General features: G+C 40.0%; 1 protein-coding gene and 4 pseudogenes across 1 annotated transcript; 3 read left to right on the top strand and 2 right to left on the bottom strand.

Moving 5' to 3' along the window:
- Positions 1 to 1772: 1772 nt before the first annotated feature.
- Positions 1773 to 14000, bottom strand: LOC137273901 (leucine rich adaptor protein 1-like). Its single transcript, XM_067806800.1, has 2 exons — positions 13520 to 14000; positions 1773 to 3334 (listed from the first exon to the last, which is right to left on the bottom strand). Exons 1-2 carry the CDS (start codon positions 13763 to 13765, stop codon positions 2885 to 2887), a joined length of 696 nt encoding a protein of 231 aa, XP_067662901.1. The 5' UTR covers positions 13766 to 14000; the 3' UTR covers positions 1773 to 2884.
- Positions 14001 to 43627: 29627 nt separating this feature from the next.
- Positions 43628 to 45079, top strand: LOC137272654 (arylsulfatase J pseudogene; annotated as a pseudogene).
- Positions 45080 to 51944: 6865 nt separating this feature from the next.
- LOC137272656 (arylsulfatase B pseudogene) lies at positions 51945 to 53396 on the bottom strand (annotated as a pseudogene).
- A 2194-nt stretch (positions 53397 to 55590) lies between these two features.
- Positions 55591 to 57042, top strand: LOC137271875 (arylsulfatase J pseudogene; annotated as a pseudogene).
- A 3753-nt stretch (positions 57043 to 60795) lies between these two features.
- On the top strand, positions 60796 to 62247 carry LOC137272657 (arylsulfatase B pseudogene; annotated as a pseudogene).
- The last annotated feature ends 9842 nt before the right edge of the window (positions 62248 to 72089 follow it).

Genomic DNA, 72089 nt, shown 5'->3' on the forward strand with positions numbered 1-72089 from the left:
CTATTAACATATTCAGGCGGGAGTCGTATGACGCTCAAGTCTTCATCAAAAAGGAAACGTAGGCAGCCTTCCTCGGAAGGGCCAGGTTAGTATGGAGGTCTCACAGCCTTGTAGTAAGGAGTAGCTAAAGGGTCGGGTGGTTAGTCTCGATGCTCAAACTGCTTTGTTTGGTGTATCTAGTCCATAAGCCTACTCCATAAATTTACAAACCGACGCATATCTAGAACATTGCTCGTCAATATAGCGACATCATATCTCTGTATCTCTTTTCAATAGATAACCCGTGTGTGGCTACCCAAGGGATACAATGATGAAAGCCCATTTCCAGATAACAAATTTAGACATAAATGCTCCCTCTCATAAGCGAAGCATCATTGACGGGTGGTATTATTGTTTTAATCGACTCCAAACTGATGCTGTGGTTATCAATGGATCCAAGGTATATAACAAAGAAAGACGTAATGCACAAGATAACCTGTATGTCAGTGAGTGAATTATTGACGATACGGGTTTACGTGCACAGTTCGATATCCCAAATGTTCTTCACAAGACCAATAATGACTGAGATAGTCGACAGTCGTGTACCGCAAGCCAGATTACATGGCGTGTTGTGACTTCCAAGACCATGATATTTCTTGGCCTTGTTTCAGGACTATGGAATGTCGGGCAAGGTCATGTGGTGACATGTGGTTCCGAGTAGACCACGACCTATGCAGCGTTAGTCGCTGAGAGTGGTTGGACAGCTGACCTCCTGACAGCATTCTACTGCTACAGTCCTGCCCCACACTGTAGCCTGTATGAGCCGTGAAGATCCCTGTTAGATTTGGTCTTCAGCAAACCATGCCGTAAAAGGCGACTAACTATCGAATGACCAGGCTTGTTGACTTGGCTCACACATGCCATTGTATTCCAATTGCGTAGGTTTATGCTCATGCGGTTGATCACCGGATTGTCTGGTTCACACTCGGTTATTCACCGCCATATAGCTGGAATATTGATGAGTTCGGCGTAAAACTAAACTCACTCACTGTAGCGTATACACTTAGTGAAGTTCGACTCATACACCTGGGAGCCCAGCAGCGAATGGGTACCCGGTATTATGAACTGGTCACGTGAACGTTAACCTCATAGAGCACTCTGGATTGTATACTTCCGTGGGAAGTTGAAACGAATGAACAAGTTATGGACTCATCAAGTAATACTGCGTGAGTTATTTCTTACACAGCAATATCACGTTGGGGACCTCAGAAATGGTCTTTATCAAGTGTAGTCATGTGGAGAATCGAACCCGGCCCTTTAATGTGATTAGCTTACTCTGCAACCACTAGGGCGGTCGGTCATGCCGATGATTCAGGTTCGAATCCTTAGATAAGTAGATTGTGTGGAGCCAAATTCTGTTCTTCTGTTGTATTATTCCAGAAATAGTGTTAAAAGCAGTTTAAAACGACACCCACTTACTGAAGTATTTCTGTAACGACAGAGTAAGGTGTTATGCACTCGTTGTGGATTAGGGTCATTTATACTGAACAAGACGCCGTAGTTTACCATCACGAAATAATGCGACAGTACGTTTATGTCGTCCAATCCTATTTCCTCTGTAACTATTCATGGTAAGCTAGCATCCTGCTCGTATCAACTAGGAAGCCAGTCCCTGCGGATTCGAATTGCAAAACCGGTCCTTGTTGAGCTTACTCCGCATACCAGCAAGAAAACCAGTTACTGGCACCGGTTATCCTCGTTCTACCAAGTTTCATAATCAACAAATACTGATGTTCTTTTCACAATACTTTATTCACTGGCATAATAAACATTTCACGACAGTGTATAGTATTCAACAACAATGTTTTCGCACAATGGTAGGGTTCCACATAAAACTGTCAAATACGGAATGACTAGCTTCATGCTGCTGGTTGTCGGAAATCGACAAGTCGGATCTGGTCATATTTAACTTATACAATACTGCAGGGTCGGGATATAACTGATATATACACATGTTCGTATCAATCAGCAATAACAGAAATATACATCGTGACAGATAGCCACATATACAGCGGATGAACACGTGACCATGTTATACAATGGTATGAAACATGATCACAATATAGCAGTTGTCATGCTATATACAACAGCTGTGCGTGTTTGTTTCAGATGAAATTTACAACTTCCCATGATGATGAATAGTAAATAAAGAGTTCCGACAGGCATGGACCTGTTCCCGTTTGTATTTCAAATCTGTATTGTCAGCTAAAACCTGAAATGTTTAAAGTTTTGAAAAATGTATTCTTTGAAGATCTCATGGAAAGAGACCATCTAAAACTATTGCCGATTGATAAGCCTATGTCAAGTTATTGCTAAAGAAACTACAAATCGTTTGCCTCGAATACACTACTTTCATGTGTAACCTAAAGCTGTCAAAACTTTTAAATACCTAATCTAGCATTGCACAGTAATTTATTAAAATTGCAAAATAAAAGTTGTCTTGTCAAAACTTTAGGGTAACTGCAACTGTTACCTGCGTTCGTTGAGGTTTCTAACTAGTAATCTACATTTTGTTCATGTATCTACAACATATGCATCTAAAATAGATGACAAGTCAAATAAATTAAGCATATATGCTTGTAAATAACAGTCCACGCCTTCAAAAAAGAGTCAAAAGTTTGAGTTCGAATATCAGAACTCTTCAGTCTTTGAGGGGTGTTTGTCATGAGCACTCTGGTTCCCTGATTCACCACCAGGTGGAGGGTCAAACACTCGGAACGTCTCGGGTGATTCGAGTCGTCGAGTAATGAAGGTATTGGAATCAACCGAGATGTTCCGAGTGGGATCAAACATGGAGGAAACAACTTTCTGGCAGTCTAAAATGTCTGTATGATCACATTGTCATTTATACTCTTATTTCAACATCACAGGAGGGCTCGTGAATACCAGAGTCAAATGAGTTCTGCTCACTGTGACAGATGAAAGAACTGCCATTCATTAAACACTGAGAGTCCAACTTTTTGCTCTTTTCGAATAGATTGCTGTTGTTGCACACATTGTTGAGATTGATCTGTTGCCTTGACGACGTGCATCGTGGGGGGTAATCATTGTCCGTATTGGAGTTTCTTTCGAGAGAGAGGTTAGAGGGTGAGGGATATTTCGTGGGCACATCACTGTCCGATTCGTACATTTCCGTCTCCGAGACCGACCAATCACTTCCTTCCATATCACATGAGCTAGTTTGAAGATCGCTTTTGCTATAGTAATACTTTCTCTGCCATTTCAGATCTTCGATCGTTTCGTTCAGTGTAAGGAGCTGCTTCATCAGCGACAGGTCCTGGTCCATAAGCGACGCCTGTGAAACAAAGAGGTATATTAGAACTAAGTGACATTAGAGGTGAAACACATGTCAGACAATAATGCTTATTCAATCCTTGTTAGTCATAATAAGTATCGTAAATATGTGTTCCATAATAGGTGCAACAATAATATTTCCACTCAACGAAACTTAATATTGGATTCGCATATGATTGACGATCTCTTAGTCAGTATGTTTAAGCCTGAATGAATTTCATGTCCGTGCAGGTTGTTGACATCAATCAATTTCTTCGAAAAACACGTCACTCGTCGCTATCAACAAATTAGAACTGAATTCCCCTGTAGTCCAGCTCAGTATTGACAGAAATGAGTCACCATCAGCACAATGTCTCTCGCACAATCCACCCGTCCATACGTCTATATAAATTGCCTTTTCGACACATCAACTTAGCTTTTGAGATAAGATTTAACAAGCCGTACCTTCCATTTCACTTTATAAAAGCGCAACAGCACGACCTAAGAACGGGCAACTCGTCGATGGAGGTGTCTATAAATCTCTGTCCTTTAATGTAAGAACCCTTCAGTTAATCCCGTGTAGTATCGCATAGAAGTTAGATCCTTTTAACTAAACAGGATAAGCTATATAAGGGAAGTTTATCTTATTGGCAAGGACTAGAGAGCCAGGTTCGTGCTTTTCTCGGCCACTGGGCACTTGGAATAGGATTGAAAGATTATGATTTTCCAGTGACACATTTATAGTCTATCCAAGTAATAGTGCTTTTCTTGAAACCACGGTTTACCAACATGTCATGGCTCTTCTTGAGAACCATCCTTAGCTCATGTATACAATTCATGCTAAACAGGAGCAAATGTGACGGGCTTTACTCGCTTTTAACAATAGTACAGCAGTGCGTACCATGAGTTCGGTCCACATGTTGTAGTATCCATGTGAGGAACAGAACCCATGACAAGCTTGTCCTCAATACTGTGCTACCTAACCACCCCTGACCACTGTCTGTGACATAGTGGTCTGCTTGAGGACGGCCATGTTGACATGTCCTCAGATCAAGTGTTCATTGTGTCTTAAGGTCTAAGAATATCCTTCATGTTTGGATAAATAAGTACCGCTCCTTCGCCCAGTTAACATGGTTTCCAAGCATTTCATCCAGCACTTCAGTTATACTCCGACATTACATAGCAGAAACAGGACAATGAAGCAATTCTCCGAAATTGCAGTGCCCCGAAGTAAGGATTAAGAATTCCACGTATGAATAACGCATTATCTATCAACCCGGGTGCTTTCTACGTACAACTACCAATATTTAGTATCACCTGCGGCAAATTTCGCTCAGGTGTACACAGATGCTTTCTTTCATGTAAGAAATAAAATTCTGAACATCAGTCAAGCAAGAACGCCTACTGTGTCCTCCCGAGTCGTTATCTATACCAATGGATACAACGTACGTGACCATTTCACGGTTCCTTCAAATCACAATACATTTAAAGGAATTTCAGAAGCGTCTCATTTGACATAGCACTGGATATGAAAGCAGAGTTGTCACCCCCATGGTTTGTGCACATACACAGATCGCCTTGCAGTGATGGCCTTGGTGCTCACAGCACCGGGTGTTTAATGTACAGTGAAGAGATCGGAATCATCATTTACCCGTTTAACCCCATGCGTAGGGCGCATATTACATCAATTTAAATACTATCAAGTAATCGGTGCAGAAAGATCCAGCACACAAGACGTCATTGTCTGGTGGACTGTCTACCATATATAATTACACATTCCCTAGATAGTTGAATTTGATATGCATCAGAGAATCTCGCAATGTAAGTTCTGAGGGTATCTGAGAATGTGCTGACGGTGTAGTTTTTTCTGAAGTGTAGAGAGTCGGCGATATCAAAGACGTATAACCGACGTAGTGCGGCACATTCGGCAGTGAGGGGAGTGTTGGCACGTGACCTCGTGGGCTGTATTTTTGGAGGGAATGTTTAATGTGAAGGGCCCACGTGGAGTTCACGGCAATGACGAGCGTCTTTGCGTCGGTTTCGATGGCATCTTGATCTCTCGGAACATAGCTCTTACTCTATCTTATCTTTCCTTGATTAAACCCCTAGTGAGGAAAGCTGGTTTATATTAAGAAACATTCCATGTAACCGATGACACCATTTATCAAATCATTTTAAGAAGTCTTTACAGAAGAGATTATTTTGCATTAGATATATCCTAGTTTTCGTGGTATTGCTGGCCGGTATCTGGCTTTCTGCAGCAGTTGATAGCGTAGTGATAAACAGAAAATTATAACATACCAATCACTCCACGATGTCTTACGGGGCACCGATAAATTTGAATTCACAAATATCTCAGATAAAGGAGCCAAAATTATATTTTAACATTCCGAGGCGTACCAACAGGTAGCCGATTGAAGCACCCTTTTGACGCTGTAACACCCCAACGTCACGAACGCTATAAATATCTTCAAGGGGAACTTGTTTTATCATATACTTTAATTGATGATTCATATACTCGTTACCATATTGTCTATATTACCAACGTTGTTACTGGGACATGACTCAATCTTAAGATCACGTCGCCCGCGCCCGGAACATCATATTGATTACACGAAACTCGTGATCCTGTGACCAGCTTGTGACGGATACCGCTTTAACAGAACTATACAAGCGTTATTTCTATTTAAAGTCTTAAACATGCACGTTGAGTGCCCACTATAGACACCCATGTCGAACACATATCAAATATCTGCATAACTTGACCTGCCCATTCACTGATTCTCTCTACAGCGCGTGTCAAGTGCGTTCAAGATGGCGAGCAGCGGTGCAAATGACGTTAGTACCACTCCACCGCGGTCGCTGTTTACACGACGACGGCACCGACAAACATACGACAAGAATGAGAGGTAAATGGGAGGGTCAAGCGCATATATCATATTACATAACATCCATTAGCCGCACCAGGACGCGTGAAGAACGGATTGGGGAAGGAAAATAACGTTGGGTTGAACTTAGGAGGTGTGTCTCTGAGAATAAGTGAAAACCTGTCGAGTGTTGATCGTGAGATTTATTGTGTCAGTGACTCATAGCTTGTTAGAGGGTTTTACCTGTAGTGATATTGCAGTTTGTTGCGGTTTGAGTGGCAGGCTATCCAATGTTTCCTTGAAACCCCTTGAAACTGTCAAGCAGTGGTGCAGATGACGGATAAAGTAACAAACCGCTATTTGCTTAGCCAAGTAATGTTGAACGTATCCATGGCTGATATTTGTGTAACCAATCCATCTGATAAGAAAGTAGTTTCAAAATACCGAAAATTACTTAAGAACAGCGTGGTGGTGCGTTGAATAGAACAAACATTGACGATATATAGAAACGCGATTTGTGTTACAGTCTTCAGATGGACTCCATTGGCCGGTTGGCGCAATAAAAAGAATTGGTAAGGAATTCATAACTTTCAACAATTAAGTTGAAAATCAATTTTTATAACAAATGTGTCGTCTTAGGCGACTGAATAAATGATATTATTCGTTTGTAATAATTATTCATAGTAGTTAGTCTGGGGACTTCGTGTCTGAGTGATCCACAGAACCAGTCTTGTTTAATTTGATCAAAATAGTCCTTAGTCATCGGACTTTATGGCAGACTGGATGTCTGGATTTTCAAGATGAAATAAAGTAAACTGTAAACCACTGCATTAAATCTGCCTCGTGTCGCTAAATTTATGACAGGGAAATAAACATGGCTATTTACTACAAAGTAAGCAACAAAAAATGGATTAAGAGGGACAGCACCTAGACCAAGACTGTCGCCATGTTCACTCTAGCACTGTACCCCGTGTTGCCCTCGCGAGATTACCTCGAGACTTACAAATGACCAGAGCCACAGTTAAAGAGAAACGTTGGAGCAATAAATGTCATAAACTGGACAGGTCACAGTGTCTACGACCATCTCTGTAGGTGGTCAAGCAATGACCATGCAGTTAAATATATCACATGCTTAAAACAAAGTGCTGAGTCAGCTAAAACATTGATGTACATGTATGGCATTAATATGCATGTTGAATTCGACTTACAACATTCATGTTTTGGGTTTATATGAAGCATGGGTTAAATATTTCACTACAATTCGTATTTTAACGATAGTGTGGTTGGAATATGGGATTGGAGAGTTTACTCATGAATATGATCCTCTTAACTGTAGACATTTCACTGCACTATCACTGGCTGAACCTACTCATATTGCTGATGTGGTATAAAGCAACATTCACTCATCCATTCATTAGCTTTATCGAAGTCCTGCGCATGCTAAAAACACGTGCGTGGGGTAAGTTATGATAACTCCCATGTGGAGAGAACCACGAGCACATGTTCCGCATCAACATGTAGTCAAGTTTCTCTTAGTTATCTCCCAAATCTCACAGAACACACAGATCCCAGGCACTGCCTCAGTCGTACAGCCCGGGCCACGGCCTTGACAGACCACAGGCAATGGCGACCACTCTCTGGCCAGATGCGTCCTGCAGGTGATGTAGGGGCAAGGTACCTGGTACCGCTGTTTACATGGGATTCCTGTCTGCAGTGAAGTGCAGACTCTTCTTCTTGACTGGCATTTCATTAGATGTGTATATCATCCGACACGTGCAGAGTGAATACACAGCAGGAGCGAGCATTTTGTTCCGAACATTCTTTCTGGGTCACGCTGTAAGAATGCCATGTTGTTACACTCATATGGTTTAGAAATGAAAAACATGAAGATACTTCGGGTCTATTTCTCATACCATCATCACCGTGGTCTTAGACTTGAGTTGAATCTGAAGCATTTGTCCTGTGCTATCATTTTAATATCTGATCAATTTTCACCTGCGAATTAGCATGTGGGCGTGATTTATAATACGCCATTGTTTACTATGGAATGAATCTCTGTAGGTTTCTCAGCCCCAGTGTAGGGCGGGTACAGACAAGAGGACAGGTTAATGGGCAACCCTGTCAGTAACCCAGGGCAATATATCACACTCGTGTCAGTGAATATTATCCAGAGTGCGGCAACAGAAGCCAAACGCTACACCGAAACACCAACATACCTGTCCTTAGCAGTTTTAAACCTTTAACAACGAGCACAATCAAGTTGTCATGTGTTTTTTTTCATGTGCACATTTCACTGCTCTTTTTAATTCATTTTTACCTTTTAAAAGACACTATAATGACCCCTTACAGCAATTCCGTTTTGTTTTGGGTGTTCAAATCCACGTTATTTCAACCCAGTCGATTGTGAAAGATTTGTATTTGTTTAGTTTTGAAAGAAGTGACTAATATCTTGAGAATTTTAGCGGACAGATTTCGATTAATAACAGACGCTCTGTTTCTACGTGATCCCTATATCGCCATAACACCCTAACGCTACATGTCCCTATCTGTCCGCAGCACTAACGTTTCCAAACATAACCTCTCCGGTGCCCTCCATATTTTATTTCTAGAGTGCGACTGTAATGCCATGCAAACAGGGTGTCTCTTTAAGGAGTTACGGGATTCGATGGACTTCAAACAACATCGATTCAAAAACTTGAACATTTATGGCACGGGGGTCGTGCGGACGCCCCGGGCTTAATGGCCGATCGGAGAAAGGGGTTGACATTCTTGGGGAATTGGTGGCGGTACATAGTTTGTCACTGTCCACTGCTGGCTCAGTTTAATCGCCACCGGAACTATGTGACACTGGGGTATACCTGACCACTGACAAGGGTCACTCTGCCGTGAAATTGACATCGGAAGCTTTTCACGTAGTTGGTATTTATTTTCTCATAAAAATATTCGTCAGGTAAGTATCACATTATGATAGGAATCGTCACGTGATATGCTTCATAATTTTCACGTGTGTACGTCAATGTGAAATGTGATACACTTCTCATTGGCTGACGAATGGTTGCCCACAGTAGCTAAAACGCAGTTATACCTATACGCTATTGTTGATAGCATCAGTATGACGAGGAATACACGTTTTCTATTATGTTATAAATAGACTTGAGTAACAGCGTGTAAGCTTTTGACAAAATGGTACTAGTCAACATTGTACGCACGTGTTCAGGTTTTTCTTGAACTTTCAAGCGTTGCCAACGTAACATCAAAACAAATATATTAACTTACTGATTTAGAAACATTGCTATCACATGAACCCAACTAGTTTCACAAGCCGGATGCATTTTACAAGGCTAAGCGAAAACGTATAATATAAGTCTTTATTTTCGAAGCAGCAGGACACTTCGTGTGTATTCTTACAAAATTATGATCCTTGGAAGGAAGTAGTGGTAGGTTTAACCACGACCATCTCATTTCGTCCCGCCCACACCGTGCACTGGTCAAACACTACAAGCTCACAAAAAATAAGCCAGGGACTAGCGAACGTGTCTAGGCGATGGGAACGGTGTTTGTCTGTATCTCTCACCCTCAGAGCAGACAAGGGGTTAGGAGACGCTTTGGTTGAAATGTCATAAATGTTGAATGGGACTTGATAGTTGGAATCAATAACATGAAAGAAGAAGATATTTGAACTGAAAAAGCTTAACTTCCACCTTTTGTTTCCAGGTTAAAAAACAATCTTCCTCATTCTTTCGCATGAAAGCCCGACCCAATTCCGATTTTTGAAAGTTTTCTTGTAAAACACCCACAGCTGCCAGGCAGGTCCCATGTTCCCTTATTGTAAATACACATACGCTAGGGTCAATGACTCTGGTGTTAATATGTGTCTATATCAATCAATCATGTTATATACAACAATAGTGACATGCAAGTCTACCAGGAATTAACTCCTCAATGTAACAATGTTACTTAACAATACTCAACAGGGATCTAAGAATAGCAACATTGTGTCAACGGCTGATTTGTTACCAATAAATCAAAATTAGGATTCTATATTATTTCATAAGCTGTCAAGACTCGGCAGTCGGTAGGTTGTTATTGCATAACTAACACGACGATAACATGTCAATACATCGTGAAATGTACAACCCGATTCCATGAGAAGGGTCTCTATCCCAAACCATGGACAACATTGCATAAGAAACAGTTGAGAGTGAGCAATAGGTGTTCGTTACAAACGATCTGTAACTAATACTATCCACGTGTATGTCTGTATAGGTAGCTGAGGTAGTGTGTCACTGTATGTGTATGCGTTAAGTAGAGCGAAAGCATAGCTATGCTGACTCATGCGATCACGTTACCTTCAACAGCGCTTCGATGTTCTCAGTGCAGAACTAAAATATTTGAAAAATCCCTCGTTACGTCGTGTTATTAAAGACCCAATACGATATTACCTCAAAAACAAAACACTGTTACGTCATTTGAACTCATTATTTCTGAGCTATGAAAATTGAAAAAACGTTTTTTTAAACCGGTGTATTAACCATGTAAAATCAGTACATAATATCAGTCAATATCTGTCATAACATGAAAATAGCACGTTCTCTCTATTCCAGTCTTATTAACACTGTTGTGACGCTGCAATGTACACTGCAACCGGAATTAGAAAGTCGACCAAGGTCTTCGCACAATAGTGCAATGTTCGAAACACAAAGGACAATCAAGAAATCCTTAGTACTATATTTAAGAAAATGACCTAAATGATGAAAATAACAGGCCTGGGGAGTAATTCCTAAGATTGCCATCGACAGCAAAGCTTGCACCGCTAGCACATTGTTTGCAGGAGAAGAGACTTGACATGCTCTCTACCTGGGAACATATTTGCCCCGAGTCGCTTCCGTGCAGGCATGTAGCCAGCCCCATCTCTCATCGACCGGTCTCTTTCAAAACACTAGCGGTTCGTCTTAGCCCCCGGCGCGTTATCTAACAATGCCAAGGCGTGTATATAAAATAATAATGGTTTGAGGACTTATTTCTAAATAGCAGCTTTGTACCTTGTGATGTAATGTGATGTAAACTGTAGGGTCTTTTTTTGTTACAGTAGCTCTGTCGTGACAAAGGAAATTACGTGTTTGTTGATGGAAACTTTAAAGTGAGGTACTAGTGCGAGACTGATGCTGATACAAAGCTAGGCATTAGGGCACTGTTGTCCGAGGTGAGCTCCCTCCTGACCCTCCCCATCCCCAACCTCACCAGAATGAAAACATTTTACTAAGAACATCGCAAAGGTGGATCTCAAAAACATGTCTTCACTCGCTTAAGACTTCTCTTTCGATTGCCTTGAATCAATGAGGGGAATATTCGTTAATAACTTCCCAGGTGTGGGATAATGTGGTTATGTGAGATAACGGCTTCGTCTGGGACGACCAGAGCTGCTATAGTCGTGAGTCATCTACTCTATACATTGACTTCATCGACACACATATTGTTATCTCTGACCACGTGATCAAAACAAAGGCTGAAGATGTCATTTCTACACGTAACACTCAGGTAAATGTGGAAATATGCACGTACATACCCCGTCGCTATCTCAGAATAAACACGCCTGTTATTAATTGCAATACGTGTTATCTCGTGTTAAAAACTGGTCGTATATTTTAATGGAACAAAATCCAATCACCTGCAAACAGCGCTTATACGTAGATTTCGTTTTAAAGGCATTAATATGTCAACAAGGTAACATCATGCATGGAAATGCATTGGTAATGTATGAGAGAGGAGATAAGAGAAGTTTAATAAAACAATCCAAATTAAGTCTTTCATCATACTAAAACAGATTCACATGCGGCTACGCAAATTTGTTTATTGAAAAAATAACGCGATCGGCCGCCAAACTGCAATTAGCCATGATTTGGCGACTCCAATTAACACCATCTTAAAGTATAGAGTAGACAGGACTCACAGTAACCAGCTGTCTCAGACCAGGCGTGAATCTACAACCTCCAATTAACTGCACATACATCCTCCATCAAACAACTCACTTCTAACCTAGTCATTGTGCCACTGCATTACTCAAATGTAATGTAACCCCAAAGTAATTAGCTTTGGTTGCAATAAACTGCAACAGATGGCCAATATAGGTTGCAGTGACTTCTCGTGTTGAGCACCTATTCAGAGAAGTTGGGGAGGATTATGTTTGGCGGTAGAGCTCGCGCCTCTCAAATTGTTCTTTGCAGTATCTGACGTGTATTTAAATGTCATAAGGGACCCCAGACCAACATATTCTTTTTATACCATAAAACACATAATTCGAATACCAATCGAATGCAGAATTATGTACAAATGTGACATTATCCATTGATTATTTCCCGAACGACCGTCTGTAAACACATTCCTAGAACAGTCATGCCTGAAACTGCCACTATTGGACCGAACGCCGCCAGAGTTTGAATAACTTACAGAAAGGGGCGCAATTTGAATTTCTGCAATCTGAGTCTGATATTTGTTGTACTGTTTGTGTATCCCGAGGATGTTTATATAACCCATATCGTCCAATAATATGTGGAATATCATACTCATACACTGCAAATACATTTCACTCGTAGCGCGAAAGTGGGGTGCCATGGAGCATGTCAATAACCTGGCCTAGGGGGCCAATCCTGTGTGAAATTACCCCATGTGCTTAGCGGAGGAACAGGATAATCAGTGTGGGTCATTACATTGTGACAGGGGAAGTGGGAGCTCCCTGAGTAGTCAGTTCCTACAGTAGGTCTTTTTTCGTACTGTAAGTATTTCCTCTGCCACTTCTACAAGCCGCCGTCATATTAACTGGGGGCACGACATATTGCCTAGTTACGCCACACCGGTTCAGTCTGGCACGTGCGCAGCTGTTGGAATTAGCTCCAATTGTTGGAGATTGTGTGACGGTGTCCTTTTCTGTTGTCATGGTTATCCATTAACACAATAGATGTTAATAGAGCGACACTGATCAATGTTAATCGTATATCATATATTCGACATCTACACAGATCGGAAGTCAGTGACATCAGTTGTAATAGCGTACAAAGAGACATGTCAGTGCCGGACAATGTCAAGCACCCCTTCACGACGATAAAATAACTCTCTTCACTAGAAATGAAAAACCCAACTCTCTTTCCTACAAAGTTTTAAGCACATTGGTTCATAATCTTCAACAATAAAATCTATTGTCTTGAAACACATATTTCCATTTCTTACAAAATAGCTAAAATGGACTAATGAATCTATTCAGTGCATCACGTTTACAATTAGCGTATTGAACTGTAAAATAATAGTGAACTGTTAGTGAGAGGAAAGTGAAATAAGTTCCTTACCATTTCGGCTCTAAGTGTCTCCATGGCCTTGTCGATGGAGTTCTTCTGCCTCCCGTTGCCATTGGCATCGGTCGTCGTGGAGGGGGTCTTGTCCCACTTCTCCTTCATAGCTTCTGCTGTCTCTACCCGAGACTTGTAGAATTGTCTGCAAGCGTTCGACAGTTCTATTGATGCTGTGTACTTGTCAAAACCATCCTCACTCGGGACTTGTAGCATTGCCTTCGTATCCAGTGCAGTGACAGGCATCTTCACCAATTGTACAGTTCTTTAGTAAAATAGTCACAGTTCGTAAAGCGCCTTAGAAATATAATCAATCACACACGTGCAACAGTTATATGGTCTCTCCTCTGATAATTTCTCACATGGGCACGGCTATATCCAAGTCGTATATACGAATGATCATTTGTGCCTCACAAGAAAAGACGTTTCACGAGTCTATCAAGTTACATCCGTGCTCGTCAACAACGTGTGTGCTACTATAGCCAGCATGTGTTGCGCTGTGAACTCATAGTGAGCTCTTTCCACGGTACTTGGCGCTGATTGGTTGGCGGCGCGCGGTTTGTCGAGGGGCGGAGCTTAGTAAGTTTTGACAGGTGAACAACAAGGGTGGTTGTTGCGTTCCCAGCTGCAGGTGAAGAGCTTCCAAGAGACTTAATTAACTTGCAACAGTTGCTCGGACGTGATCACAACGTATATGCTTTCATTACAGTGATTTCCGCGACAAACTCTAATTTCTGTGCCATATTTTGTTGTTCGGGTTGTGACATGCCTCATATCTGGCATCCAAACTGTCTTGGCTGTATGATCGTGGGTGCGGAGGTTTATGAGAGTCATTACATATTCTTTGTGGGGATTTGTGTTGATTCTTACCATGAATACATGTTTATCGCTTGAAAAAATTCCTGACATTTAAGGAATGGGTTTTTAGGGGGAGTGGACATTTATTCATGTAACTGGTACTACAGGACAAAATCGGTCCAGCCTCTGACAAAACATTTTACACAAGCATGTTATCATTACCACATTTCCACCTGGAATAGGTAATTCCGCGATTTAACACAACTTGAATCCGCAACTTACAGCAAGCAGTAACAGCGGTATATTGGATTTCCTAATTCACTATCATTTTAACAGTGGTATATTGGATTTCCTAATTCACTATCATTTTAACAGTGGTATATTGGATTTCCTAATTCAAATACATAATTTTTAACATAAATTTTACATAATTTGCATCATTGAAAATAGATACCACATGATGTTTAACAGTAATATTAAATGTTTTCCTCTTCGTGAAAGAAGAACAGTTGATAAATTTTGCTATGGCCAGCAGTGCACTGACAGCGAGCGATTCACCTCTACGCGAGAGGACAGTCTCGATGACTCGCGTCAAGCAAATCAACTAGAGTTACTTCCCCTGTCCTACACTTGACGTCGAAACACACACAACAGCAGGTTGCGTTCAATCGTGGCACGAATGTTTACGGTGTGCTGACAACGTGATGTGTATAGTTTCTTCATATTATCAATAACATCCATACAGGCTTTAATTTTACACACTCTAATAACATTAGCGGTAGCCTTCACTAATATAACACTATAAACTGTAATCTTTACACCGTATACAAGTGTGATAATTTGTTGTAAAGAAGCATTGACCGATCAAGGAGACACAAATTTGATCCGTCTGCCTATACTAGAAAGTGACGAGTCAACAATGTCTCAAATATGGTTGCGAAGTTCTCTTCGTAATTGATTCTTTTGTTATGCCCATATAACGCGATTGACATTTTCAGTGTCCGTATCCCCCTCAGTTCATTATATCCATTACTTTAAATGATAGGTATCACAAATTAGACGACTCAGTGGCACTGAACACACATCAGTACGACATATGTTTTTCCAACCAATTTTATGATTTTGACACGGGTGAGTGAAATCCGTTTTATTGAATAAACAAATATCCGAGATAATCAATTTCCTCGGATCTGTCCAGCTACGAAGCGTATGTTAATTAGCTCTCATTATTCAGCGCAATTAGCACATAACGTGTTAATGACAGTGAGTTGTGATTCTTCGCCGGCGGTATCTTATCACTGTCTTGTAAATAACAAGGGTGTTGATTGCGATTGTCGTGACGAACGAGGTCCACGTGCTGTTTTGAAATCAACTATAGCTGGTCGTCAACAGATGTAACGCTGATGGCATGAAACAGTGTTAATTACATGGAACAAACCTTTCCCTCAAAATCAGTCAGATAAACAGGTATCAATAGTTTTTAATTGTCATAGGAGGGAAGCTCATTGATGACTGTCAGTTTTTAACATCAGGTTATCCTTTGTACCACATCACATCTAACAATACTTTTTAAAATATAATTTGTATATTTATTGTAAACATTTAAACGGTTTTGCATGACAGTGTATTGAGCAGAGCAGGACATGGCATCTTGACCAAACCTTCTTTGAAGTAGTCTTTATTACAGGTAATGACAGTGGTATACTTTGTTGACTTATAAAATTGAATGAGCTCCTGTTTGAGCTGGAATGTTAGTGGGAGGCAGTTCGTTCTAATGTTGAAAATGATTCGTTTGGACAGGATAATTCCAAGGTTTATGGTATTGTTATATTTGATAAATAACCAAGAGGAAAGTTTTCTTTGGATAGTGTTACGGACTCCAATAGTCTGTCGTACAGGCCCTGAAGTATATATATCCAAGAAAGCCCACGCAAGTCTAGAAAATGTGGCAAGTCTAGCTTTCCTTAGCTTCTGAAAATGAAGAAAGTCTCAGGGCTCCATTTCATTATATTATTTTTTTTCACCATGAACGTTTTTTCAGTAAAATATTTTCATTACAGAGACTAGCTGTTGGTCTAGGACTCCAACGGATATCCAACTTTCCAGGTGTCTCCAGATGGTACTCACTTTGTGGCATTCCCAGAATATATACTGGAACAAAACAAGTTAGGGATATTGGTATTTTTAAAACCGATATTTTATCAGTATGTCAATGAATAAATACATTATTATTCATAATTTCACAATTAATAAATATCCCTAACTATTTTTTACCAGTATATGTATGACCTGAGATGACAAGCAAATGATGCAAGGAACACCTTTCCTTTGGTTGAATTAGTTGAGTCTTCCTAAGACTGTACACTTAGTATCTGATTTATAGCACTGTTAGAAGTTTTAATGATAGCTTTTGATGCTGTTCAAGACGGGTCGTTTTGCTTGTAATTACCGCCATGGCCCTACATTGCGATAGGTTGCAATTTAAACTTGAGACCTGATTTGTAACTACTTCACATAATCTTATAAATGGCTTATGAAAGGGTTCTGATTAGACCTTAAGTATTTTTTTCCAATGAAATATACTTCAGCGTATTCACCTATACCGACAGATTACTTTCATAACACAGGAACTGTTGCTAACGTGAACATCATATTATACTGATATGGGCTAACAGGTGATAACGACCAGTAATCGCACGTAACGGCGTGACGCACGAGCAGATATAACTCAAACGACACAGCTTATTTCCATATATGTATTATCACAACTTATGAAATAATAATAATCAGATTCCGGTATTGAGATCTTCAATTTCCAAACAATCCAGATAAACTCCCGAGTTCATAATAGGATCTTCTACTCTGTTTCACTATAAGCCTGAAGCGTCGTTACTGTGTGTTGTTATACAGTGTTACAAACAGTTGACCAATCACACTATAGAGGTGACCCGAGGGGGTGGCTTCATCCGGGGGCTAACGTGTCATGTTTTAGGCAGACATTAACCCTGATTTCAGTACCTTGTATCCATCACCGGTCTTAAGTACAATTTATACTTATTTGTTTCAATTATGTTACTTAATTGAAATTAAATTCTACACTTGTGTCGGTGATGGATTACGCTATCAGACTATCCGTGACACAGTTTCCGTGTTAACACAGAGGTATTGAGATGTTTGGAACAGAGACGCCAATTGTGCATTGTTATAGTGATTGTTTCATGATTGTCATGCGTACATCTGCAGTACACTTCCCTGAGTATGTATGTATGTATGTATGTATGTATGTATGTGTGTGTGTGTGTGTGTGTGTGTGTGTGTGTGTGTGTATGTACGTACGTGTCTGTGTGTGTGTGTGTGGAGAGAGAGAGAGAGAGAGAGAGAGAGAGAGGGGGGGGGGAAGAAAGGGAGAGAGAGACTCACTCGCCCCCAATACAGAAATGCCCTAGTTTTGGGCCCATCATAAATTGTCGGGCAAAAGAATACACTTGAAACCCGGATTTGACAACACACACACCCAACACTCACGCGCACGCACATGCAAACCATGATTTTCAACCGGCATTTAAACGTGATAGACGAAAACAATAGGCAAACACTGCACACTTACTGAAACCCGAGACAGTTTCATACCACGTTGATGATAATTTGGAGTTTTAACACACACTTTCCGAATACGTATTCCACACAGGGACCCCGTGGAAATAAATCATCAACGAATAACCTTTTTTTTCATTTCCACCCCCTTCAAACATTGGTGTATACTGTTATCTAGCCATAAATGGCGGAGGATGATGAACGAGGATGGTCATAACGCCCCTACAGCGGGTACTGTGTAAATACGCCGGACGGACTGTCCACAACAAACCAGTTAAACAAACCCGATAATTCAATCCAAACATTTAGGCTTACATAGAACATATTTATTTTGTATGTAAATCCGTATGCTTGTTATATCTCCGACACGTCTTTGTTTTCACACTGTCAGATTCTCGGGGCTCAACCCATGTCAGCTCACTGTCTTTATAACACGTATATTGATAGACATGCATAGAAACTTTGACTACATGTTGGTAATTAAAGCGGCTTAACGCTACCGTGTCCTCCACGTTGATTGAATTAAAGGTCAGATCTGACTGTTATTAAGCGGATTAAGATTGACACGGCGCCTGGGTAAACAAATCCGTCTACATCCGATGATTGTCGAAGGCAGGTCAGTTTCACCGTTCATTGTCGCCAAATTTTAACAAATTAGTCTATCTAGTCGGAGTTGTGTCGACAGTGAAATCTAATCATGTGTTGCAGTGATCTGCAGTCACTCCCTGTCATGCTATGATTGACAGTCTCAACTCGATAACTACATCGATGACTGAGCGTGACACTTGACTTAAAACTGAAAATACTTAACGATAAACAGTTGAAACAATATGTGATGTCTTTAATGTATATATTTTAAGGAATGAAAAGTAAGTACCTGGTAAAGAGTTAAGTTACAGAAGGAGCGAATATGGTTTTCCATATGTTGTTATTCATTACGTCTTTCTTTATTTTCTTTTACGAAAACTAGGTTACGTCCCTTTGTTATGCAAGGTGAGTTAACTATAGAGATAGGCACTCATTACAATAAAGCACCTGACTATCCATAGAACTGGGGTTTCCTTAATATATAGATATAATTCTGTTTTTGACATTACCGTTGAGTCTACATCTCAGTCCGTAAGTGTGATTTTAGCAATATGCCAGCAAGACCACTGTGGGGGAACCAGAAATGGGCTCCACACATTGCACCCATGTAGGGAATCGAACCCGGCAGACGAGCGAATGTTTTCAGACTTATGCAAATTCGGACGATTTAACCGTATCGTTAGGATTTCAAGTTTACAGTTTATAGGGAATATACAACATGTATTTGCAATCGGCAATGTCGCCTTCAACAAGTAAAACGAGCACAATACAGCTGTCTTATCACGCGATTATCATGATTTATTAGTCAGTGAGTTTGCTTTTACTCCGCTTTCAGCAATATTCCAGTAATATCACGGCCAAGAACAACAGAAATGGGTCTCAAACAATGCATCCATGAGGGGGAATCGAACCCGGGTCCTCAGCGTGACGAGCGGATGCCTAACCATCAAGCGACCCCCCGCCTCGATGATTTAAGACGAAAGACCTTTCCGCCGCATCAGTATCACCAAAAGCCCATTTTTGGTTTCCCCTGCCGTGATATTTCTGGAATAGTGCTAAAAGCATTGTAAAACCATACTGACTCATTCACTCACTCAATATCACCAACAATATTGAAACCGTCAGAACACAACGGTTGTTTTCTTATACGCAGGTGCTCACTGCACGCAGACGATTATGTTCCAGTTCGGGTTGTGGGTCAGTTGGTCACTGCCCTTCACGCCGATAGTGACACCGACGCCACCAACACCATTGTTGCCGATGACGACATCCTCGTTAGTCTACTGTTAGAAGAGCCATCCCTATGATTAGCCGACTTTGAGGTGTTGACCAGCATGTTTGGCGGTATTCTGGGTGATAGCTGTTTTATGATCCACAGTTCCGTCTATTGACAGGTAACAAGGCTTCCCAGAGGGGGATAGGCTGCATGGGAGATTTGACACCCATTTAAAATGCCCTGGTTTCATTTTCAGAATAACACGAACATTTCTGAGATGACAGAAGGTTTTAAGAATTTACTCTACCTGAACAGATCATATTTTCGGAAAAGAAAAACCTACTTTTACTCCCAGCTGGAGTCTGGCAAGCACGCGAAAGATGATTCTCTTTCAAAGGATCAGCGATGTGCGGAGAATGGGAGCGGGGACAATAGGGAGCGTTATTGTGGGGATGAGATGACATATCCTGGCTGGGATGGGAGATGATACGGAATAACGATTACAGCTACTGCTGCTGCTGAATGTCATGAGCTGATGCATGACGAAATACAGAATAATGATAACGAGAGCAGGATTGACTTTTAATTGCAGAGGTTTAGAGCAGTTGAACAATCTGCATTTCCGACCAAGGTTAAGAGGTTATTTTCTCGAGGTTATAATTGAGTAGCAGTTGAAAACTGACTGAATGGCAGAAGGTTATTGGGTGTACATTCCTGGTCATATGTTCCCTTCAGTGTTGAAAATACGTTTAATGAATGTAACATTAAACAATGAAAGAGAAAACAGGTCATATGGCCCATCGAGTTATTGTTAATTCGGCAATAAAGGAGTGAAGGCATGATATGATATTCAAAATATATTATGCCGACGATGATGAAAGTGGGGATTTACGGTACATTTGCTACCTATATGATCCCCTAGTCGGATTTACAGCTTTTCCTTATTCACTTGCAGTTGTCACAAGTTTTAGTCGCATTTCACAGATAAAACAAATGATCTGCGCATAAAATTCAGGTAGATATAAATACGCATTGGAAGTGGTGGTATTACACGCCTAGGGATCAAATGATACTCTATGGTAATGGAGTTGATCTGAAAGAGGTGTCATTATACAGAAGTGAGTGAGTTTACTTTTACGCCGCACTCCGCAATATTCCAGGTATATTGAGGCTGTCTGTAAACAATCGAGTCTGGACCAGACAATCCAATGAGCAACAGCATAAGCATCGATCAACGTAAATGGGAACCGGTGACTAGGTCAACCCAGTCAGCGAGTGTGACACCCCCGATCCCGCTAGTCGCCTCTAACGACAAGCAAATTTTCACTGAAGATAAATTCTTTCAGGGTTCCTTACGGGTTCATCATTTGCAGAAAGTACGAATCATGCCTTGCACTGTTTTGACCTTCTAGAACAGAAGTTTATTTCTGAACTCGAAACAAAATGAATGGCACATTTCCGTGTGTATCTGAGATGCTGAGAAATGTTGTAGGCCACAGTTATCACGTGATGATGTATTTGCTCGGAATGTTTCCCCTTTTCATAAAGTTACAAATGTGCTTCGTCAACGGAGTCATTCACCACGGAGGATACGCGGGCACACAGAATTAATTACAACCTTTCAACAAAATAAATATGCAATAATGCCTCCCGTAGACCGAACGATGCAGCGACCAAATAATGCATTCAAACGACATCCCACGTATCAAACATAGAATCCCATGTTCACATCAACACAGGCCAAGGGGTACTGAGACCGTGTCCACAATCTTGACATCATCGTGGGTCAAATGACCTCTTCCACGGAAGCCACATGTGAAATGAACTTCAATACTAGCCAACATAGATTCGGCGATTTAATGACAAGATCGAGCAATGTGAAGTTTAGTGCAGTGTGCACGAAGTGTCAATCATACCGTTGACTTTGGAGGGGTTTGCTAGGGAGTGGGGTGAGGACATGAGGAGGCCTGCGTTCTTTGGAGAAGTTGTTAACTCAGCGGCACGCGTGGTCCACCACAACGTTGACTGACGTCCCAGCGCACATTGAGTGCATTGCAGAGACCATACGTCGCGGATATGAACATTAGCATGTGTACACAATCTTTATTAAATATTGTTGTCACTGAAAAAGGAAATCTGCTTGCATTTTTTGTGTTTGTTCTCAAATATTCTTCATTGGCACATTTTATAAGAACACGTGCACCGGTGTTTTTTGGTAGGGATGCATTCATAAAACGTTATTTAAGAAATACTTTTAATTCTTTTTATTGAGGTTGAAAAAAAAGAAATTACATTCAAACCTTATATTTTCCCTTGGGGCTCATTTCGCAATTTCTTTATAATTTTCTTGCGCATGTAATGAACTGCAATTAGCTAAACTTGGTCGCCACAAGATGCCCTCTTGTGCGTGGAGTCATTTGTTCTATTCAATACTCACACCCGTCATAGACAGATGTTTTAGCCATTTTTTCAACACATTGTAATCTCTTGTTGGCGTTACGTCTCCTATAAATCATCGTTAATCCATCCTTAGAGTGGGCAACGCAGCCGGGATCTTCCAACGCCAGGTTTTCACATTAATTTTTCACACCGGGCATTCTCTTCAAGGGTAATTCTTTATGTATCTAGTATATGCAACACCTGCTAATCCAATGAGTTGCTGTTTTACCCCCCAGGCACTCAGCTTGAGGGTAGCGCAACCCCTCTCATGCCTTCCACGCTTTATTTTCGTAATTGCAATTTTAACGCAGCGGTCAGCATCAATTACCACTTGTCGTTATCGCCCTTGGAGTCACATGGCGTTAGAATCGTTGACGACTCTCGAGGGAAGTCATCGTTACGTGATCACTGAGCACTGATTTCAATCTTGATTCATTTTGTGAACTTCATTTTCCTCTGTGTTCCAGTATAGGGTTCCTGTTACGTAACGCCACGATCGGGAGTCGACGTTACAGATTCTACTTACGTCCGCACAACACGCCATCTTAAGATAAATAATATTGAATTACTTCTGATTTCCCGATCAGATGTAAAGTACTAGTATCAGAACTTACATGGATGTAACAAAGGTTCATGGACGTGCGTTATATCATGCTCGTGTGTCAGGGAGTCATTGTGTAACATTTACTATCTTTTAGGCGAGGAGATGGCAGGTGGTTATACGGATGACCGGACACGTGATGACCATGATGGGTGGTTAGAAGATGATTGCTTTATCGGAACCTGCCACCTTGTTGTTGAAACCAGTGACTTCTTACGTCGTGTTTACAGAGACACACACTTACCTAACATCCTTCGTAGATCTCCGTAACATGCCCCTATCGCTGCATGTCCATTACTTGTCCCGAATGATGGAGGCATTGAATAGAAGTCGATGATTGTTGGCAAAAGTAAATGTTGTGTTTTATTTAAGTGGTTATTTTGTCATCTAATTTGCTGTTAGGTTTGGAATCTTTACGAGAGTAAATTACACAAATAGTTCATGGACAATTTATGCACTTCTACATTTTGACACTTGGTTTGAAGTGCAAACTTTGTTAGCGCTGACTGTTACAAAGTAAATATAATCTTTTAAATGCATTTAGAAGTGGACTGCTTCAGAAAAGACAGATTTGTTGACGTCAACATCTTTACTGTGAATAACACGTTTCGGAGTGTCTGCTTGTTCCTTCATCAGGTGAATGGTAAGGAGTAGTACTGAAGAAAGACCCGATGCAACGTCGTGTTATTCACAATAAAGAAGTTGACATCCATCAATCTTGCTTTTCTTAAACCTAAATACATATATTTATCAAATACGAGATACATTTGTGTGTACCTACTTTGCTTTGTTAGATGGCTTTATAGTGGATAGATTTTACAATTTAAAGGCATCTAAGGGTTTGAGGATCATGTAAGCATGATACGTTTTATAGATAATATTCTTTTCACGTTGCTCCTTCATCAAGAAAATGATGAAGGTGCCAGACTTAACTCTGAATTAAAGGTAGCCTCTTCAAATGGAGACTGGGTCGATGGTATAGCCTAGTGCTTAAAGCGTCCGCTCGTCACGTCGAAGACCCGGGATCGATTCCCCACATGGGTACAATGTATGAAGCCCATTTCTGGCGACACCTCCGTGATATTGCTAAAGGCGGTGTAAAAGCATACTCACTCACTCAAATGAAGACTGTACGGTAATCTCGAAAACAGAATTATGGATAACAACTTTTTTACCTGGTTTTACAAAAAATAGAATTTGTTATCCATAATGTTTGTTCATATTGTTCAAATTCCACTCAAACAAGTTCATTCCACTCAAACAAGTTCAAACTTGTCTCGGTGATAGCTGGACGCACTAAGGTTTGCCTCCGTATTCACTGAATCCTTTGTATACTGAAAGGCACATTTGTCTTGATGTTTGGATGTTCAGACTCACCCTTTTCTCTTTATCGTTACCGTTTGTGCGTTTAAACGTAATGTAAGTTGGCTACATTTTAAGAAACGGACATTTGACTTATGTGAAGAAGTGGACAGTAATCCTTAGCACAGCATTTTGCTTGTGCTGATCTGCGTACCTGTTCAAACAGGAATCCACAGAACCGCATGTTGCTGCGCTGATCTGCGTACCTGTGCAAACAGTTGTCCACAGCAACGTGTGTTGCTGTGCTGATCTGCGTACCTGTGCAAATAGTAGTCCACAGCACTGCGTGTTGCTGTGCTGATCTGCGTACCAAAACCATGAAGTTGTCTAGGAAGTAGTCACGCACCAAGGTTGTACTGAGTGCTAAGCCCATACATGTATGGTAGGTAACTCTATCCTTTAGAGAGGCGAGTCTAGTTAAGCGGACACACGGTCGATGGTAGAACATTTAAACATAATGGAGAAAGTTGGACACGCAATGGGAGAAAGTTGAACACACGGTCGATGGAACAGCACTGAAACAGAATCTAGTCTGTTATGTGCTTGTTTCTTGTTTGTTTCTTGGGGTTTTTTTTGTTTGTTTGTTTGGGGTTTTTTTGTTTTTTTATTTGTTTGTTTTCTTTTTGTTTGTTTGTTTTGGGTTTTTGTGGCGGGAGTTTGGGGGGGGGGGGGCGTTTAAAAAAACATCATTTAAACTGTTGATTATTTCCTTACATACTTGTGCAATTCTATCCCTAAAGCAGCTATTATAATTTTGAACATCTCGGTTAGTTAACTAACGACTTATTTCACAAAGCGTTGTATCATTTCTGACGGAAACAGAAGGGTTGTAAATGTTGTTAGTAAATCCTCAGTATTTTGGGAAATTTTACAATATCCATGATAACAACGTTTTAAAGTGCCAGCCATTGTCGACATTATTGAACTACTGACAGGAGATACAGGTGAACTACAACGCCTAGGGGCAATTGTTTTGTCGATGTAACGTCCGTGACCATATTTATCGGTACATAGGATTAAATATATATGTTTGATACGATTCCATGACATGCTTGCTTTCAGGAAACATTAGTAATATCAGGCATAAAAACACTGCCTTTAGCAACTCATACTTTCTTAATGAGAACACTTTGGTGAATCATTACTAATGACTCATCGACATAAAATACTTTCGATCAAGTCGAAGCCTTGTGACAAGCGGCTTATATATAATAAAATGACACCTGGGCTTTGTAGCTAGCGATCATCGCTACGCATACATGTATATTTCAAACAATCCGAAATGTACATGTGGATATCCATGGAAAATTCTCTGCTTTACATATTTTCTTGCTCTAGTTATGACTTAATAAATCTTTGCAGAAGAATATTTCTATGCTAATGGTTTTGATTTAGATTCAGTTCTTCAAAGTAGTCAAACTTCCAGCAACAAAAATAATCAGCTAATTTTGACTCTGTTCATACTACTTTCAAGTAGATTCAAACTATTCTACGCTTTCATGCATGTATGAGGTTCGTGAGAGACATGTAGAAGATGGTAGTCAAGTATAAGACAAAATGTTATGTTACAACTTCTTCTTTAATGTATACACAACGTCTCTGGGCTAATCCTTGTCCCTTCGTCAGGCGAACGTATGTAATTACCATAAACCTTTTAATGCAATTTTGCTTTTTATGCACTTCGTGCCTTTGTGGAAATAAATGCTTCTGTACTTCTGTGTGAAATTAATTGATTGTATTGTGTTACGTTTCATGGAGCGGCACTTACATAAGCCACTGGCTTGTGCCAATCCATATTCTTGTGTTTATATACTTACCAGCAACAGTAACGCAAGTTTCGAAAAATGAAATCTCATACAGGTAAGCGTTCGCGTCTTCGATTTAAAAACTTGATAAAAAAAGTTGCGTTTCTTTTGCCGTTCAGATACTGATAGGACAAAAATGCACGAGTTGCTTGACAGGCTTTAATATCAGGTGATTTACGAAGTGCCAAAGTGAAACCAGTCCACAACCCCAAGGGCAACAAAGTTAATATCTATCAAGTTGACACAAAACAGTCTTATTTTTTATAGTGTTGTAGATATCTATCAACCTGACACGAACTATCGTTGCTGTTTGAGAGGCGTCGTGGTATTTATTGCGGTTTAACGGTACGTCGTACTGGCTGATCATGGAGATGTGTCCTGGTGGATATTTTTTAAGATGGGTCAGCAAGGTCGATTGATCACTGATGTTACTGTCATGGTTTCTCACGGACACGCACACTAATGACTCACTGACCGTATATTCCTCTACTACTATAACGAGGGTCATCTGTACTACTAGAGGCGATCTGTCCATTCCTGCATGTCAGGTGTTCATTATATCGACTGACAGCATAAAAAAGATTTTCTTCTCATTTATCATTTCAAGCTATTTTATATTGGACGCCCATAATCGATTTCTGTCGTTAATGTTACTCTTTGAAGTGGATTATTGTAAGCACTGTAGACAGTATGTCCATATTGTTATTTGGAGTCGCAGTGCCTGTTCTAAAGGTTTTCTCCCCGTAGGAGTTTGTTGTGACTAAATGAAAACATTATGATTTTCAGTAATTGGGGGACTTGTATTGCCATGAAAAATATGATTAATACCAGTCAGTGGTCTAATTTTAACAATACTTCCTAAAGAGTGTAACGTTTTATGTCTTTGAATAGTATACAGTGTGCAATCAAAAGGGAAATACTTGCGCTGGTGTAGGGGGTATGAGTCTCTTGAGTCGTAGACGGTGCTATACGGTAGTCAGGCTTCTATTTTCCTGCGCAAAATGACAACATTAGGCCTGATTGTAATAATTCCCGGTTGTCCGTGTTGGCCGGTTTCATCAAACTGGCAAACGTTTAAGGGCTAATCACTTACGGAGATTCTGATTGTGAGTCCAAATCTCAGATCATAATCCATGGTTTATCGACATTGAAGCCGAACTCCTGACAGTGGTAAAGACGTTAGCTCTCGTTTTAACTTAAGCTTACACAGCATCACATCACTACATCAGCGTTGAAAAAGGCGTCATATCCAAATTAAGACCACTTTACATACATGTGTGACAGCGGAAACTGTATGTTTGTACGTTACATCACCTATTTTAGCAGTATCGCGTCAGGGAACGCTAGAAACGGCGTCACCCGTTGTACCCATGTGAAGATCGACATTCGGCGTGACGAGCGAACCACTGACTACCCCACCGACGGTTATTCATAGAGTATAACGACATCAAAAGGGGATCGGGTGGTCAGTCTTCGTATCCTGATTCTGCAGATCCATGTCCATAATACCAATCTCTGGATTGACTTTCTTGTATAGCATACCAATACTACTCATACCATATGTTTACCTGCTTGTGCTTTCGCGTCCATTTGTTAGGTCACATATATAAGGTACCGTCCTCCAAACTGTAGTTCCAGATTTTTGCAGGGTGATAAATGTAAAATGTCACTGACACTACCCACTGTTCGGTATGTCGACAATACTGGCCCCGTCAGAAAGAGTGCACAGTATGAGAATATATATATATATATCGCAATATAATATTAATGAAGAAGTTGTTATCCATATAGTATCTTACTTTTTTTATTATTATTCATCAACTTTTGAAATGCCAATCAAAACAGAACATACCGGATACTCTCTAGAATCAGATTTTATGGTGCATACTTTATTGGCATGGATTTAAGCTAAGCCAGAGTTTTCTCTTTATCGTGTTCGAGTGGCATTTTAGAAGTTGGGGTATACAACACTGAACGACACCTCCGTGATATTGCTAAAGGCGGTGTAAAAGCATACTCACTCACTCAAATGAAGACTGTACGGTAATCTCGAAAACAGAATTATGGATAACAACTTTTTTACCTGGTTTTACAAAAAATAGAATTTGTTATCCATAATGTTTGTTCATATTGTTCAAATTCCACTCAAACAAGTTCATTCCACTCAAACAAGTTCAAACTTGTCTCGGTGATAGCTGGACGCACTAAGGTTTGCCTCCGTATTCACTGAATCCTTTGTATACTGAAAGGCACATTTGTCTTGATGTTTGGATGTTCAGACTCACCCTTTTCTCTTTATCGTTACCGTTTGTGCGTTTAAACGTAATGTAAGTTGGCTACATTTTAAGAAACGGACATTTGACTTATGTGAAGAAGTGGACAGTAATCCTTAGCACAGCATTTTGCTTGTGCTGATCTGCGTACCTGTTCAAACAGGAATCCACAGAACCGCATGTTGCTGCGCTGATCTGCGTACCTGTGCAAACAGTTGTCCACAGCAACGTGTGTTGCTGTGCTGATCTGCGTACCTGTGCAAATAGTAGTCCACAGCACTGCGTGTTGCTGTGCTGATCTGCGTACCAAAACCATGAAGTTGTCTAGGAAGTAGTCACGCACCAAGGTTGTACTGAGTGCTAAGCCCATACATGTATGGTAGGTAACTCTATCCTTTAGAGAGGCGAGTCTAGTTAAGCGGACACACGGTCGATGGTAGAACATTTAAACATAATGGAGAAAGTTGGACACGCAATGGGAGAAAGTTGAACACACGGTCGATGGAACAGCACTGAAACAGAATCTAGTCTGTTATGTGCTTGTTTCTTGTTTGTTTCTTGGGGTTTTTTTTGTTTGTTTGTTTGGGGTTTTTTTGTTTTTTTATTTGTTTGTTTTCTTTTTGTTTGTTTGTTTTGGGTTTTTGTGGCGGGAGTTTGGGGGGGGGGGGGGCGTTTAAAAAAACATCATTTAAACTGTTGATTATTTCCTTACATACTTGTGCAATTCTATCCCTAAAGCAGCTATTATAATTTTGAACATCTCGGTTAGTTAACTAACGACTTATTTCACAAAGCGTTGTATCATTTCTGACGGAAACAGAAGGGTTGTAAATGTTGTTAGTAAATCCTCAGTATTTTGGGAAATTTTACAATATCCATGATAACAACGTTTTAAAGTGCCAGCCATTGTCGACATTATTGAACTACTGACAGGAGATACAGGTGAACTACAACGCCTAGGGGCAATTGTTTTGTCGATGTAACGTCCGTGACCATATTTATCGGTACATAGGATTAAATATATATGTTTGATACGATTCCATGACATGCTTGCTTTCAGGAAACATTAGTAATATCAGGCATAAAAACACTGCCTTTAGCAACTCATACTTTCTTAATGAGAACACTTTGGTGAATCATTACTAATGACTCATCGACATAAAATACTTTCGATCAAGTCGAAGCCTTGTGACAAGCGGCTTATATATAATAAAATGACACCTGGGCTTTGTAGCTAGCGATCATCGCTACGCATACATGTATATTTCAAACAATCCGAAATGTACATGTGGATATCCATGGAAAATTCTCTGCTTTACATATTTTCTTGCTCTAGTTATGACTTAATAAATCTTTGCAAAAGAATATTTCTATGCTAATGGTTTTGATTTAGATTCAGTTCTTCAAAGTAGTCAAACTTCCAGCAACAAAAATAATCAGCTAATTTTGACTCTGTTCATACTACTTTCAAGTAGATTCAAACTATTCTACGCTTTCATGCATGTATGAGGTTCGTGAGAGACATGTAGAAGATGGTAGTCAAGTATAAGACAAAATGTTATGTTACAACTTCTTCTTTAATGTATACACAACGTCTCTGGGCTAATCCTTGTCCCTTCGTCAGGCGAACGTATGTAATTACCATAAACCTTTTAATGCAATTTTGCTTTTTATGCACTTCGTGCCTTTGTGGAAATAAATGCTTCTGTACTTCTGTGTGAAATTAATTGATTGTATTGTGTTACGTTTCATGGAGCGGCACTTACATAAGCCACTGGCTTGTGCCAATCCATATTCTTGTGTTTATATACTTACCAGCAACAGTAACGCAAGTTTCGAAAAATGAAATCTCATACAGGTAAGCGTTCGCGTCTTCGATTTAAAAACTTGATAAAAAAAGTTGCGTTTCTTTTGCCGTTCAGATACTGATAGGACAAAAATGCACGAGTTGCTTGACAGGCTTTAATATCAGGTGATTTACGAAGTGCCAAAGTGAAACCAGTCCACAACCCCAAGGGCAACAAAGTTAATATCTATCAAGTTGACACAAAACAGTCTTATTTTTTATAGTGTTGTAGATATCTATCAACCTGACACGAACTATCGTTGCTGTTTGAGAGGCGTCGTGGTATTTATTGCGGTTTAACGGTACGTCGTACTGGCTGATCATGGAGATGTGTCCTGGTGGATATTTTTTAAGATGGGTCAGCAAGGTCGATTGATCACTGATGTTACTGTCATGGTTTCTCACGGACACGCACACTAATGACTCACTGACCGTATATTCCTCTACTACTATAACGAGGGTCATCTGTACTACTAGAGGCGATCTGTCCATTCCTGCATGTCAGGTGTTCATTATATCGACTGACAGCATAAAAAAGATTTTCTTCTCATTTATCATTTCAAGCTATTTTATATTGGACGCCCATAATCGATTTCTGTCGTTAATGTTACTCTTTGAAGTGGATTATTGTAAGCACTGTAGACAGTATGTCCATATTGTTATTTGGAGTCGCAGTGCCTGTTCTAAAGGTTTTCTCCCCGTAGGAGTTTGTTGTGACTAAATGAAAACATTATGATTTTCAGTAATTGGGGGACTTGTATTGCCATGAAAAATATGATTAATACCAGTCAGTGGTCTAATTTTAACAATACTTCCTAAAGAGTGTAACGTTTTATGTCTTTGAATAGTATACAGTGTGCAATCAAAAGGGAAATACTTGCGCTGGTGTAGGGGGTATGAGTCTCTTGAGTCGTAGACGGTGCTATACGGTAGTCAGGCTTCTATTTTCCTGCGCAAAATGACAACATTAGGCCTGATTGTAATAATTCCCGGTTGTCCGTGTTGGCCGGTTTCATCAAACTGGCAAACGTTTAAGGGCTAATCACTTACGGAGATTCTGATTGTGAGTCCAAATCTCAGATCATAATCCATGGTTTATCGACATTGAAGCCGAACTCCTGACAGTGGTAAAGACGTTAGCTCTCGTTTTAACTTAAGCTTACACAGCATCACATCACTACATCAGCGTTGAAAAAGGCGTCATATCCAAATTAAGACCACTTTACATACATGTGTGACAGCGGAAACTGTATGTTTGTACGTTACATCACCTATTTTAGCAGTATCGCGTCAGGGAACGCTAGAAACGGCGTCACCCGTTGTACCCATGTGAAGATCGACATTCGGCGTGACGAGCGAACCACTGACTACCCCACCGACGGTTATTCATAGAGTATAACGACATCAAAAGGGGATCGGGTGGTCAGTCTTCGTATCCTGATTCTGCAGATCCATGTCCATAATACCAATCTCTGGATTGACTTTCTTGTATAGCATACCAATACTACTCATACCATATGTTTACCTGCTTGTGCTTTCGCGTCCATTTGTTAGGTCACATATATAAGGTACCGTCCTCCAAACTGTAGTTCCAGATTTTTGCAGGGTGATAAATGTAAAATGTCACTGACACTACCCACTGTTCGGTATGTCGACAATACTGGCCCCGTCAGAAAGAGTGCACAGTATGAGAATATATATATATATATCGCAATATAATATTAATGAAGAAGTTGTTATCCATATAGTATCTTACTTTTTTTATTATTATTCATCAACTTTTGAAATGCCAATCAAAACAGAACATACCGGATACTCTCTAGAATCAGATTTTATGGTGCATACTTTATTGGCATGGATTTAAGCTAAGCCAGAGTTTTCTCTTTATCGTGTTCGAGTGGCATTTTAGAAGTTGGGGTATACAACACTGAACACACATTATTGTGTCTTGCATTTGCGGGACCACGGACCAAGAATCAGAAAAGAAACGCTACACTCGCGGTTGTTAATATGGTTTCTTTTTCAACCGAAAAGAACTTTGTAATATTGTTATATTTAAGATTAAACTTTCTCAGTAAGGTGCAGCTTACAGTACATATGTCAGGTACACAAAGTCTGTGATCTAGAATGCCACTTGTCCGACGCTCAGTAAGGTGCAGCTTCCAGTACACAGGTCAGGTACATAAAGTCTGTGATCTAGAATGGCACTTGTCCGACGCTCAGTAAGGTGCAGCTTCCAGTACACAGGTCAGGTACATAAAGTCTGTGATCTAGAATGCCACTTGTCCGACGCTCAGTAAGGTGCAGCTTCCAGTACACAGGTCAGGTACATAAAGTCTGTGATCTAGAATGGCACTTGTCCGACGCTCAGTAAGGTGCAGCTTCCAGTACATATGTCAGGTACACAAAGTCTGTGATCTAGAATGGCACTTGTCCGACGCTCAGTAAGGTGCAGCTTCCAGTACATATGTCAGGTACATAAAGTCTGTGATCTAGAATGGCACTTGTCCGACGCTCAGTAAGGTGCAGCTTCCAGTACATATGTCAGGTACACAAAGTCTGTCATCTAGAATGGCACTTGTCCGACGCTCAGTAAGGTGCAGCTTCCAGTACACAGGTCAGGTACACAAAGTCTGTGATCTAGAATGCCACTTGTCCGATGCTCAGTAAGGTGCAGCTTCCAGTACATATGTCAGGTACACAAAGTCTGTCATCTAGAATGCCACTTGTCCGACGCTCAGTAAGGTGCAGCTTCCAGTACATATGTCAGGTACACAAAGTCTGTGATCTAGAATGGCACTTGTCCGATGCTCAGTAAGGTGCAGCTTCCAGTACATATGTCAGGTACACAAAGTCTGTGATCTAGAATGCCACTTGTCCGACGCTCAGTAAGGTGCAGCTTCCAGTACATATGTCAGGTACACAAAGTCTGTGATCTAGAATGCCACTTGTCCGACGGAAAAAAACCTTGCCTACAAATACTGTCTAGATGCTACTCCATAACAAAGATGGTGAAATCTTCAACACCTCAACTGTGTAACATAATGCGTCCATTTTCAAAAGTCTAACTAAATCTATATTTTCGTAAGTATACCCGTGAGTGTGTAAGCTCTTTGTTGTCGATTTATAGATGCTTTGGCTGAAGAACAAAACAAAAGCCACCATAAGACCTACATCGACGCTCTTACACCTGCATTTCCTTCTATTGTCAGCGGTTTTTTACCTGGAACAAACACAGCAACGCTATGTATGATTATACCCACCCGGGCTTAAGATTAACGGACGCTGAGAGTGCTGTTGTTTAAGGTATTTTTCAACACACTCGATGTAATCCCTATGTAACGTAGAGTAGGTGATGGGCTTTATCCATTCCCCTTATTAAACATGTACCTGTGTCTGCCGGAGGGGAGGGGCGGGGGTACAGACGTCTGGATGAGACGCAGAAGGTGAGACAAGGTGTAAGTGATTAGTATTAGCTATGTTTAGTTGATCCCTAAACGAAGCATTCGGATTTAATACCAGCCTTCTGGGATTTGCGATGCTTTTACAATGTACTTTTTTTCCTTGCGAAGTTGTTGGATTAAGGGGATTATGGCGTTTATTTTATTTTCCGCATCATCAAAAGGTGTGATTACATGATGTTAGGTCATGAAACGTTAATGACGGCTGTGTTGACTTAATTTAACTTTAACTTTCGTCTTGTTGTCTTTAGAGTCGTGTAAATTATCGTTTTTGTGGCGATTAGGGTAATAGCCTATAGAGATGTAGGTGACAATATTTATGTGTTAAAGTACTTTCTATTTTGCTGACCGATTTACTGTTTCTCCAACTCGGGGCAGCAATGGGAAAGAACAAACTAGGTCCCACGTGAGATTATGGAGCGGTTCATGGAACGGTTCATGGAAAGGTTCATGGAAGGGTTCATGTGTCCACTAGACTACGTTAATATAGGAATGACGGAGAGGCGAGACAGAGATGATATGGCAAATGCAATGTTCTCTTTAGATTCAGACATTGTCAGTGCCATCTTCAAAACACTGGAATGGGGACAAAATAGGTACTAACGTTCGTAAAGCTCTGTTGAAGTTTCAAATGCTTTGAAAGGCTAAACAATACCAAAAAAGAGTAGTTTTAAAACCCGCTATAAAGTGCAGGTGTAAGTGCATTACGGCTTCACCGCAATAGTCACTACGTTCGATTTTTTTGTTCGTCTTGGTGAAACCCTAACGTAATATTTACGTGGAATAAGCTTGGATATATTGAGAATTTTCATTCCCTGAAACAGACAAGATACGATGGTAACTGTCTTTATAGATCATGATGATGATGATGAAGTGTGTAAAGTCGGCTTCTGGCTGTAGCCAATGTCATAACAGACATATGTATTCTACTCATATATCGAACGTCGAAACTCTACATAATTATTTGTCAGATAGGGTGAAAGAGGGTTTGTTGACGTGCGACCGTTCCTGTGCCAGTCCAGGCTAATGCTGGAGACACAATGGATGCTGATTCGGATATACTGCATGTCACGCCGAGTCCTTGTCTTATCCTCATGATACCAAGCTCCAGCTAGGTTAATAAAAAGTACCTCTGTTTCTTTCACTACGCGACCTTGGATCGAGCCACCGACTTTCCCCTCCACGGACGGGACTCTGGTACTGGGACACTGGACCGGTGTCCCCCAGTAATTAAGGGTTCGCCGCCTTGTAGTCGGGATGTTGCTAAGTGCAACAACAAACTAATTAAGGTGTGCTTTTCATTTGTCTTAAGCGGAACCACTTCTTGATTTAATATAGAATCAAAACAGCGTTGAGATAAATCGAAAGCAAGAAAAACTATTACGTTCAAATTCTGTCAGCTGCACTATCTTATGACACCTGGTGTTAACCTGCCTGCCGTGAGTTAGTGAGTGAATGAGTTAAATTATATAGTGACAGCGGCAGTATTTCATCCATAACGTGACTGAAAATAGTTGTAAATTCATGGTAAATGCACAGTTTTAAAAAATATATCGACGAAGTAAAATCGACAGTAAAACCAACTATTATATCACAACATCAAGAAATAATACTAGCATATATCTCTAAAATAGGAAAATAGGATGCCCGTTTAGAGTGTAGGATTCGCTCCTCCACTATTCTGATGGTGATTTCGCCTATGTTATTATATAACAAGGAGTGTTGAATATATAAGCGGCAGTGAAACCCTTTTACAGACAACCTTGAAGCTAAGCCAAATATGTCTACCTTAGACTCACGTCTCTTTTCATGCGAAATATATACGAATATAAATACCTAGGATCCATTGCTTCAATGATCAATTGCATTGGAAGTGTTCATATTTCACTGTTAAAAATAAAACGTTTCATGCAGTTAATGGTTAATTCCAAACTGATTTATAAAGCACATGCTTCTGAATAAACTATATACGATATAAAAACCCCTCAAAATAACAGTTGTATATCAATCTGATAGACACACGTAGTGACTATCCGACTATTCACCCCATCAGCACTAAATAATCGTACATGGATCCTATAAACAAACATGTGAAGACCTTTGATGTCCCCACTGTGAGAGAGAGACTCGTCTGTCCAGAACCTCGAGTACTGACAGTCCTGGACTTAGGGCTCGAGGACTGACGGTCGATATCGCCAACTGAGGAAATGTGAAGTATTTAGGAAAACCGGCCAGGAAATCTGGTTTGGTGGGTATTGCCATTAAATACCCTTTGATGGTAGAACTCGGTCAGGTTGACAGTAGTGTATCAGGTGAATATTACAGCTGTCTTATTTATGTGTTTTGGATCTTTAAATATTGACCTCAGTTGTTAATAGTTTTGTAATTGTGTCCATTGTGACTTATGTGAGAGAGGGAGAGAGAGAATATGGTTTAAACATTTAATTCATGTAGAGTATATAAACTAGATTGGAGCACGAACTCAAAGAAACAGCTCCAGTATACATGCATATATGGAACATTAAACCGTGGCAAGAAGAACAAACAACAAAAATTATATCGACAGAAAATAGATATTATGACGTAGAATTCTGATATAGTCAGATTATATGTTTTACATAATACATACACACTGAATATAACCTTAATATCATTAATAGCAATGGTCAGTCGATTCTCACATCAAACCCGATTAACCTGCATTAGTACTGACTTGATTAACCGGTATAAGTATTATGTATAATGAACGCATGAAGTATATAAGATATAATTAATGTTGATACAAAGTACAAAGGTACATATTTCATACTATGACTCAGCACCAATAATTCATCGAGACTGAGAGTCCGGTTAATAGTCTTGAACTTAATATCAAACACGAACATACAGTGTGTACCTGCAAAGCGGTTAATCGGTCGGATAAATACCAGCTAACTAGATTCTTCTTACAAATGGTTGGTATTTCACTAAGATAACAAATCTGGCAGGCAATCTGTCAATCATAATCTACAGTGTAAATACACTACTGCTGGTGATACATTGCCTTGAGATAGCCAGACTAACATATTGTACGGGACGGCACACACTGACAGAGGCGATCGGGCTTAAAAATTGTAGTATAGCGTGTGGCTCAATAGTCTAGTCCAGTTCTGTCTTCCGACTGACATGCGTTAACAGCAGTCTAACAGAGAATGTGTGTCTCTGTGTTGTTGTTTTTCCACTAGATAAGGAATGAACACCAAACAATAACAGCATCCTAAGAAAGGTTAGGAAACCATGTCAGTAGGCTTTGGCCGCCAAATATATCATAGCCTCCCCTTGAAATACCAAATAGCGTCCCTGCATGCCTTACATCGTATATATGTTGCATCTTACTATCTTTACTATCTTTATGAGCACTAGTTACGATTTAAAGATTTACACGCAGGCTCTCTAACATGAAACTTTACTTAAGGACACCTATATTTTAATCTACCATTTTATGTTTCAAAAGAAAAGTCAGTTTGGCCATACAATGTATGTGAGTTTCGTCACAGCACCATTCCTCTAGCAGTGTTTGCCATGCTTTAATCATCATCAGACCATCAGGGCCTTCGGGCTTTAAAATCTGTAGGCCCTGAATGAAATCTGCAGGGTCATTTTGTCAAATCAATAAAAAAAAACAAATCAGACTACGCTGTACACAGTTTCACACTGTTTCAACAAAATAAATTAGCAAATCCTATGGCTCAGAGAGACGTTTTTATTTATTAGAAACTGGTTAAAGATATTCCTATACGCAAAGCCGTGAAATGCCAGGAAGTGTAACTACGTTATGGCAACATGATGGGTAATAGATGATTCCTGAAAGTTCAATAAGAAGAAAAAAGGGAAAGATTCCAGTTGTTAAAAGACAGATAATTTACTGAACGCCACAATGACCTACAGATATTTGAAACTGCCTGCTCGATACAATAACAACCGACTCTGGGCCTGCTGGCCAGCGATTATTTCGAACGCTGTCCTCAAGTCTGTCAGTTCTCCAAAGGTCACACACCAATCCTTAGTGTACTGCTGGCTCACCTAACACGGTATTTTGCGGGGCGGTAGGAAAGGTTTGCGTTTAAAACGTTCACTCTTCACGCCGAAGACCAGGGTTCGATTTCCCGTATGAGTACAAAGTGTGAGGTTCATTTCTGGTTTCACTCGCTGTGATATTACTTGGAAACTGAAAAAGCTCACTGACTTAGTGTTTTGTGCATGTACTTCTGTGACAAAATGGTTCACTATTAGACAGTTCCTTCTATCTATACCAATCGGGCATTGGACATGGGAAAATTCAATTATCATCGACTTACAGGTTCTTTCGTTTATTAGTAAAACGCCATTTATCATAAAGGCATTTGAACTTCTATGTCTGAACGTGTCGTAGTTACAGGTCTCTGTACAGGAACCTCGAGATTCGGAAAGTAATCTCTGTGCAATCATGTTTTAATGCGGTAGTCAATATTCCCTCTTTTAAATTGGCTTGGCATTTACATGCTTTTATTGAATTTCTATGAATTGATATATATCATTTTCCTATAATGTGCACAATCCTTCATACAGCGCCAGAATAACATTAACATCGTTTCCTAAACATGTATTTGCACAGACTTAAGTAATTCTTGACCGTGCACCTGAAGGATTTAGATATATGACATGTGATACATCGAATAGTTACTGATGCTGGACTGATTCCTGAAAAAAAGAAAGAAACAATAAACCAAAGTATCACCATGAAAGTTATTCACCACACACCTGGAGCCAATCCCCTTCCGATACTGGAAGGAAGAATGAAAGGAATTCAACGTGCCACGTGTTGCAGGGCGTGTACATTGCTGTTATCTTCGGCCGTTTTCAGTCGGACATTCCCACATGGCAGTCATACGGGCACCGTTAATTGGCACCGCTGTTCATTTCAAGACCCAAGCGATCCCTGAACTATATATCTTGGATATAGATAAGCACCATCCTTTCTTCATTTTCATATATCTCCAACAACCACGTATATCCTTATACATATATCGTCAAAAATATATCCCTAGTTAGAACAAATACCATCCAGTGTACGGGTCCGAACGTATCCCGAGCAGGACCATATTGCGTTGTTATATATATTTCATTATGATAAATATTTGAGATACTAGTGTCACGCACTGGATCACTGGATGTGAATGTCTATTTATATACTTATATATTAGATTTCCGTGCCTAGATTTCATAAAGTTTATTATTTTGCTTATAAAATAATGTGTTTCGACAAACATGGTGCGGTCTAAATGGGTTTTCCACACTGAAATATATAGTTTTGTTTGACGTACGTGTGTGATGATTGTTAAGTTCCAGAAATAAGACCGATAGACAGGTGATTGTCCCAGACTGGATGTTATCATTACGGTTGGTATTTTGACGTTGTTTTTGACAGATGTGGCATGACATGATCTACGATTCACGTCTACAGTTTAAATATATGTTACTGTGACTGTTTAATAGTGATGTATCAATTAGATTCGCCCATGATACTTTAGAAGATTATAGTTTCAATACGCTCTTGTTTTTTAAAAGACTCCCGGCAATATTGAACTTAATGTGTCTGAGAATATTGAACCTTATTACAAAAGCTTCTTTGGTCAATGGCAAGGATGGTTGCAAAAACTGAAGACAGAGACACCTTGTTACATTTGTCGAAATAATCATAATCGAATTGTGTTCGGATTATGTCATCAAGATTCGAACCCAACCTTAAGTATCAACTGACATCAATTTACTTGTTTTTTACTACTACTACTACTACTACTACTACTACTACTACTACTACTACTACTACTACTACTACTACTGCTGCTGCTGCTGCTGCTGCTGCTGCTGCTGCTGCTGCTACTACTACTACTACTACTATTACTACAGCGCTAAATCTAGCCACTTAGTGGCTGCTCAAAGCGCAACTGCTAGTAGTAGTTTGCAGTAGTACCAGTTATCATTTACATCATCAGTTTTAAGTATTGTGAAAACGTCAAAATGTTCCGGTGATAGAAGCATTCAGTGATCGTCGTACGTTTGGAAATCAAACACCGTCTAGTTTTGTAATGAACAACTTCACACCTCTTTGTATTGAGATAAGCTTACAGACTTCAAACATAACCAGGCGGAAGTCAGCGTGATAATAAACAGAACTTAACGCCATCGAAAACATCATTTATATCTGAGGAATGAATGCAATGACTCTGCTAACATGGGGATGTATCCGATGCATTAAAAACACAATAGGTTGTTTCAGCTTTGCTTCCGTGTTTAATCACATATTACTTCCGGTTGACCGGAACAGGGTTTGGTGCGCTTCTGTATTTTGTTGTGTGTAGATGTTGACATAGGATACATTTAGCACCGACGCATCATCCCATTGAGAAGCATAGGAATAAATTGTGAAATAAATCCCCCTCTTTTTCGATTGTTACCAGACGGTACCGATTCAACACCACCGAGCCTTTCACAACAATTGCCTGGTTTGTGCTCGATCTTCATGTGGACGATTAGGTCCTCGGAACAAATACTGAAATACAAGCAATTCCTCTTGTGTCATGTGCTTCATTCATGAACGAGTTTAGAATTCCGTTCGTGATTATGTTCAGATTCTGAATTTTAAGTCGTGTATAAATTACATTCCGAATAGTAAAATGTTTATTTTTCTAATCCCTTTTTCTTTTGTAATTCTTTGTAATCATGCTGACATTTTATTTCATTCAGTAATATCCCGAACGGGTAGCCAGTTTAGACAACTAATGTGAGTTAGTGAGTTGAAGTTTCAATGGACTGCTATGAGATATTATACGAGATAATATGAATAAAAAACTAATTAGTGTTTTGTATCTAATTGTTTTCAAGATGCACCTCGCTAAAAACATAAATATAACAAAACACGCAAAAAAACCAACCAAACAAAAGAACAAACAAAGGAACAAACAAAGGCACCAAAATGTTATTTTGCTTAGTTGGTTCTATCTATTAATCTACATGTATTATAGTTTGGGCGTATCAGAGTTTTAGTTTTACATATTTTGCTTATTTATTTATTTATTTATTTATTTATTTATTTATTTATTTATTTATTTATTTATTTATTTATTTATTTATTTTCAGCAAATGTGTATTTTGAGTACAGCTTAAATTTAGCTAAAGTGTAACGGTGAGGATGAACTAAACATCGGTCACTGACTCATCCAAGTTGTGGATGTTGCTGATTTTATCATGAATCCTATTGCGAAACAATCAAGCTGTTTCAATAATGATACAATTAATTGTTCGAATATAATCCTCTTTCACTGTATTCAGTTCGTATCACTTGAACAATCAAAGGGTTCAGTGTCCGCTAAACAGACTTTGAATACCATTGATAATGAAAGTGACAAATGGCGAAGCGATCGACCTGTGCTAGGCATACCTGTGTTATTATGTTTGTTTGTTGTCTAACGCACCAATAGTTCTGATACACGACGACGACCTGTAAAAATTCAATGTCGACCTGACAATCGAATGATTGACATCTTGAAGCTAGATTTATGCAATTGAGAAACATGACGTGGTAGCCTAGTCGGTTTGCTTGAATTCCCGATCCCGTTACCTGACTCTGAGGACATGTCACATATCGGGTTGCTGAAGAATAGCTTTAACCCGAATCTTCACGGTTTAATTGTTTGTCGGCTGTTTTCGCATTCTTGATTATCAAACGTAACGTCACTGTCCTCAACATGCAAATTATAACCTGTTCCACCTGGAGGTTGTTTTATTTGTAATCAGCGTATCGCCTCTTTAGACAGAGTGTTATATCGGGGATCAAAGTTGCCTCACGAAATGATTCGTCATCTTGGTATTTTCCACTTAAAGTTTCATGATCGATGTATTGTCCTATGACGTGAACACCAGAAAAAAAATCAGTGGACGAAATATTCAAGTGATGCGGGTTTTAGACCAAATGTGCTCAGTTATGGTTCTTAGAAGCCAAGAAACGGTATGAAGGCGAACCGGGACTGCAACTCATCAACCCTGGCGCGTCTCTTAGCTTCAACCTTGCATACAGAAACGCAATGTGCATTAGGCCACTGAACCACAGATAAAGAAATTTCCAGGGCTTCGATGCCAAATACATTTAAAGTAACACTTTACCACTTTTTGGCGAATGGGATTGGTGTTGTTGGGCCAAGGATCGTAACTCTTTGCAGCGATGTGCAGGACATAGACATGGTCCTATATGCCCAAACCGTTTGCGACAACAACACGTCACAACACTGTGACACTTCGTGATTGATTTTTCTGGAAAACGTCCCAGTCCATCAGGATCATACTAAACGTTGACGCTTTCTTATGTTCAGAATACCTAGAACAAAATCTGGTAGAACAATATGCAGTTATACACGGTTGTAGCAATTGTTTCCAAATATATATCGACTTCTTGACTCGACTTCTTGACTCGACTCTTTGACTCCTTTTTGTCATATGGTGCATTGTATAGTAAACAAAATGCGTTGGGAATATTGGTATGTTTATGATTGATCAGTGTGTCATTGAATAGATACATCATTATTCACAATTTCAGTATTTAGATGTATCCCTAACTTTTTTGTCCAGTATATATGGATAGTTCAAGAACTGCTGTTTCTGTATGATGTGTTCATTTCAGAAGCTCGACGTTAGTATATCAGACCTTACCTTTTCATATCATCCATAATTGATACCGATAGGGTTGTGACCAACAGAACTGGACCTTTTATGTGAGTATTTAAAACGACATACAGAGGATAACACCAGAGTTCTAACATACCAGTGTCGAGAACGGTAACAAACCACTAAGCGTGCATGCAAGGAGGCTGCACGTCTTGTTGCAACTTTTGCTCTTATTCCGTTTACCTAAATTCAAGCAGTCAGTCCGCACATCGTGTTCATAGTTGCGGACGATCTGGACTGGAGCATGTTGGTTCCCGTAATCGACAGGTTCTGACGCCACGGACTACAGTAACGAACATCGTTCCAGTCCAGATCCCGTTATTTTTCAACTTTATCATTTGAATTTGCAGTTTTGATTATTTGCTACTGTAACTCCACACCAAAAGGTATCAGAATCTGCCAAGTTGTGTTTTGCTTTCCATGTAAGCTTTATATAAGAGAAACAGTCGCAACCAGTTGTGCAACCGTCATGACTGAGACTGTTGTATTGATGATGTGGCTTTGCAAGGTTGTTGTATTCTAGATCTAGTTGTATCGCCTCCTCTTCACACGTCTAGCCACCTGGCCCGGTCAAATGCTTTCCCAGTAGCATTTCTCAATGACAAAGGTCATATCTGACCGTGATTTCGGAACTGCTTATCTATGTAAATATGTGTAGTATGAAGGGACTGCTATACATTTCGTACCTGAAAGTATTTTACAGAGCAATGTCGATTTCTGTTGTAGAAAATAATAAACGGCAGCATTCTGGACTGTTATGGCGATGCATGGGTTTTGGTGAAAATATACACGGAAACGGGTGTCACATTTCTGTATATTTTTTCATAGTGAATAAATTCACCAGCACGTTCGTGTCAACATGCACCAAAGTACTAGAACTTATCCAATCCAAACCAAAGTCTTAAACAACATGAAGGTGAACAGGAAGTGAAACCCATATGTATAAATATATACTTGGACAGTAGCCCGTATATATATATAAACAACAAAACAGAAGAAAAGACGATTAATCCTTGACAAATGAATCAAGCATAAGTTTCCAAGAACACAATACCAAGAGTCAGGATATTCATCATCATAGCATTTAATGTACAAATACATTCAGCACAATCCACCCGGAGAAAGTGTCTAGACTACTTTTTTTCATAAATGACCAATATTTTCGTTAAAAATTAGTACGTCAGATCTACTCTCTCCATATCACAAATGCATGTATAAATAAGTAGTCCAACATTCCTGGGCAGATTTTGTGCAGTATCGCTGAGAAGTGTCACATGCAAGTAGCATATGTCCACGTGGCATTGCATGAGTGGAGGAGGCGGTAAAACAAGATCTGGAGTGCATTCCATCTAGCTGAACCAGATGAACAAAATATCCGTTTCAGTCATGAAGGCTGAACAGCTTGTTACCATTGTTGCTCTTATTTTCGTTTACCTTAATGGCAGTAGTGCAGCTAGCCCACACATCGTGTTCATAGTTGCGGATGATCTGGGCTGGAACGATGTTGGATTCCGTAATCCACAGGTTCTGACGCCACACCTGGACAAATTGGCCAACGCTGGAGTCATCCTCAACTCCACTTATGTCCAGCCCGTGTGCTCGCCATCCAGAAACTGTTTCATGACCGGGTACTTTCCTTACCATACTGGACTTCAGGATGGCGTTATCAGGCCAACATCTCCTGGCTTTGTTCCCATCAAGTTCACCTTCCTCCCTCAGAAGTTAAAGGAACTGGGATACAGCACTCATGCTGTTGGGAAGTGGCATTTAGGTTTCTGCAACATAAAATACACTCCGACCTACCGTGGCTTTGATACCTTTGTTGGGTATTTAACTGGCGCTGAAGACTATTTCAAGCACACAAGAAGTGATGACAATTATTCTGGATATGATTTTCGCTTTAACACCTCTGTATATACGGAAGCGAAAGGTAAATATTCAACTCATGTGTTTGCAGAACGGGCAGTTGATATCATCAAATCTCACGACAAAAACACGCCACTATATTTGTATCTACCATTTCAAGCAGTGCACGCACCTCTACAAGTTCCCCCTAAATATGAAAACATGTACAAAAATATCCACAACATACCACGCCGCACTTACTGCGGTATGATCAGTGCCCTCGATGAAGCTGTTGCTAACATTACCAGTGCTTTAGAGGAAACGGGACTCATTGACAACTTGCTGTTGGTGTTCACGACTGACAATGGTGGGCCTTATTACATTGCTGCTAACAATCTTCCTCTACGTGGATCTAAGGGTACACTGTGGGAAGGTGGAACGAAAGGAGCCGCTTTCATCTACAGTAAAACCCTTCTAAAGAAGACAGGTTACCTCAACACTGGAATGATGCATGCTGTGGACTGGTACCCGACATTGGTGGAGCTGGCTGGTGGAAAGAACACAGATCCCAACATGGACGGAGTCAGTCAGTACGACATGCTCATCAACGGTGGACCGAGTAAACGGAACGAGTTCGTCTACAACATCCGCTACAAGACCAACTCCTCAGCAATTCGATATGGTGACCTCAAACTGATGCGGGGGTTACCGGGAAGTCACAATGATTGGCATCCTCTTCCAACGTCTGGTGAAACTCCTGATGTCACTCTTCAGGACAACAAGAACGACTTCCCTCCCTACATGTTGTACAATATCACCTCCGACCCAACTGAACATTTCGACCTGTCGGCGAAGTATCCGGAGCTTGTAACGATGATGAAACAACGTCTTGAGAACTGGGAGAAGACACGCGTACCAGCTTATCAACCACCAACTGACCCTAAATCTAATCCAGATCTTTATGGTGGCAACTGGAGCCCAGGCTGGTGCTGAACATTGTATTTTGTTGGAGGCTAAACCGTTATTGTTCAGATTATAAATAATAGCGTTTATGTAACTCACTGATACTCAATGTAGTCTCATTGATTGTTATGTTTTCATTTCTCGTTGATGCATCTCTTATTGGAAAGTCCCAAGGAAGAGAGGGATCCGTATCGATTTAGACTTGTCACATATCAGGTATTAGATTTGCGTTTCAATACTTTACTGACATCAAGGACGAAACGACTTATTGAAGGAATACACAGGATGACACCAGTACATTTTCATTCCATAGGAAATATCTCAAGGATGATCAGATTTCACGTCCCGAAGACAGGTATACTATTGGTAACATGTTTATCTGTTATAACCCTCAACGAACATGCCATTACAGATGTGGTCCGCCTGTAAAGATGCGAGCTTGCGTTAATGGCTAAGATACTCAGGGAAAATGTAGAATGATTCACGTAATACTATATTTTTATATGTATAATGAATGTAGGATGAGTGATCGTTTTCGAATTTGCTCTCGGGCAAAAGAGAAAACCGTTTGGACATTTTTATTTTGATACATGAGTTAAAGTCCAGATGGCTCTCCTTGGCATAATGATGCTATGTGCCTGGGAATCACATGCAGGGGCACCAAGCATGCTGGGATGTCAAGCTCAAACCGAAGAAATAACTCAACATTAATAAATTCACCTTGAATGGCTCATGAACCACTGGTTACATTGATGGTTACATTGATGTAAGTCAGTATTTGTTCACTTAAGTAACTGAAGATATAAAGCAAAACTAATTAAGAAATCCTGCCTGCTCATGTGAATTACAATGATACCGGCATTGTGTATCAGCAAATAAGTGCTGTTCCTTAACCGGTGCTCTCAGCCCAGTCTGTACCGCAACCCACGGCAAAGAGGCTTCCGCATATAGTCGCCTTATATGACAAACATTCGACCTCGGGCTTCGGGTGGGAGGAAAGAAAAAAGAAAAAATATAATCTTCTGGGAACAAATCCAGGAGATGTTGGACTGAAACCCATGAACTTTGGCATGTCTGACCGATGCAACATTTGTGCATTTGTCTTCAGACAAGTGAACATCGATGTAGAAACTCAGCACCCTTGTCATCTATTGAGTGTGACAAGTTTGTCATTGTAGTGAAGTTCGCAAGGTTTGGTATGGTGTTTCAAGCCAAGGATCATGATGGTGGCAAACCTGCGACCACCGACTGTGGATCATGGCGTGACTAGCTAGTTCTGTACAGTACCTACATATGGCCACTTGTGCACATTTCCGTGCATACAATGTAGCTATATTTCCAGATGACAGCAGCTTGTATAGATTCTAATCTATTCAGTAATTGGTATCATGGTCAACTTTGTATTCCGTCGGGGACAGAAAAATACCTCCGACAATGTTTAATTATCAGAACATTAATGTTGGTGTTAACATCGATTTTGTCAATCAAAGTGTATTTACAGACCTAGTCTGTGATACAAACCCTAAAACATACTCATGGAAAATAGTAACGCAACACCTATGCCTTCCAACCCAAACATAACTATTTATATCCATTTGATAACTATGTTTGTTTGACTATTTTGATCATTCAGACGCACCATGCATTGAACGACTGGCGAGCATCATGCACAGAACGTTTTCTCATCAACGCTATATCTTTAGGTGTCTAAGGATCGCTGAATACAATGTTATTCACCATCCTAAAACACACTAGCGTGATAATCTGTATGTATTGCAACATACCCTCCCTCAAGAATTGAAGGCAATATTTTAAGGTCAAATTCAGCTTCTGATACAGTCAATGAGGAGGATCATTTAAGAATCCCTTGAGGGCCAGTCATTTCAGAAAGTAAGTAAAATTGAGGCTTGGATAGGCTCCGTTGCTATAGTTAATGGTAACATATTGATACTATGAAAACCGCGGGCGCTGCGATATTTAGTTTATATATGTTCATATACTCCAGAGATCCATAAATTTGTTTCAGAGGTCATTTGCCTTCATTATCTATTGCAGTTTATAGAACACAGGTCATTACAAGTCCTTGAAAGTTCTAAACAGTCTGACCTTGGTCATGGAGATAATGGTTCCCACAAGGCTGAATATTATCTGTCGCATTGAATGATTAACCCTTTATTAGGATTAACAATTTGTTAATATGATATACACTTTTCAAAATCCAAGACAAACTGTATTCATTCGGTCTTAGCGATAAAACGAGGCCAATACTTAGGCACTTGTTTTGTTTGTCAGTCGACATGTGTGTCACATATCAGGTATCTAATTCTAAATGAGCGATGACTTTCGCCTTTTGAAGTCGTGGCAAATTATTGTAGGACAGGGATCGGACAATCCTACTATGGATCAGTTATTCGCTCATGAACTCATCTTTTTTGTATTGGGCATATTGGAGTATATAACATAAATTAGTTACATCGAGGTTGAAAATTATGCCCTGTCGCCTTAAGAACACATTCGTAACTAACTCTTTGTGAAATCTCATGAGTCTTCTCTTGGCAGTAGACGTTAATGTGGCGAATTGGTATTGATTCCATACATGCACCAACTGGATATGGTTGACCTGTTCACATGTCCACGACCAGGCCGCTGCAATTCTTGCTTATTTCCCTATTGTATAAAACGTCTTCAAAGATAACATACAGTCTGTTTTGGCCTAAATGATGCCAACAAATCACAATCCAAGTCCAAATCAGTTCTACTGTTTGTTAAGTAATTTTTTGCTTTGGAGACAAAATTTAGTGAAACCACAGGCAAATGGGGTTGCGCAGCATTGAGAATATGACTTCTTATAATAATAATAAGTCTTCTCATATGCGAGCGAAGTGAGCAAAGGTGGGCAACATGCTTCCCTCGCTTCGGATCGAAAAATATTTTTCATGTGAAAATAAAATATCGCCACCATCAAAGGTACTCTCCAATTACCTCACTTGGTGGTGCTATCAGTTTCCCTACCCCAGCTTTAATAACTGCACACATGAAATGTGTTTTATTCAACATTTTAAGCGCCTCTCGTAATATTCAGATTGTTCTTCGCCTCCATTACCCATGACAGCTTCCGGTTAAACGGAGTGACGGAACAAGAATAAGCAGAATTGAAAAGACATACAGTCTTGCCTAATTTTATCATGAACCCGTTGGAGTTTGTTTGTCATATATGCCGTCGCTATTGTTAGAATTTTCGTAACATTTATTCTTCATGAAAACACTTCTTGCGTAATGGGCGAATGAAGCAGGGGAGGTAACTGTAAGCATTCCATATCGATTACTACCCTTCTGTTCCTTCGCTCCATTGAACCGGAAGCTGGAAGGGGGAATGGAGGCGAAGAACGGTCTCATATACCACGAATTGCGCTTAAATTATTGAATAAAAAATATTTCACGTGAACAATTGTTCAACATGGGGTTGGGGACGTGAGAGCACAACCCAATGAAATAATGAGTGTATACCTTTGATGGTGGCGATATTTTATTTTGACATGAAAAATATTTTTCGAACCGAAGTGAGGAAAGCAAGTTGCCAACCTTGGCTTGCTTCGCTTGAATGTAAGAAGACTGGTCAATTTCTCTGTGCCGCGCACCCCTTTTGCGCTACAGTTTGCCTGTAGTGAAACGTTTCTCCAGATTTGGTCTGATATTTTGATGACATTCTGTGTTTAAATGAATGATTGATCATGAACCGATTTGGAGTTAGATTTCGATTCATCGGTATCATTTTTACCCAAACAGACTACAGTGGGTGTATTGGTGAGTATTAAAAAGAATTTCGTCATGCACCATTCTTCCAACATATTCTTAGGCGTGTGAACCTAAACTATCAGCTTGTCGTGGGATCGCCTTATTTAAGTTTCAAGTAAAGCGTTAAAACTTTACAGACACACCATCATTGGCGGCTGTTCACACTACAATACATTTGCATTATCATCTTCCAGCACCTAAACATACAGAATCATGACCATGATGCAGAGGATGTTTCGTCGGGAGCATACAGGAAAACATCCACATTTAATATTAGATATTATTCACTACCATTTGATGTTATATGACGCACATATGTTTTGTGAGTGTACCATTTTACTCTACTTTGGTAGATGCTTGTTAGATATATGTAGTATACTAAATATTCACATTTTAAATGGTAGATGTGGATAGGATTCTAGTATCGGCCAATATACATTTATTGGTACAAACGGTACTAGTGTTATTGATTACGTTTTAACATCGACTAGAATTTTTGATAGCATACAAAAAGTTTTGATATACCTCCCCGCGCTGAATCACCTCATTTACCACTGACACTTAAATGACGTGTGCATCACTCTTGTGGACGTAAAGGTAATGAAACTAAGACAAATACCAAACCATTCAAATTTGCCTGGGAAATAGATAAGTTAACAGAATTTAGAAACGATCTGCTTACTGATGAGATACAGGAATTACTTGAAAAATCTGTGGACGTTGTCTTCACTGACATCAACAAGACTGTAGATTTCATTGTAGATGCTCTGAGTCTAACAGCTTCGGATATGAAAAAACAAGTCAAACTTTTGCGAAAGGGAGGTAATAGAAATAAATGGTTTGATAGTGGATGTGATATTTGAAAAAGAAAAGATGCAAATTATTGAATACTTTTCGAAAACAGAAAACAACTGAATTCCTAGAGAGCTATCAAAGACTTAGAAATAAGTACACTGAGACCTTTAAACGGAAGGAGAAAGAATAATTTGATCAGAAAATGGTATACTTGGAAACAAATATGAACGATTCGAAAATATTCTGGTCAGAATTGAAACAACTAACTCGAAAAACAACCCTAAAATAATATAGGAATTGAAAATTGGTATGCATATTTTGAAAATCTTTTCGAAAATCCGGAAATAAACAACGACACTGCTGTAAATAGTGAGACACCAACACACTTTGTAAATACTGACACAAACGTGGATTTTGTCTGTGACATTTTAGATGCACCTATAGATAGACAGGAAATAACAGAACCTCAAGTGCAAAAAGTCATCAGGGATATATTACTCCCTTATCTTGGCCTCTTATTTAATGCTATACTAGAAACCGGTTATTTTCCTTCATCATGGTCAACTGGTATTATTGTACCCATACATAAACATGGTGATGTAAACAACCCAAATACTTATCGTGGAATTACTCTACATATATCATAAACAAAAGATTAACTAAGTGGGCTAACACTATGGATAAAGTATATGAGGGCCAAGCTGGATTCAAACACCACAACTGATAATATATTCATACTTCAATCCATTGTTAAAAAATATTTGAATTCAAGAGGTGGAAAATTTCTATGCCCTATTAGTTGATGTTTGCTAAGGCATTTGATTCTATCAAGAGAAATAAGTTATGGGGCCTTTTGCAAACCCGTGGACCTAGCCAAAAAATGAATAAACTTCTAGGTAGCATATATGAAAATGTCAAAGGGTGTGTAAGAAACAATAACGAAGTCTTAGAAACTTTTATTTGTCATTTAGGTGTCAGACAAGGCTGTATTTTAAGCCCCCTTCTGTTTACATTTTTTATCAATGAATTAGCTGTGCAAATATGACTTAATCCAATTATTCCTGTTACTCTTTGCTGATGACGTTGTCTTATTTTCTAGCAGCGTCAGTGGCCTACAGAAACACATTGATCAGTTTCAAATCTATTTATTATGATGAATGGAATTTGGCAGATTGTAGGAGAAAAACAAAGATCATTGTGTTTAACAATGGCGGAAAACTTTCAAAAAGGGAGAAATGGACTTACAAAGGCGAAAAACTAGAAACTACAAACTTATATGAATGTCTTGGCGTCTATTTGTCTAACCATCTTTCTTCCACTAATCACTCAAAACAGGCATCTGTACAAGCCTTTAAGGTTTTGATAAACATAATTAGAAATCTCAGCATCTTGGGGGAAATATCATACAAAACATTCTTTAAAATACATGATACTAAAGTAAGCCCAACACTGCTATATGGATCAGAAATATGGGGTGTGAAAAATTATGAAGCTATAGAGTCCATTTACATGCATGCAAAAAATACCTCGGCGTGAAATCTAACACATGTAGCAGTATGGTGTACCGAATAAAGATTGATTGACGTCATTGACGTCATTGCCACTTTACTTGAAAACCTTCATTATTTCTGTATGAACTGATATACAGTGAGTCTACTCAAGAGAACGTTCTACGATATCTCTGATTACCTCGGTCATTACCGTTATATAGGAGCCTGCTTACATGAATGCATGGGTAATAACTGTCTATGTGGTGGCTGCTTACATGCATACATAGATAATTGCCGTCTATGTAGGTGGCTGCTTACATGCATACATGGATAATTACTGTCTATGTAGGTGGCTGCTTACATGAATACATGGGTAATTACTGTCTATGTAGGTGGCTGCTTACATGCATACATAGATAATTGCCGTCTATGTAGGTGGCTGCTTACATGCATACATGGATAATTACTGTCTATGTAGGTGGCTGCTTACATGAATACATGGGTAATTACTGTCTATGTAGGTGGCTGCTTACATGAATACATGGGTAATTACTCTCTATGTAGGTGGCTGCTTACATGAATACATGGATAATTGCCGTCTATATAGGTGGCTGCTTACATACATACAGGAGTACGTATCAAAACGTGACATAGTTGAAGTCAATAAAGATGTCGTCTAGATGTTTTTAGTACGACGAAATCTCACTGAAAGATACAACATAGGGCAATTAAAACATAACAATCAAAGAAATCATATTGAAAAGTGTCAGTCACATACTGTATCTCTGATTTTACTCGTCACCATAAGACAATATTCAGCACCACCCTGGACTCCAGTTGCCACCATAAAGATCTGGGTCAGATTTGGGGTCAGCCGGGGGATGGTTGGCTGGTACTCGTGTCTTCTCCCAGTTCTCAAGACGTTGTTTCATCATCGTTACAAGCTCGGGGTACTTAGCAGACAGGTCGAAATGCTCAGTTGGATCGGAGGTGATATTGAACAACATATACGGAGGGAACTTGTCCCTGTTTTCCTGAGGAGGGACTTCGAAACTCTCACTAGATGTTGGAAGAGGTTGCCAATCATTGTGAGTTCCAGGTGATCCTCGCATTAGTTTGAGATCACCATATCGAATTGCTGAGGAGTTGGACTTGTCGTAGATGTTGTAGACGAACTCGTTTCTCTTACTAGGTCCACCATTGATCAGCATGTCGTACTGACTGACTCCGTCCATGTTGGGATCTGTGTTCTCTCCACCAGCCAGCTCCACCAATGTCGGGTACCAGTCCACAGCATGCATCATTCCAGTGTTGAGGTAACCTGTCTTCTTGAGAAGGGTTTTACTGTAGATGAATCCAGTTCCTTTCGTTCCACCTTCCCAAAGTGTAGCTTTAGCTCCACGTAGAGGAAGATTATTTGCAGAATGCCAATAAGGCCCACCATTGTCAGTTGTGAACACTAACAGCAAGTTGTCAATGAGTCCCGTTTCCTCTAAAGCATTGGTAATGTTAGCAACAGCTTCATCAAGAGCACTGATCATACCGCAGTACGTCCTTCGTGTTAAGTTGTGAATATGATTGTATAGCTTTTCATACTCAGGGGGAACTTGTAGAGGTTCATGTACTGCTTGAAATGGCAAATACAAGTAGAGTGGCGTATTCTTGTCGTGAGATTTGATAATGTCAATTGCTCGTTCTGCAAACACTTGAGTTGAGTATTTACCCACGGGTTCTTTATAGACGGTAGTATTAAAGCGTAGGTCATAGCCAAAGTATCCGTCATAATTTCTTGAGTGTTTGAAATAGTCCTCTGCACCCATGTAATACCCAACAAAGGTATCAAAGCCACGGTAGGTCGGAGTGTATTTTGCGTTACAAAAGCCAAGGTGCCATTTCCCAACAGCATGGGTGCTGTATCCCAGTTCCTTTAACTTCTGAGGGAGGAAGGTGAACTTGATGGGAACAAAGCCAGGAGATGTTGGACTAATAACGCCATCCTGTAGTCCAGTATGGTAGGGAAAGTACCCGGTCATGAAACAGTTTCTGGATGGCGAGCAAACGGGCTGGACATAGGAGGAGTTGAGGATGACTCCAGCGTTGGCCAACTTGTCCAGGTGTGGCGTCAGAACCTGTGGATTACGGAAACCAACATCGTTCCAGCCCAGATCGTCCGCAACTATGAACACGATGTGTGGGCTGGCTGCTAGGCTTCCATGAAGGAATATCAGAATAAGAGCAACAGTCGCGACAAGCTGTGACGGTGCCATGACTGGGACTGTTGTGTTGATGATCTGGCTTTTGCTAGGCTGTTGCATTCCAGATTTGGTTTTATCGACTCCTCTATCCCACGCGGACATTTGCTGCATACCTTTCCCAATTCTCAGTGATAATGGCATATTTGACCGTGATTTCGTAACTACTTATCTATATAGGTAGGTGTGACTTCGTCTCTAAAGGCATTTTACAGAAAGAATGTTGATTTCTGTTTCAGGAAATGGACACGTTTTTTTAAACTGTAATATTTTGGACGTCCTAAATATTTGGTAGATGCATGAGTTTTGGTGAAAGTACACCCATGTAAAAGCTATCCACTACCCAATGCATAAGTGTACCATTAATGATAGCAAGGAAATCTGAAGTATAATTAATTTTCGTATAAATTGACTCTCGAGGAGGAATTATATGGTACGTTAAAATGCAAAAAGAAATTAAAACTGTATACACCAACTTTGCTGTCCTGTTAATCATGATGCCATGACGCTAGCAAGTGTGGTCACTTCAACATTCTGGCATACAATCCTAAACCTGGAATTTGGTCTTGAGGTATTGCCTACCATTCTTGTTTCAATGCATCAAGATGTTGTGTAACTTCTTGGAGTGACACTTAGAAGTTGAAGCGGTACGATGTTTCCAGAACCTTTTGTTAGTGGGTCATGGAGATGATTTAAAGTCTGTTGAGGGGTATCCATGGGGAGGCCGTGGGTTTTGCTGAAGTTGAAGTATGTTGAACTAATTCAGCAGTGTATCTTTAGGGTGTTGCTGTTACGTGTTAGACGGTTTCTCGCAATGGTTGAATTTCGACTATGGATTCCAAAATGGTGACGTCATGTGAATCTGAAAAGAGCTGCATCACCCCATCATCCTGGCCTGAACGCTGACGTCATTAGTTTGCTGTCGGTTTCTTGACCAGCCGGCTGATTGACGATGGATCAGAAACTACATCTCTTGCAATAACCCTCAATGACAGCATTCCGGATAGAAATAACTTGCCATGTTTGGAAAGCTATCAGTTGAGGAGGCCCCATATTTGCTTGTCAATAAAGGAATCTACTGTACTGTAAAGATGGTGTAGGAACAGTTAACAGAAACTGGATATATGCTTTTTGATGGGTGCAGGTAATGCTCGTGATTCTCGCCTCTCTAATCAGTGTATGCTGCGCCCGAAGGACAATATTGTCATACGAACTATCACAATTATAATATCAATACATATGAGGAGGTTACAAATCAAAGGTCTTGCAATTTTGCCCATACGTATACAAAGTCTTATTGTATACAATATTAATAAAATCAAACCCAGATATAAATACACTTCTACAAGGACAGTTAAAGAATTAGACGATCATAGTTTGATACTTAAAAAAAAAACGTACCCATATTCCTGAATAATGTCCATATATTCCTGCATTATTAGCAACAGAAGATGGTGATGCAAAGTTACCCCAACACTCATCGGAGTACCGGGGGTGCATTCGACATCAGATTTTGACGGTATATGGGAGGAAGGAACAGACTGAAACAGGTTTACCGACTCGTGGTCATGGTGCTGAAAAGCGAAGAATTATTATAAAGGAGAACCAGAGATGAAACCCATATACCTTGGCATGTGTGAGGAATTGCACATGGGAGTACTGAGATTAAAGCAAGTGAACTACCGATAAAGAAACAACAGCCTGTATACATTCGAGTTAAGTCACTGACTCGTGCTCAACTTTCTGTTCAATTGCGGACGGAAAACTAAAACAGTCTGCTAAAAATTAATCTTCACAGCATATAATGTATGTATGCTGTGTTAACACCAGCTTAATCAAATTAGTCGTTCTCTGTCATAACGACCCGAAACAAATACATTCACTGGATCTCTAAGATATTTAGTCCAGAATACTGCAGTTTCTGAATGGGTCTCTGCTATTTTTTAACATGTTTCTTAAAATGAACAAATTATTTTGTAAAATGTTCTAATGTCGGAGACAAAAAGCAAGTCTATCCCATCTCCTTCCACGAATACTTGTACAGATAAGTGGTCCATGATCCAGGTCAGATTTGAAGAATATCGCTGAGAATTGTCACATGCAAAAAGCATTTGTTCACGTGGTTAGACATTTGTAGAAGGGGCGATAAAACCAGATCTGGAATGCATAAGTGTCACTAAACCAGATGAACAAAACAACTGTTTAAGTCATGACGCCTGAACTGTTCTCAGCGATTGCTGCTCTTATTTTCGTTTACCTAAATGTAAGCCTAGCAGCCAGTCCACACATTGTGTTCATAGTTGCGGATGATCTGGGCTGGAACGATGTTGGTTTCCGTAATCCACAGGTTCTGACACCACACCTGGACAAGTTGGCCAAAGCCGGAGTCATCCTCAACTCCACTTATGTCCAGCCCGTGTGCTCACCATCCAGAAACTGTTTCATGACCGGGTACTTTCCCTACCACACTGGACTACAGGATGGCGTCATCAGGCCAAGTTCTCCTGGCTTTGTTCCCATCAAGTTCACCTTCCTCCCTCAGAAGTTAAAGGAACTGGGATACAGCACTCATGCTGTTGGGAAGTGGCATTTAGGTTTCTGCAACATAAAATACACTCCGACCTACCGTGGCTTTGATACCTTTGTTGGGTATTTAACTGGCGCTGAAGACTATTTCAAGCACACAAGAAATTATGACAAATTTTCTGGATATGATCTACGCTTTAACACCTCTGTATATACGGAAGCGAAAGGTAAATATTCCACTAATGTGTTTGCAGAACGGGCGGTTAATATCATCAAATCTCACGACAAGAATACGCCGCTTTATTTGTATTTGCCGTTCCAAGCAGTGCACGCACCTTTACAAGTTCCCCCTAAATATGAACACATGTACAAGCATATCCAGAACATACCACGGCGCACTTACTGCGGTATGATCAGTGCCCTTGATGAAGCTGTTGCTAACATTACCAGTGCTTTACAGGAAACGGGACTTATTGACAACTTGCTGTTGGTGTTCACGACTGACAATGGTGGGCCGTATTACACTGCTTCTAACAATCTTCCTCTACGTGGAGCTAAAGCTACACTGTGGGAAGGTGGAACGAAAGGGGCCGCTTTCATCTACAGTAAAACCCTTCTAAAGAAGACAGGTTACCTCAATACTGGAATGATGCATGCTGTGGACTGGTACCCGACATTGGTGGAGCTGGCTGGTGGAAAGAACACAGATCCCAACATGGACGGAGTCAGTCAGTACGACATGCTGATCAACGGTGGACCGAGTAAGAGAAACGAGTTCGTCTACAACATCTACGACAAGTCCAACTCCTCAGCAATTCGATATGGCGATCTCAAACTGATGCGGGGATCACCTGGAACTCACAATGATTGGCATCCTCTTCCAAAGTCTGGTGAGACTTCAGATGTCACTCTTCAGGACAACAAAGACAAGTTCCCTCCGTACATGCTGTACAATATCACCTCCGATCCAACTGAGCATTTCGATCTGTCTGCTAAGTACCCCGAGCTTGTAACGATGATGAAACAACGTCTTGAGAACTGGGAGAAGACACGAGTACCAGCTTATCAACCACCGGCTGACCCCAAATCCAATTCAGAACTCTATGGAGGCAACTGGAGCCCAGGGTGGTGCTGAGTATTGTATTTTGTTGGCTACCAAAATATTGTTGTTGATATCATTGCCTACCAGCGGTAAAATAAGTTCACTTCCATTAATTGTTATGTTATGATTAACAGTGAATACCTCTTCAATCAGAAATCTGTTATGACAATGGTTACATTATCCGTTTCAATCCCTTGAGCATCCGGTTTTGCGCTTTGATACATTACTTGCATCGGCCAGAAGGAATAATTTGACACCCTTAAGTGATCACTCATTCGATTTTAAGAAGATCAAAGCGGGGACGGATCAAGTGTATCAAAAGCATTATTAAAACTATTTATTCATATTTCTTGCATTGGTATAATTTGTCATACAGCGTATCCTTGTTTTTAGGATGTATTACCAAGATACATGTATACTTAAATATTGAATGCCGACAGTGTGAAACTACTAGAAATGTTCAACGGCAGATTATATGTAACTATATGAAAGCTTAAGAAGTAAAGCGGTACAACCAAAAGACACATTTTTGTGTCCTCTGTTGAATTATTAATATGTGGCCCGTGAAGAGAGGTAAAAGAGGCCTTCAGCAACCCATGCTTAATATGTGGCCCGTGAAGAGAGGTAAAAGAGGCCTTCAGCAACCGATGCTTAATATGTGGCCCGTAAAGAGAGGTAAAAGAGGCCTTCAGCAACCCATGCTTAATATGTGGCCCGTGAAGAGAGGTAAAAGAGGCCTTCAGCAACCCATGCTTGCCATAATAGGCGACTTACGGGATCGGGTGGTCAGGCACGTTGACTTGGTTGACACAAGTCATCAGTTCCCAGTTGCGCAGATCGATGCCCATGTTGTTGGTCACTGGAATGTCTGGTCCGGACGCGATTATTTACAGACCGCCACAGGTGGAATATTGCTGAGTGCGGTGTAAAACTAAACTCACTCACACACTTATTAATATCTGTATAGTAATAGTAATAGCCCAGCAGTAACGCGCTGAGTCGATATGCAGTACATGGCCAGAGTTCATATTTCCGACATCAGATGAGGGAAGTTACACAGAGAAGGTCTGAACAGGACGGTTTTGAGTTAGGTCTTAAACGATGACAATGATTCACAGTCTATCAGGTAGTGGGACAGAGCTCCGCCCTTAGTGGTTGAATGTGCAAGTGTATTCTCCCCATAGCTGGTTGTGTTTACTAGGGGAACATGGAGCACGATTTGAGTTTGGGACCGTAAAGTGCTCGCTGGTGCGCAGGCTTTAATCAGATCAGTGATTTTCTGAGGAGCCAGTGAAGGATGTGGGGAAGAGGTGTAATGTGCTTCGATTTCTCAGTCAGTATTATAAACCTTGCTGCAGGAATATTGAAATCGTTGTACTTTGTTAAGCTGCTGTTTTGTTGCTCCAGACAGTAGGGCATACAATAGTAGCGACAGAACCAGTGTGGCATTAGAGTTCTTTGTCAGGCACTTGCAAACATTACCAATATTCCAGAGAACCATAAATCAGGTTTTGGTAAGATTGTTGCCATGAGAATAATCTGAGTCGAGAGAGGACACCAGACGACACCAAATAGCCAGCATGCTAGCCATGACCTGTTGATAACGTAGGTATGCATGTCTTTCGTTCTTAGTTTATTCCGATATCTGCTTGACGGCTTGGAATTCTTGTGGCTCAATCGTTCCCTCGATATGCTAGTTTAGGCTAGGATATATTAGATACAAAATGTCAGAAACAAATACTGATATCCGCTCCAATCGATTTCCTGATTGAAAGTTATCACTACTCTTATTCTCGTTTATAAGACATCGGAGCATTCAAGTAATCCCTGCAGACTATATCATTGTTGGAATTCATGTTGAAGCAAGCTCATCCACTAGTTTCTCTCTTTAATGCCCTTTGTTCTGACATGCTTTCAGATTACCTAGAGCTCATTGAAACTGTCCCATGTCAACTTTACAAAACTTTTGAAAGCCTAATGTGAAACAAACCCATTTCAGACCTATCATTAAGTTTGTGTTTCTTTGAGTTCTTTAAAGTCAACGATCAGAGAGACCAAAGACATTGTCAGATTGACCAAAGCTTAAGTACTCCTGATTCCAGAGCAAGCAACCCTAATCATCTCAAATAGTATAGGTTCTCATCATATCTTTTAGAGTCTAATGAAACCACCCCAAAGCTCCCTGACATTCGGGTTAAAACACACAGATACATTTCCTGATGTAACCTTCAAGGTCTACGTCGTTGCAGAAGCTTCCAGATGACACTTGTAACCAGGTGTACACAATCAACTTACACACACTACCCCCTACCTCTATCTAAACTGACGCAGTGTAATATTACTTCAACACTGTTTCACAGTTAACAACAACGCATGTATTAACACAAATAAATGTGCCCAACTTTACGGAACAAGCATTAAAGAAATTGTGGTCCAGACAATCCAGTGATCAACAGCACGAGGATCGATCTTCGCAATTCGGATCGATGACATATGCCAGCCACATCAGTGAGCAGGACCATCCGATCCCGTTTGTCGCTGAATATCAGTTCTAACTCGGATCTTCAAGGATTCATGAAAAACTGAATATGCAAGATCAAATATTCTTCGACCCTTCAGTTCAGAAGAAGCTTCCACGGGACACTTGTGGACAGATAAAACATCTGTGCACTGAGTCTTTCAAAAATGTTTGCGCAATTTTGTTTTGTTGCTGCTTTTAAACAGAAAAATGTATCGTACAATTTCGGTTAATTCGCATTGAAAAGTCGACTACATTCACAATTTCTTTAATGCTTGTTCCGTAAAGTTGGGCACATTTATTTGTGTTAATACATGCGTTGTTGTTAACTGTGAAACAGTGTTGAAGTAACCCTAGCTATTGTTGCTTTAGTTATTGCGAACAGTTGTTTAAACATGAACTTCATCGGTAAATATGTACCCTGTTCGTCTTGACCAAAGCATCCATCATCATATCATACGGTCTACCAGATATAAGAGAAAAAAAGTCATAAATTGTATGTAATCACAATACATGAAAATATTACTCAATATTACACTTAGTATATATATCTCACCTTACGCTGGACTGTTATTATCTATTACTATGATCGCTTATGTCAAACAATAAACCATATTTTTTTTTTTAAAAACTGCACCGCTTTCGGAGTTTTCCAATTGTTACTACGTCCCAGTACGACTACTACTCCAATATACAAACTGAATGCTTGAGTGATTTCTTATTACTACCTGTCACCCCGTCCTGTGAAACTTGCAACAGCCCAAGAACCAATGTCTTTACATTATGCATGACGTGTTAAAATAAAATAAACGCAAATTTTCTTCTGTTTATTTATAATCTTGTTTCAAAAACAAGATGTAAAAGTTGGAATGTAGTCGTACTGGGACGTAGTCATAATGGGGCAGAACCCCGCCTCATGCTGGCAATCAGTGATACATAATAAACATAGTGAGTTTGGTGATGATACAAATACTGTGCATACACAAGATTCTCAAGACTAGTTAAAGGTCAAATTTTTCCTTTTCCAAAGAAAATCTCTAGGATCTTTTCAGTCTTAATGTAGAGAAATTAATTAGCAGCTAACTTTATTTCTGCAAGATACGAGATGTTACTCTCACAGGGACCTTGACCTTGATAACACTCATACATAACAAGTGCGTTTCGCAGGTCGGATGTGCGCCATATCGCAATATCATCAGAGGCACAGCGCCTGATACTACATGTAGAGGAAGCTACCGCCGCTGATCCGCAGTACAGCAGTTGCAGCCATGACGGATGCACGGCTACTTGCAACTATTACTCTTATTTTCATTTACCTTAATAGAAGTCAAGGAGCACGCCCACACATTGTGTTCATAGTTGCGGACGATCTGGGCTGGAACGATGTTGGTTTCCGTAACCCACAGGTTCTGACGCCACACCTGGACAAGTTGGCCAAAGCAGGGGTCATCCTCAATTCCACCTACGTCCAGCCCGTATGTTCACCATCCAGAAACTGTTTCATGACCGGGTACTTCCCTTACCATACTGGACTTCAGGATGGCGTCATCAGACCAACATCTCCAGGCTTTGTTCCCATGAAGTTTACCCTTCTCCCTCAGAAGTTAAAGGAACTGGGATACAGCACCCATGCTGTTGGGAAGTGGCATTTAGGTTTCTGCAACATAAAATACACTCCGACCTACCGTGGCTTTGATACCTTTGTTGGGTATTTAACCGGCGCTGAGAACTATTTTAATCACACAAGGGGATATGACAACTTTTCTGGATATGATTTTCGCTTTAACACCTCTGTATATACGGAAGCGAAAGGTAAATATTCAACTCATGTGTTTGCAGAACGGGCAGTTGATATCATCAAATCTCACGACAAGAACACCCCTCTTTATTTGTATTTACCATATCAAGCAGTACATGAACCACTACAAGTGCCCCCTGAGTATGAGAACTTGTACAAGAATATCCATGACGAAAAACGAAGGACGTACTGCGGTATGATCAGTGCCCTTGATGAAGCCGTTGCTAACATTACGAAAGCTTTGAAGGAGACAGGACTTATTGACAACTTGCTGTTGGTGTTCACGACTGACAATGGTGGGCCGTATACCGCTGCTGCTAACAATCTTCCTCTACGTGGATCTAAGGGTACACTGTGGGAAGGTGGAACGAAAGGGGCCGCTTTCATCTACAGTAAAACCCTTCTCAAGAAGACAGGTTACCTCAATACTGGAATGATGCATGCTGTGGACTGGTTTCCGACATTGGTGGAGCTGGCTGGTGGAAAGAACACAGATCCCAACATGGACGGAGTCAGTCAGTACGACATGCTGATCAATGGTGGACCAAGTAAGAGAAACGAGTTCGTCTACAACATCTACGACAAGTCCAACTCCTCAGCAATTCGATATGGTGACCTCAAACTAATGCGAGGATCACCGGGAGATCGCAGTGACTGGCATCCTCTTCCAACGTCTGGTGAGAGTTCCGATGTCCCTTCCCAAGAAAACAAAGACAAGTTCCCTCCGTATATGTTGTTCAATATCACCTCCGATCCAACTGAGCATTTCGACCTGTCTGCTAAGTACCCCGAGCTTGTAACGATGATGAAACAACGTCTTGAGAACTGGGAGAAGACAAGAGTACCAGCTTATCAACCCCCTAATGATCCTAAATCCAATCCAGATCTTTATGGAGGCAACTGGAGCCCAGGATGGTGCTGAGTATTGTATTTTTTCGGCAGGCAAACTCTACAGTCATTGATATCTTCGATAAACAACTGCGTGAGAAATTTTGGTTTAATCCTAGTGTTAAACTTTAATCATTTGCCAGTGCTCTTTTAGTAGCGAGTGTCAACATCAATGAAGTCGTGGCAACCTTATCGATTGTAACTTTATTTTTCTCTCAATACCATCGGGTCAAGAAGTCCTCTTTGGAAAAATACATAATTTGAGATCCAACTAATGAAATCGTATGCTACATATTCTACCAAGTATATAGTACCGACAACTGTCTGCTATCCAATTCGCGAAGAAAATTTATTCTGTCTGTAGTTTTCATATCAGTGACAATCTAAACTGTAGACAGCTGATTATTCTCAAAGAAATGTTGCAGTTCATTTTTGCTTTAAATGAGGGTAGGTGTTATTATACTTGTATGATACTTTGTGTTATTTGGATAACATGATTGCTTAACTACACACACATAATTATGCAGTATATATAATATGACATCTTCAGAATTAAAGTTTTTCATCCACAATACATACAGCTGTACTTATGTGTCCTTGATATCGTTATCTGTATCCGCACATGTATGTAAACGACGACAACGTTAAACCTACATGTTAACCTTGATAAGTTGATAATGCAAGTATACATGTATTTAGACCTTGTCCCATTTCGGTATCTGCAAGGCGGTTTGGCGGCCTTGTTAGTGATCCGTCCGCCCATCACAGTGAAGCCTGGACCAATACATATTCTGACCCAATACGTGAAAAACGTCGTTGATGCCACGCCTGTCTCTTTCTTGAGAGAAAATATTTCTCTTAATGGAAGTCAAGCAGCACGCCCACACATCGTGTTCACAGTTGCGGACGATATGGGGTGGAACGATATTGATTTCCGTTACCCACAGGTTCTGACGCCTCACCTGGACAAAAGTTGGCCAAAGAAATCCCTAACTTCTCCTATGCCCAGCCCGTGAGCACGCCATCAGTATCTGTACCGATGGCAACAGAAAACCTACATGACAACCTTGATATGTGGTCATCTGCATAAAGGTGTTGATCATTTCACCTTTTTCTCCACAACCCTGTAGATCATCTCTCCAACATTGTGCGGAATCTAATGTTAATAGCTGACGTCAAACCACACAACTTACACATTAAGCAGTATCCTTAATTTGCATGAGTACAAATATCAAGTACCAAAGTACAAAGTACCAGCAATATCACGGCATGGGACACCAGAAATGCGCTTCACGCAATGTATCCATGTGGGGAATCGAACCCGTGTCTTTTGCGTGACGAGCGAACGCTTTAACCACTAGGCTACCCCGTCGTCCCTAATCTGCATCATTGCAGATAACTGGGTACCCATATCATTGGATACCCATTTCATGCTGGGTGAACAGAGGCAATATTGAACAAACTCCATGTAGTTAGGTCGACCGCATGGACAACATGTATCACAGGTGCCTCGTTGCAGGACACGACATAAGTCATAGAAATTCTAAGTGGTTAAACTGTCACACACGGTCACCCATCCAAGGACTCACGCGATTAACGTTGCCATACATATTTAAACACTGCACGATACAAACAAACATTCTGGAAATTTGACGATGTTTTTTTTAATATATAGCCGGAATAAGATATAAGTTATTTCATAATCATAACGTTTAAGAAATTATAACTAGGTCATTAGAAATTAGTAATTAAGTATTGTACATTTATGATACATAAATGAGTAATATGCCATGACCAGTTTCTGTTCAGTTTTCACCTGAAAGCATGCGTTTAAATATGGATATAAACAGAAACTGCACAGAAATGAATAATTTTAAATGTTGCCTTTTTTATCGACCGTTTTCTGTTTCGGCACAAAGAGTAAAGATTTCTTTGACATCACCCTGACTTTCACTCTAATTGTAAGGACACTAACAAGGTTACGACTACAAATGGCTAATTATATTGGGTTTGTCAATCCAGCACGTTCACAATGGAATTTACGAGTCCAGGGAGACGCCAAATTTAACTGTGGTGTTGGGGGAGATTTCCCTTTTTGACCTTGGGGATTTCAACAGTCCAAAGGATCTCCTGATCACACGAAAGGTTTGTGGAATAGCTTGGATAGTAATCTCACCATTTTAACCGTCGCTTGGAAACTCAAAGACGATCAAACGCAAGAAAACCATTATCTCATTTCAAATACCTTTCTGACGTATTTAAGGCTTTTACATTCATATTTCCAGGTATTGTTTGATGGAGTCTACGAAGTGCATATCTCCAACAATGACAAACAACAGTTATTTGAAAGAGCATTCTCTTTCGGGGAATCCATTTCCATGTTTCCTTTGTTGAACGTGTGCTAAGACACTTGTTTAGAATTGAAAGGAACAGAATATTCGAAAACGGATAAAGGTTTGAGCTATTCTGTGATTACATATTTTTTGTCAGTGTACAACCGCAGGTCCTTTTACCATCTATGCCGAGGATGTCTTCATACACCTCATACTGTGATTGGATTTCGGCAAGTATTTTCTTTATATTACTTAACTCTGAGTTGAAAAGCAATCCTATGAATTACAGTTGTACAATAAACATTTTAGTTTTTCACTGTCCAAGGAGTGATCGGCCCAGTATCCGAACTGCTTTAAGACGCGTTTTGCACGGATTCCTTGTCATGAAAGTCTGAAACAAGAATGTATCGTCAACTCTGAAAAAGGATGGAAATTTTCAGTTCTTCTCAAATTCTAGATTCAGATCGGTTGACAACCTTCTAATATCACAGGTTCACTTTAGATATTTATTTCGTTCCATGACATACAAAAGTGATTTTGATAATATGTAAATGCGTATATGGAAATGTATCTGACATGGCAATAACACTCCTAAATAGTTCGTAATGTTAACAAAGCATATATGCTGTATATGTCAAGAGTCATCGGGTCATCCATAATTGCTCTTTTGACAGGATTCCATACAGAAACGTGGTTCCTTTGAAACGAGACACATGTCCAGTCATGGTGGCTTTGTAACAGCGGCTACACAATTATACACGGATCGATAAAAAGCCATTAATCGCCTAGGCTCGCCAGTTTATAAAATTAACCAAAAACGTTCCTCAAAATATTTATGGTGTGTATTTCTTTCAGTTGTAGAATGATTCTGCTACTTTTGCAATTTATTATTAAAATATATATTTGAAAATGATTGAATCATATGATTCTGTAATAAAAGTGTTTATACACAACTACAAAATTATTAGAAATAGAAATATCAACAGGGCCACACTTATCCTACTTATAATAACTGAACCGTATGATCAAACAATTGGATTTGCTTTTCTGTGACGTGAAAAGGAGATAAGCAGGTGCTCAACACTTCACAACACCGTTTCTTTGTGAAAGCAAACACTCTTAACAAAAGTGAAATTTAGCAGTATAATTACACACTTAAATTTTAAGTACAACGCATCGAGACACAGAACATAAACGACACAGACATGGTATCTTAATATCAGAAATGGTCCAAAATATTAGATACAGTTTTAGACGTCTTTTCAGTTATCTCTGTTACAAATGATGTTATAGTCATAATAGCATGCAAAACAGACAACACTATGAAAACGCTAACCGAATACACTTACTGCTGAAACTACTGGGGACATGCCCTGTGCCTTGCTTCACAACAGGTAGAAGACCATTAGATTAGGTTAAGTCAGGGATATTTTGGTTCTCCAAGATATCCGTGCTGAATTCTTGACCATGACCTACTGCCCGGACCAGGAAAGAGGTCTCGACATCTCGGCTTGCTTTAGACTTTACACCTGTCTGTGCAACTAAACGTGGATGTGCCATCACTAAGAATAGGGCTGGATTCTGGAAATGCCATCAAGGAAACAATCATCTTTGTATTCGCAATTTGGGTGGAGCTGCCCTTGCCCTTGTCGCTGGTCCAAACCACATGTGTATTCTAAACATTAGAGATAAAGTCCCGCTCCTTGTATTCTAGGTGATAAATATCGACAGAGAGCAGTTAAGATTTAATGCCTTCCCCTCCCTGCCCGGCACGTGTATTAGAAAACAGACAATGGGTGGACGGGTATGTGTGAATCATCTTGTGGGGACTGTTGGAATTTACATCTTAATGACATCAGCTGGACAGCTGGAGATTGGTACTGAATTAGTTCGGAAAGGGATACTTTGTTTTACCCTAACTCTGCAACCGGACGAGATTGGCTTGGAATGAAACCATCGTCCTCTGCTTGAGATACGTATGCCCCTTACTGAACTAATACTACACCTAAAGAAATAGGATTTGCCAAAAGTTATCAAAACGTATCCCATATTCTAATCATTGTCCGAAAGATGCAATGTGAAAGACGTACATGGCTGAGGATACCAACTTTTAGATGGAATGAAGGAAATCGATTACATCCCACAGTATTCACTTCACACATTTTCACCATTGATGTACCTGTTACACCCAACAGAACCTCTCCGGCAGGTAACAGAGACGAATTAGGTTCTCAGGCGATGACATTGATAGTAAGATCTCATATCACTAAAAGCACTGTTCCAATAGTACTCATGCATAGAGCATGCATATTTCGAGTCAGAGTGTGTTGAAACCTTATATAACAAGTGCATTACCTGAGGTTCAGTGGCCAAAGAAGCCGGGGATTCTCCGAACAAGGATATTCGTGAGTTCTAATCCTCTCGGCATGACTGTGCCATGTGGTTATGCTACTCGTCCTTGGTAATGGACGTCTAAACCACATCAATATGTACCAGTAGTACGGTAAAAAGGGGGTGTTGAATTTAGACATTGAATTAAACATAAAATATTGTCATTTTACAATGAAGAGAATCCTTCTTCAAAGTCCATATTCATATTATATTAGCTTCTAAGTGACACGTGTATGTAACGAAAAAATAGCATTTATCACGATGTGCCAGCTCAAATGAAGGCAGGGTTCTAAATGCTAGACACGATGTTCAGACTTAGTGATGATATGCAACATACATGTCTTCAAGGATATGCCATGCAAAGTAAGTTGCAGTTGTTCTCACTCAACATCCATGCAGGTTTCTTCAGACATTTTTAGTCTGTTGAGGATCTTTCGGTCAGAAATGAACAGTATATTTGGAAATCGCCTTCCATGTATGCTCACAGTAATCTTGAAAGCACTCTACATTATATGCACAGACCTCGTGGAAAAATATGTCTAGATAGAGAAACGCGCTGTATTAGAGGGCATTCTGAAAACATTATTACATGTCCATGTGCCAAGAAGGTGTCATGTTTATTGATCAAACTTCCTCAGTGCTTACTGCCCAGGAAATGAACTTTTGCCTGATATCATTTGTTTGTTGGCACGTTAACATGAGTTTGTTTTTTAACCGGGGAGTGAAGTGTAAATCGGAACGGCCAAAAATAGAGTGTTAGGATTTCCGATACAATTCTATTAATTAAACATGTTTGTGGCTCTCAGAGTGAGACATGTTGTATTAAATATGCATTAATGAATGAGGTTTAAATTACGTTCAGATGTCTAAGAATTACTAGCGAAGATGGGCTATTCAGTATGTAAACATTCCTTTCCCAACCCCCTTGAGTTGAGTTTTGAGACTTAAAAAAATTCACCAGTTCTTTTATTGGACAGTGAAACTCAGTCTTGAGCTGCTGTGTCTTCCTCCTTTGCCAGATAAATGAAGGAAGCCATTTGGCTATCAACCGTCTGATGCTTGAATCAGTCATTTGCAGTTTAAATATTTAAACCATTCACGAACTGTAGGTTTTTATTGACACAAAGTCAAGAGCCATTGTGAGTACATCAGACGAAGGAGTAGAGCTACATCCTCCTGAGTGGCAGCTTTGTCAATGTCACAGCTTGTGTTGAAACTCTGTCGTGTGATTGTTGCCATACCTGAACTTTGAGGTAGCAGGTGAATAAGGTGGTAGTCAGTCATATCAAAGTGATATAGCATAACGTTTTGGAAACTCGATTAAGGAAACTTTTCAGCTGTCCAAACATCATTTATTGAAATTAGGAGCACAGAATTGCTCAGCCTGCTTTAAGATGAAACAGTCACAGTAGGAGCCAATATATATGGATTAGTAGCTTAAACGGCTTTCCTGGCCTTCTTAAGTTAACAATTTTGGTTGTTTGAAAACCAACTTATCGTATTTACAAATTCTTGTATATCTTTCTGATAAAAGGAAAAGTTGCGTTTGTTCATCTATTGTAAAATCCTTTAAAATCGAAGGTTAGAATTTAGCGACAACCACAAATCAAATTTGCTCAACGTAGGCTGTGTGTCGTCTTGTGCGACTTCAGGTCGGACTTCCGGTTAAAGCAGTCCGCCATGTTTGTCGTCAAACGTCACTTGTTTGAGCGTCTGGATATTAGCACAAGACAGAATGGCCATGATACAAAGGCCTACTGTTACTTCCTCAGAGTTTTAACGATAGAATATCTCATTTGAAAAACCAAATGCTTCCACATTTTCCCGACACTCTGCACGACACGTTCGTTTTCTGTCAAATAAATGAGTGATCTTTCGCCCGTTTGTAGAGTTTTAATGGAGTTCAGAATCTTAATCATTCGTGACGAACCATGTCGTGTGGCAGGGACACTGTTTTTTGTAAGGTATCTCCAGTAGCAGATGCGGAATTAGCTGAGACAGACCGGTTTTTTTTCATTGTGCAAACCTCTCTTGTTCGTCATATTCTCAACTTTGAAGAGCGGTGTATTGGTGCTTTGAAAATGTAGCACCACGGTTTTGTAGTGTAATTTCGGTCAATGACCCGTGTCGATAATGTTGGGATGTTTCTAAAAGAGGCTTAAAACCTTACTCACTCACTCACTCACTCTATTCGCACGATGTTTTGGACATTACACGTGCACGTGACTCAGGTCCTAAGGTTCTAGTGATATTAGAAATAGATGTTTGCATATAAGACTTTTCACTGAGTTGAGACACACAGCTGAGACGCTACATCTGACCCGTGATCTCCATCTACTGCAGCAACTCTAATATAGTATGGTTTTGTCTAATTAGCATTTTTTCATCTGATGGTATTTCTGTTTGGCATAAATGAGAAATTTAGCATTTCTGATCTACAGTGATCATTTCTCAAACAATACACCGTTATTTTGCCTTTGTGTATTGGTCTCAGTCGAAGCTGTTTTGTCGAATAACCAAACTAGATATTTACCTCACTGTGATCTTACCTAAAACTCAGTAAGCTGAATTTTAACCTTAATTAAGTTAGCGTACATGTTTGACTTTTACCCTTTGCAAACCATGTTGTAGGCATTCTGTGTACTCTTGCGAAACTCCGGTGGGTATTAAAACGTCGTCCAGTGATTGACATAATGAGCATCAGTCTTTGAGATGCTATGACAAGCATCAAGCGATGCAGCGACCTTGCCCTCACTGCTGATCATGAATGGCATACCTTGTGATAATGCCCTCCGTTACTGGATGAGGTTGGAAGTTGGAAGTTTGAACTAGTAACTAAGAATGTTATTGGCTGTATCCTCGAGAAGGGATATTGCGGTACTCCTTAGAGGGTACGTAAGTCCCAAAATATTCACAGTCAATTACAACTTTCCACTGTCTTTAATCGTAGCATATGTGTATTTTTACTGTATGACTAGATGTGTCTAAATTGCTAACGACTGAAGGGATGTTGCAAATCCTGTACGTCCCCTTTTCCCTTGTACGGTGGTCTACCTTCAGTTGTTGGCGATCTGTAGCCTCTGTTAAATTGTATTGTCCTTTATAGTTTAACTGCTCTATATTTAATTACTAGTCTTAAATGGATATCTGTGATATACTAGTGGTTCTTCTTCAACAGGCTTTTAGTTTCTAATTTTCTTGATATACAATGTAATTATTAATTGTTCTCGTCACGACATGGCTGCAATACTGACATGTGACGATAAATATTAACTCACTCACTCACTCACTCACCCTTACTGGGTGATCTTATCAAGTCTTACCAAGTGATCAGGCCACGCGTTACTTGATGATCATACCAAGTCATACTTGGTCATCATGCCATGTTTTACCTGGTGATAGTGCCAGTGCCTTATTTGATGATCAGTCCGTTCCCCTACGGTGAACTAACGATATAATCCAGCATATGCGTTTGTCTGAAGTTTCAGGTAGAGAAATTAGAGATCCAAAGCTGTTCACAAATGAATAGAACACGTAAATTTCCTTTTTTAAATGGTCCTCAACAACTATATATTGATTTGCAAAAACCTACCTTCTTATTATAATCTGGTTTGTGGATTTTACAAAAGAAACCTTAACTTGTAAATGCGATAAAATCGCAGTTGACCCCATGTCCCCTTTCAGCCCGTGCGTTCGGCGCCAGTTTTTTGTTGCAGATTAATCTACCCTCGTTATTGCAAACAGTTCCAATCAGCGTTGAAGCACAATTCCTTGTTTGTATATTGTTGTTTACCCATCACCATCACTCTATGCTTCAACACCTACGCTGAGACCAACTTTTAAAGTGGCATGCTTCGTGTGAAGGTACATTACTGGCCGTATGTGTTCAAAAGAAAGTCAAATAATTCTGCACTTTGTTAACACATGTAACAAGTGCATGACCAGAGTGTGTTTATACAGGTTCCAAGGAAAGCCACCGGGTGCAATCTCATCACAATACAGGGCGGGATAACAGGACCGATTTAGAAGTTCCTAACAATAAATTTTAAAAAAATAAAGTTATCAAAATATAAATTACATATATCATAATTATTTGGTTAACGCTAGAATGAAAACATATGGACAACAACATTCCAAGATTGATCTTATCCCTCTAGCACGTTTTAGTGATTACTGAATTGATAATTGTGGTTGTTCTTCTGCTTACGCTTCAGGTTTAGAACAATATCAGGTGTAAGCACATTTACACATTACAAGCATTATTCTAACGTTGAATTGCACTGTGCCAGAAAAGCATAATCAAGTATCAGTTGTATGTTCGTTTTTACATATTGCTTTCGAATATCCTGCCCAGCAGAGAGTTTAGATTCGCGAAGTTCATTCGCAAAGTTGTAAGAAATATTATATCATTACTTAACGACATAAACCCAAGGACCAGTTTTCACCGAATTTCAGTGATCGTTGTATATAATTTTCACAGCGATTTTGCCTTTGCAATCAGGGAATCATTTTCAGAGAATGATACAGACTCGTTGATCTCTGGGCTTGGCGTCTCCAGTAAAACTGTTTCTTCAAATGTTACATATTGCAATCTTATTTTTGTTTATCCTATTCCGGTTAATCCTTTCTATTCCTACCCGTGAAGGTCCCGGGGTAGAATAGGCCTTCAGCAACCCATGCTTGCCATAAAAGGCGACTATGGTTGTCGTAAGAGGCGACTAACGGGATCGGGTGGTCAGACTAGCTGACTTGGTTGACACATGTCATCGGTTCCCAATTGCGCAGATCGATGCTCATGTTGTTGATCACTGGATTGTCTGGTCCAGACTCGATTATTTACAGACCGTCGCCATATAGCTGGAATATTGCTAAGTGCGACGTAAAACTAAACTCACTCACTCACTCACTCACTTTCTATTCCTTATTTAGTCAGAAATATCGACGTTTTCTTTGCAATACTCGTACATTATACATGTATAACGGTTTCTGAAATCTGTCTATATTTTGAAACAACGTGTTGATACATGTACCTATTGTTATGTGATTATTATGTCAGTAATTATATTTTGCAGCACTTTCAGCAAGTAAAGTTAAAATCTTCTTTGTACGACCCAAGTTTAATCACACATCAACATTAAATGATGTTTGTACC

Source organism: Haliotis asinina, chromosome 2, assembly GCF_037392515.1.
Source record: "Haliotis asinina isolate JCU_RB_2024 chromosome 2, JCU_Hal_asi_v2, whole genome shotgun sequence".
Taxonomy (NCBI): Eukaryota; Metazoa; Mollusca; class Gastropoda; order Lepetellida; family Haliotidae; genus Haliotis; species Haliotis asinina.

Excerpts from the sequence above, each read along its gene's own strand:
- LOC137273901 (XM_067806800.1), bottom strand. The coding sequence starts at position 13,765 with ATGCCTGTCACTGCACTGGATACGAAGGCAATGCTACAAGTCCCGAGT. Across the intron at positions 3,335-13,519 it reads AGACACTTAGAGCCGAAATG|GCGTCGCTTATGGACCAGGA; the intron begins GTAAGGAACTTA and ends TTTGTTTCACAG.